The 67,421-nt window shown below is 37.8% G+C and overlaps 5 protein-coding genes across 6 annotated transcripts; 3 read left to right on the forward strand and 2 right to left on the reverse strand.

Moving 5' to 3' along the window:
• The first annotated feature begins 10,725 nt into the window (after positions 1–10,725).
• On the forward strand, positions 10,726–12,773 carry LOC127086024 (hexose carrier protein HEX6). Its single transcript, XM_051026702.1, has 3 exons — positions 10,726–10,946; positions 11,109–11,431; positions 11,561–12,773. Exons 1-3 carry the CDS (start codon positions 10,817–10,819, stop codon positions 12,629–12,631), a joined length of 1,524 nt encoding a protein of 507 aa, XP_050882659.1. The 5' UTR covers positions 10,726–10,816; the 3' UTR covers positions 12,632–12,773.
• Positions 12,774–13,346: 573 nt separating this feature from the next.
• On the forward strand, positions 13,347–15,742 carry LOC127086023 (hexose carrier protein HEX6). The gene is made up of 2 exons (XM_051026701.1): positions 13,347–14,232; positions 14,368–15,742. The coding sequence occupies exons 1-2, from the start codon at positions 13,777–13,779 to the stop codon at positions 15,439–15,441; spliced, it is 1,530 nt and encodes a 509-aa protein (XP_050882658.1). The 5' UTR covers positions 13,347–13,776; the 3' UTR covers positions 15,442–15,742.
• LOC127086025 (probable isoaspartyl peptidase/L-asparaginase 3) lies at positions 15,678–18,506 on the reverse strand. 2 transcript variants are annotated; one of them, XM_051026703.1, is made up of 7 exons: positions 18,346–18,506; positions 18,017–18,191; positions 17,013–17,077; positions 16,517–16,903; positions 16,375–16,433; positions 16,158–16,262; positions 15,678–16,064 (listed from the first exon to the last, which is right to left on the reverse strand). In XM_051026703.1, the coding sequence occupies exons 1-7, from the start codon at positions 18,394–18,396 to the stop codon at positions 15,845–15,847; spliced, it is 1,062 nt and encodes a 353-aa protein (XP_050882660.1). In that variant the 5' UTR covers positions 18,397–18,506; the 3' UTR covers positions 15,678–15,844. The 2 variants fall into 2 exon arrangements, with proteins under 2 accessions (XP_050882660.1, XP_050882661.1); XM_051026704.1 differs by lacking the exons at positions 18,017–18,191; positions 18,346–18,506 and having other exon boundaries at positions 16,517–16,914; positions 17,013–17,082.
• A 2,974-nt stretch (positions 18,507–21,480) lies between these two features.
• On the reverse strand, positions 21,481–25,172 carry LOC127086027 (prohibitin-3, mitochondrial). The gene is made up of 3 exons (XM_051026705.1): positions 24,474–25,172; positions 23,263–23,550; positions 21,481–21,753 (listed from the first exon to the last, which is right to left on the reverse strand). Exons 1-2 carry the CDS (start codon positions 25,028–25,030, stop codon positions 23,268–23,270), a joined length of 840 nt encoding a protein of 279 aa, XP_050882662.1. The 5' UTR covers positions 25,031–25,172; the 3' UTR covers positions 21,481–21,753; positions 23,263–23,267.
• Positions 25,173–38,003: 12,831 nt separating this feature from the next.
• Positions 38,004–38,679, forward strand: LOC127081788 (exosome complex component RRP4 homolog; the record flags this gene model as incomplete). The annotated part of the gene is made up of 2 exons (XM_051022004.1): positions 38,004–38,007; positions 38,117–38,679. Coding segments are annotated over exons 1-2 (567 nt in total), but the record flags the coding sequence as incomplete, so codon positions are not given.
• Positions 38,680–67,421: the final 28,742 nt, after the last annotated feature.

Consider the following 67,421-nt stretch of genomic DNA (forward strand, 5'->3'; position numbering starts at 1 on the left):
CCTCAGCAAAACAATTCGGTCGATTGCGGATTTTTTGTATTGAGATTTATGAGAGATATCATTGCGTTGAATCGTATAGACATCCCAAAAATGGTATGGAATAATAACTTAGGGTTTATTTTAATATTATCGGATATTTCATCTAATTTGTTACTAAATCATGAATATGTTTTATTCTCTTAATTGTAGTACTTTGAGGAATACAAATCTTACTCAAGAGCTCATTTGGATGAAATGAAGGATGAGTTGTGTCAATTCATTGTTGATCAAAGAATCATATAGCTAGGTTGTATATTGTTGTACATATATGTATGGAATGTTGTTGTTGTATGCTGTTGTTGTATATATGTTGTATATTATTGTTGTACTTTTACTAAATCATGAATATGTTGTTGTATATTGTTGATCAAAGAATCATATATTAATGTTGTATATATGGAGGATTAATGTTGTATATAAATGGATTCATGTTGTATATATCAATGGATTAATGGTGTATAACATTGGATTAAAGGATGAAATCAATATGAATTTTACACTTTTGCAGCATGCGAACAGGTTCCCAATTAAATATCCACTGTTTTTCAAACAAATTTTTTTAAAATAACTAACACTTTAGAGGGCGCTTTCTGTAGGAAGCGCCCTCTAAACACTTTACATTGACAACTTTAGAGGGCGCTTTGTCCAGAAAGCGCCCTCTAAACACTTTACATTGACAACTTTAGAGGGCGCTTTGTCCAGAAAGCACCCTCTAAGGTGGCCCTTTATGGACCACTCCAGAGGGCGCTTTTTTCTGAAAGCGCACTATAATGTGGCCCTTAAAGGGCCACTTTAGACAGCGCTTTCTCCAGGAAAACAAAGCGCTGTCTTTACCTATGCCAGCGCCACTTTAGAGGACGCTTAAAAGCGCTGTTATAGGCCAAAATAAGCGTCCTCTTTTCCCTTATTTGGCGTAGTGATTTAAAATTTTCTCCTTTAATGATCCTTACGAATGGGCATGATCAATGATAGAATCGTTACCTCTTGTGGCGATCACGAACGTTGAACAATGACAACGCCTCTACTCAGTCCAGACGAACGGATTCCTTCAATCTCAGTGCTAGCTGCTGTGAATGAAGGCTTTGAATGAGAAAGAGAGAGAGAGAGAGAGAGAGAGAGAGAGAGAGAGAGAGAGAGAGAGAGAGAGAGAAACGAAATTGCAAGAGTGACAATGCTTATACCCAAGGGTTCTATTTATAGAACCACTTGTGTGGGCTGCAAGCTAAAAAGCTCACTTAAGTGTATATGGCCCATATCTTATAATATGCCAAAATCACTTAAGCTCGTGGTACCTTACCATATTTCGTATTCTACTTAAGTACACCGTACCTTACGATGTTTTATAATTCACTTAAGGACACCGTACATTACGGTATTCCTTAATTACTCTATCTCTCATCAATTCGTCCTTTGTGTGTGACCCTATAGGTTTTCGCGGCATTGGCAATTATATTAAATCATGTATTTAACATAATAAACAGTGAGCGGTATCTAGCAACACATCACTGCTACCCAAGACACGAAAATGTCATGTGATCTGACAAATCCTTCTGTGATAATAATTATGTGTATAATTACCTTTTTGCCCTTATGTCTATATTGAACACAAGGCATAGACCGTGTCATCCTTGTCCAGTTCAATATTGGGCCCATAGACATTTATCCTGTTATGCAGGATGGGCAAATTCCATCTAGGTTACTCATGTCCCTTAGCATGCTTCGTGGAGTACCCATCAACTGTCTTTATGGTTATCCAGTTACGGACAACGTTTGATCGGCAATAAAGCACTCGACTCTAGATCTAGGGTCCATAGTGGTTTCAGGTCGAAGAGTGGTATACACCATTATCACCATGAGAATAACTTATGACACTTTGCATAACTTTCTATATAGTATTCTCATAGCGGGTCAATCCGGTATAAATATTACTCTTAATATTCATACCTATGTTTAAGACTTGATAACTCCTTATCCATGATCCATGAGATGTGACCATCAGTCTATATACATAATAGTCTTCATGCTTTAATGTTATCCCATTTCACAATAAAGCTTGACTACGGATACTTTAAGAATAGTGTCCTTATGTTTAATGTGATCTCATGATTAAGTCATACTTGATACATTAAACGGACTAGCTATTCTAGGGACTTTATTAAACAAACATAATAAAGAAAAAGCCTTTTATTATTAATAAATAATTCGATACAAGTACCAAAAGTATTGGCCTCTAGGGCTTAGTATAATATACTTTGAAAAGCAAGCAACACATTCTAGTGGTAAGGGCGTTAGGTATGAGAGGGAGGGGACCTTAGTTCAACTCTTCTTTGCTACACAATGAAAAAGCCATAAGGGTTGATTTAATGGTGGAGGTTTGGGCCCTGAGAGTGTGTTCCTCTCAATGTCTCAGGTTTGATACGGAGCTTTGGTTTAGAATATGAACTTATTTTTAAATTAAGAGGCACTACAAGAAAATAAGGAAGTTATAATGTGGTTCTGCCATGTGTTTATCACCTTGCAAAAATATATCCTTACAAGATGTTAATCACTTCGCAACTCAAAATTAAAAAAAAAATTAATACTTTTTTCACCTCACAATTGAAGGTAGAAGATTTAAATATTCTAAAAAGTAAGTTGCGAAGTGAAAAACATCCCGCAATATTTTTTAAAAATAAGTTCTAACTTGAGGGGAATTAACTCGATTAAATTAATTAGTGTCAGGTGGCAGGTATTTGTTCTGAAGTAGCGACATGGAATGCACTTTGAAAATCTCAACGACTCCAACGTTGGGAAGTAATTTGCATTTTGCTAATCTCAACGGTTCCAACGTTGGGAAGTGTTTGTCATTTCTCCAAACTCAATTGATCCAAACTTTGTAAGGTGGATTTCATGTCGCAAATGTCTTTATATATTTCAATCTTCGCCTCTTCACACTACAAAAAACACGCATGAATTATGGGGGTTATTATTTCAATTTGAGAGAGGTTTTGACCTCCGCAAATTTTTTGCGGGAGTTATAAAAATTCTCACTTATACGATTCTCATAATTTATCTGCGAGAGTTCTGTGTGACAGCTCGTATTGTGCCGAATAAACTGGGGCGACTTGTTTGTAGAGGTTAATAACCCCGCAAAATGTTTAAAATATGTTTTTAAAAAATCATATTAGTTAAAGTTTTATATAAAGCGAACATAACAATTATATTAATAAAATATATTCAAACATAAGAAATAAGATAGAGTAAACAACAGGATTATATGGATACCAAATTATCATACACAAGTACCCTAAAACTTTAATAATTTTTATTATAATAAAATGATAAAGAAAAAGAAAATACTCCACTTATAACAAAACTAATCAACTATACTAAAATAAGAAAGATAAAAACTACTTCACTCATGATTATGCATCTAACTAGCTAGTCAAGTCTTATGAGATCACTGGTAGAAAATAATGAAAGATGTTTCCTTATCTTCTTTAATCACATGCTCCAAATAATCCAAATTCTGTGAATCCGGAAAATTGCTAAAAATTAGATGAGGGAACAATCATAATCTAAATAATGCGGGGAATGAGAGAAATATATGAAGAAACAATATCATTATGGGTAAATGGCAATAAGGGAGGCATATTTTCCCTACTTAAGAGTTGGAAATAGGCATGATTTACTAGTGTAATTGGCAAAGAGGAAAAAGCCAGCTGGAATCAAACCAATACAAGATTTATACATTGTCATGAAACAAGAGCAGTGTACTTAATTAAAAGCTTGTTGTGTCAAACATCTTTCAGTATAATATGTATGAAGAACTCTTTTGGTCAACGAGAACTCTTTTAATCTCCAGTCTTCGCATTTGACAGTAATGACCATGGGATCGTCATTATGAGGGTGAATGACAGTGGCATCTTTCCCCGAGAAGGCCAACATGGCTTTTGGTTTTTGGTGCTCGCCTTCAATCTTGACCTTAGCGAGGTTTTCTACACTCAGGATCTGACGAGCATACATTTTTCTGGCATAACTGGTTACCCCGCCTCTATAGAACCCTCATATTATGGTGTTAAGCGTTTGACATGCAACTTTGCTATCCTCGCCCTGAAGCGCATATTTGGATTTGTTGGGCCTGGGGCTTCCAGCGTCGTCTCTCCCACGCGAGCTAGATTTGTCTAAAGAACATGAGGAGTTTCCCTTCACATATTTCTTGAGGTCCCCGAAGTATTAGTATTTTGATTTCTTTCTTGAGTTGGTAGCAGTCTTTGATGTGATGTCCCTTGACCCTGTGGAACTTGCACCATCTTCCTGGTTCATAAACCATCACATCCACCTTAAGGCTAGGCGGTGTAGATATGTTGTATGTGCAGGTGGAGTACCTCATGTCAAATCTGCTCACGGCGAGTGTTCAAAGGTGTGAAGTTCTATGTCACCTTACATACCCTTTTGACTACAGTTTTATCCTTTATGGGCGAGGTATATTTGCTCGTTCTCTGATTGTGTGAGCTCTTGGTGTTAGGAACACGCTCTTTGACATCGTGTACCTTCTTTTGGGCATTGTTTTCCTCACCCTTTATGTAGCATTCAACTCTGGTGACCACTTCTGCCAACGATAAGGTTGGCTTATGGGCTAGGGACTCGTTGAAGTGTCCCGCCTTAAGTCCATTTTTTAACATCCCCACAAAAATATCTTGGTTTGATGGGACTAGGGCTGGAAATGAGTGGAGTCGAGTCGAACTCTCCTATGCTTAGCTCGACTCAATAAGAATTTGACTCGAGATTGACACAAACTTGTTTTTAAACTCAAACTCGACTTGTTTTAAGTTAACGAACAACTAAGTTCAACTCGTTAGCTTCACGGACTTATAAGACGTTTTTTCAAATATAATTATTTTTATATATTTGATATTTTAAATTAATAACTTTTTAAAATAAAAATAAAAATTTTAAGATTAAAAGAAATAGAAGATTAAGATTTGTAATAAGCCTTTAAAACCTAGTCTTAGAATATATATATATAGAGAGAGAGAGAGATTAATTGAAATACACTGTCAGTGTAAAAGGATTTTACACCATCACTTAATTATAGACGTTGGATATTAAAAGAAGTTTGACTTTTATTTTAAAAATCTATAAAGTAATACAAATGGGTGATGGTGATGAACCGACGGTGTAAAACTTTTTACACTGACAGTGTATAGTAATTAATCTCATATATATATATATATATATATATATATATATATATATATATATATATATATATATATATATATATATATATATATATATATATATCAGCTCATTTAGTTAACGAATTTAGTTTTTGTTCATATTCAACTCATCTGGTTCATGAATCAAGTTTAATGATTTAGTTGTCGAATTGAGTTTTAAACTATATTCGAATTGGTTATGAAGGTATCCATAGGTAAAACTCTCAGTTGGCTTGTGAGCTTAGCCTACTGCTAAAATCCCTCTGTTGGTTATGGAGGTCTTTGTAGTTAAATTTTTGTTGTTGGTCGGGAAATTATCCATTATAAAACTCCAATCCTTGTATAAGAAAGTTCGAGGGTAAAGTATGTCAAAAACTCTCATCATAATGGAAACTCTCAGATGCCTTTATTAGACCAAAACTACATAAATTTCAGGTGTCTTTATCTCTTCCTTTAACTCTTTACTTATTCATTTTCTTACTTGTACTGCTTTTATCTTGTTTATTTTACAAACATTTTTGAAACTCTGATTTTGTTAAATTTTCAATTTTAAAATGGTTTTTCAAAGACACTCAATTCCATTTTACTTGTATTTGCTGACCTATAAAGCCATTATGCTCACTAATTAAATGTTCTTAATTTTTCTAGAAAATGAAGGCAATGTATGGATTGTTAATCACATCACTTCAGCACCAAGAATCAGATATGGTGGCTGAAGTCAGTCGCTTCCTAACCTTAGTCATTAAGAACACCTCTATTGTTGACCCTTCTGCACTACCACCTAAACCATCAAAGAAGAGAAAGCCTAATGCTAGTGATCCCCGACAAACATCATTTGATTGGGACCATTTCACCAAAATATCTGAGTCTAAAGCTACATATCCAACATCTGCTTGCAACTACTGTGTTAAGAGGTATTTATGTAACCTTAAATCTCATGTAACCATAAACACGCTCGTACAGTCTAAAATATGTCCAAAAATAACCTATGATATAAGCAATGATCCATATCAAATTGTGCTAACTTTAGGCCTTAAAAGTTTGAGGGCATCAAGCCATAGGTTTAATCTTGAATCTTTTAAGAATGCTTTAGCTAATTTATAATCCTAGATAAACAATCTTTCAGGACAGTTGAGGGTCAGGGTTTCAAACACCTTTGTAGAACCCTACAATGACATTTTTTGTCTCTTCAAAGCATACAAAGCATAAGGATTGTTTTAAGATCTACATAGAAGAAAAAGTGAGATTGAGGGCTTTATTTAGGTCAAATTGTTCGAGGGTTACACTCATAACATATTCTTAGAAAAATGACCATGATATTGTGGGGGTGTTGAAAAGGATAGTTAATAACATGAATGGGTTAGTGTTAGATGGAGATCATTTTCATGTTAGGCGTTGTGTTCATATTCTAAATTTGGTGGTGAATGATGGCTTGAAAACTAATCAACAATTTGTTTCTAAAATTAGGATCGTTATGAGGTTTGTGAGGTCTTCCCCTCAAAAAAAATCTAATTTTAAATAGTGTGTTGGATTTTCTCTAATTACATCAAAAAAATTATTTGTCTTGATGTTCCTTCCTACTAGATCTGTCCCTGATGGTAGTTGTCATTCGAGGCATTATGTTTGGTTACGATATAGGAATTTCGTGTGAATTTCAGTTCTGAAACATGCAAAATTTAATTTTGGTTTTATAACCATGTCTAATGTCATGTCCGAAAATAGTTTATTCTTCTCTGGAATAAGGCGATATACAATGGGATGTTTGACTATCTTGTGAAATAGGGCATGATTATGTATACCATAAACCACATTAAATTTCCATGTATCATTCGCCTTACGGTATCCGTGCAATTTAAACTGACACACACATTTCCTCGATCCAATGTCATCACGTTTAAACTTCTGAATCGGTGGTTAGCACCTGCCACTTCTTTCGTATCTCATTATTACAAATGATTTCCTTCTATTATAAATCATTGTCAGACCTTCCTATTACAACAGCAAACCCCAATTTCTCCATCTCCGTACAGACCTATTGTAGCATATGTTCACGAACAATAAACCTTTGCTTATTTGTAAATTGCTCACGAACATATACCTCGACAACAACCGGTCTAACACCCGATCTAACATCATATTTTACTTCATCCAGTTTAGCATCATCCTTCAGTTCATTCGGTTTAACATTCATCCTCATAGTAGCTTTGGGAAACATATCATAATGCACCGTATCTAACATCAATCATAATAGAAAAATATATTCAAAACTCAAAGTATCAGGCAAATTCAAATATGCATCTCTGGAACGCATGAACATTAGTCCGAAGATGTATATTTGAGCTCTACGTTATTTTTTCAGCTAAAAAACATATTAATGCAAAGAATGAGGTATGAAATGAGATAACTTTACCTTAAATTACAGCTTCTTTTACTCTTTTTGATGTGATAAATTACAGGAATGATATTTTGGTGTCAAAAAGTTGATTGAAAATGGAAGATATTTTTTTAGGGGTTTTAAGTGTGATGTAGAGTTTGATTAAGAGGAAGAATAACATGCAAGGTGGTGCTCAATTTTCTGGTTGACTTTTTTCAGATATGCATCTCCAGAATTGTCATTGAGTTGTAAAATAAATTAGCTTAGTGAATAAAAATACCATAAATAAGTTCATGGGGTTTTATAGAGATGCATCTTGGGACCCATAAAGTATATGGAGATATATCTCCATACCAGATTTTGGAAAAAAAATGGGGTGGTTGGCTGAAGTATGAAGAATGGTGTGATTTTAGGTGCGTCCGAAAATGCGTCTTCGGACACCATAAGGACATTTTTGGTTAAAGAGGTGTGGCACCCTATGGGGTTGGATGAGTATTTCTCAATATTTTAAAAATATAATCAAACAATTCAATGGACTAAGTCGTAAACTATTTTATATTTGGTTCAGTAATTTGAGTGGTTCGATTACAGGTTCGCCTTTATTTGAGCCACTTAAAACAATTGAACCAGTTAATACCATATGTTATTTTTTAGGGAGTTGCTTAAGGAACCCTAAGGATTGCTACCACACCCTTGTGAAAAACCAAAAATATCCCTAGAATCTAGAGATATACCTCTGGACGCACCCCAAACACATACCTCCTGAGTCAGGCCTTAAGGTTATGCCAAAACAAATTAGAGAAATGTATCCTTGTGTAACTTATGAAGATGCATCTCTGGACGCACCATACCCTTTCTCCTTCCTCACTTCTCAAAATACTCTCTCAAACTTTCAACCTCTCAAAGTCTTAAACTCTCAACTCACATTCTCTCAAAATCATTCAACAAACTTCTAAGCTTTTTTTATCAACATCAAATCGGTCAAACTTACTCAACATCAAACTAAACTCACATTTGGTAAGTTTATGATTTTTCTAAACTTTTTTTTTATTTATATGTGCATTTGTTGAACTTGAGCACTAGATTATGTAATAGGTAGTTTATATATGTTATTGAAATGAACAATGTGTTTCATAGGTAGTTTAAATGATCAATGCATTATTTTGAACATTGGCATGGACTATATTTATTCCATTAATGTGCTTCTGAGTTGAAGTACCTAATGGAGTTGCATCTCCAGAATTTTTCAACATTTTGATTTCTAATCCGGAGATGCATCTCCGAAACTTATCGGTTTATGTTTTTTGGATTGAACTCATTGTGTTTCATTTGTATAATGTTTGTGTGGCTTACTTACAAACATTATGGTTGATAACCTAGATAGATTCAGGCACGGAAGAGTTGCGTAGCATGCATCGATTTGGAAGGGGAAAACTTGATCATTGCAGACATCTATCGTTTCTATCTCGATTGATGCAGAGGCGACAACTTCTGGTGCTCATGCATCTTCGCTTTCGTCTTCCCGTAAGAGACAGGTGTCACCTACTTAGGCACCCGAGGCTCCACAGGCACCTAAGGAACCCAAGGGGTTTGGAGGTGATCCTTCAGACTTATTGTTGTTGTCTCTATACCCGGACCATGCTGCCATATATGTCTAGAATGGAGAGATAAAATTCAGTTGTATTTATTCTTTGAAATATTACTTTTTAATAATATTCAACGTTTCGGATGATAATTTATTTTTATGCAGAACCGTGACGCATTAAAATTCATCCATGGCCGAAAGTTTACGGGTTTTCAGCATCCTAATTAGAAGTGGTTTAAGGATGTGATGCAGTAATCTGGGCTAAGAGACTTGTGCGGTATCGATTATGTTACGGCTAACTATGGTATGTTGTCCGTGTTTGTAGAGAGATGGCACTCAAAGACGTCGTCATTTCATATTCCACATGGTGATATGTCTATCACATTGGATGATGTCAAGTGTCTTCTCCTCGCGCTATGACACGTAGAGATATGGATACCGTGTTTGATGATTATCTTAATCATCTTGTAGCGGAAGAGGCACGAAGTACCATAGCTCCTAGCGACTAGAGTGATGTACACGCCTACATCTATTGGCTTTTCAGGGTGTCACATCCTTATATGACACTAGATGCTCTGGGAGATCCACCTAGGCCAGCTCGCCAGAAGATCCTAAAGGAGGAGCATGTTAGGACATATCATGTTGTTGATGTGTTGTCTAGATATTGTCGTATCATGGAGAATGGGCATGTGAGTATAGATAGAGGACTTTTCCTTATGGCTCTAAGGTGAGAGATGTTCTAAATTCTATGATGAGGGATGCATGGGAGGCACTGCAGTACAAGAGACAGTGTAGGAATAGGGGCATGAGTCCGTCATATGCAGCAGTATATAGTATTTGTATTAGGAGCACTATTTTCGATTCTATTTTATTTTGATTTCATTGTGTACTCCGAATTGTTTAATTTATACATGTCATTTTCATATTATTCCAAAAGTGTGTGGTTTAATTTAAACTTATATCTATAATATATCATAAAATTCATCGGAGCATCTCTAAATCAAATGCAAAAACTAATGTTTGTTGTGGTTCCAGAGATGCTTCTTTAGATTCTTTCTGGTGTGAATACGGAGATGCATCTCCGGATCAATTTATATCAAAGAGTTATGTTTATGTGAGGAATGCATAAGGTGTATATGAAGTAGTTTCGGAGATGTATCTCCGGAATAAAATTTAAAAAATTTATGGGATGAGATTCAATTGGGGTGTATTTCAGTGAGACAACAGATGCGTCCGGAAATACATTTCTAAAATCAGAGAGACAGTTTCAAATTTTTATATGATATTTTTTCACCTTTTATGGTGGAATTAGCAATTCCCATTTTTAAAGGTTGAATCAAAAATCACTAAAATTTTAAAACAAAGCAACATTTTCTGGATAAGCCCAAACCCCAAATACATATCAAAAGAAATTTCAACATTTCAATTCACTAAAAAAAACAATACATTTAATACAGTATACAATAGTCAAGAAAGACTGCACTATATGTGTCTTAGTCTCTACTATAGACTATACTTCAAAATTTCATTTGACACACTATAAATCTATTTATACAAATATTTGCTTTTATTGTTAATAAAGAAGAAACAAAACTGAAATTATTATTAGCAAAAGCTATGGCAGTAGAGCTCCAAATTGCAAACCATGGAAGAGAATACAATGGAAAGATGACTTCTATTGTGATTCTATCTTGTATGGTAGCTGCCACTGGAGGCATTATCTTTGGTTATGATATAGGAATTTCAGGTCAGTTGTTCGATTAAGATCAGACAATTCTAAAACATGTTTTATTATCATATCTCGTGAAAACGAGCTTGAATATGATTGATCAAACAATCATTGATATCTCAAATGCGTAGAAACTCCATATACATGAAATTATAGATTATTTTCTTTATCTCTTTGCAGGTGGTGTAACATCTATGGTGCCATTTTTGGAGAAGTTTTTTCCAGATGTATACACTAAGATGAAACAAGACAAGAAGATTAGCAACTACTGCAAATTTGATAGTCAACTTCTAACAACGTTCACTTCATCACTATATATAGCTGGTCTTTTAGCATCTTTTTTTGCATCATCGGTCACAAGAGTGTTCGGTCGAAAACCATCGATTCTCGTAGGTGGTGCTGCATTTCTTGTTGGAGCAGCTCTTGGTGGTGCTGCTCTTAATATTTATATGTTGATACTTGGTAGAGTTCTTCTTGGTGTTGGAATCGGTTTCGCTAATCAGGTATATTCATTATCGAGTCGCGCTCCAGTAATCAGACACTGACATATGCATCAGTATCCAACCCTGACACGTTTCAGATATCTGACACATCTTTAATCTGAAATGTAAAATTTTCATATTTTTTTACAGTCAGTCCCATTATATCTATCAGAAATGGCACTTCCAAGATACAGAGGAGCAATCAACAATGGCTTCCAACTATGTGTTGGAATTGGAGTTCTATCAGCAAATTTAATCAACTTCGGTACAGAAAAAATCAAAGACGGTTACGGCTGGAGAATTTCTCTAGCCATGGCAGCAGTTCCAGCTTCAATCCTCACATTAGGAGCATTTTTTCTCCCAGAAACACCAAACAGCATAATCCAAAACAGCAAAAACCATCAAAAAGCTAAGTTAATGTTGCAATCCATAAGAGGCGCAAACGATGTCGAACAAGAGTTCGATGATCTTATTGTAGCAAGTAACATGTCAGACTCTATCAAACATCCATTCAAGAACATCTTGCAAAGAAAATATAGACCTCAACTTGTCATGGCAGTAACCATACCTTTTTTTCAACAATTCACCGGAATCAATGTCATTTCGTTCTATGCTCCTATACTATTCCTAACCATTGGATTAGGCGAAAGCGCTTCACTTTTGTCTGCGGTTATGATCGGTATCGTAGGTACTACTTCAACATTCATCTCAATGCTTATAGTCGATAAACTAGGTAGAAGAGTTCTGTTCATATCAGGTGGAATTCAAATGTTTTTCTCGCAGATTCTTATCGGAAGTATAATGGCATTTCAACTCGGTGATCAAGGTGAAATAAGCAAGAAATACGTATACTTGATTCTAGTTTTGATATGTATATATGTAGCGGGATTCGCTTGGTCTTGGGGGCCATTAGGATGGTTGGTTCCTAGCGAGATTTTTCCGTTGGAGATAAGATCAGCAGCACAAAGTATAACAGTTGCAGTGAATTTTCTGTTTACTTTCATTGTTGCTCAAACTTTTTTGACTATGTTATGTCATTTCAAGTATGGAACTTTCTTCTTTTTCGGAGGTTGGGTGGTTGTGATGACAGTGTTTGTTTATTTTCTGTTACCGGAAACCAAGAATGTTCCGATTGAGCAGATGGATAAGGTTTGGAGAGAGCATTTGTTTTGGAAGAGGATTGTTGGAGACAAGAGTGACAATGGCAGACAAACAGTGTAGTTTTATTGTTGTAAGCATCTAAATGTCCTCTCGAACCTACTCGATTTTTTTCGTAACCATGTCATAGGTACGAAGTATTTACAAATGTGTTTGGTTTTTGAAAGAGTATTGCAAGAAAAAACAAAGAAAAAAGTTGACGGTATATTTAAGGTGTCTGAATCTCTAACCACTCGAATCAATTAGATATCGATGAATCGATGAATCAATTGATATTAAAGATGGATACATGAAAATTTTATGCTACACTAAAACTATTAAACTAACATTAGATGATCTCATTAATTAATTAAAAAAAATTAAAACTAGGTATTCAATTTTGAGGCCGACTAATTCAAAGAGACTAATCTCACCGTCCATTAGTGAGGGCCCAACACAGGATACGAGCCTGAGACCTTGAACCTGAGACCTTGAAATGAGCACACTCTCAAGACTCAAGCATTCAGCAACCAGGTCAATACTGATTAATAGTTTATGTGAATATCATATTAGAAGTCACATGCACTTATATTTTAATAGATACTATTGGTGAGATTTGAAGTTGAAGATTCAACCCTTCATTTCCACTCTTATCATATTCATAGAAATTCAAACTAAACGTGTGATGTTCCTTGTATAACTAGAATACTAATATGCCAAAATGCATAAATTCTTTATAAAATTGGTCCCAAATGGGTCCTTAGCAAATAAATCACCAATCAAATTGTTGATTTGTTTCTAACCATATGGTTAGAAGCAAGTTCCTGTCACATTCATTACATAAACAATTATTTTTCTCCAATTATTAACAAGCATTGCTGGTGTACAAATTTGACCTTTCAAAGTCATCATATTTCACTTGACTGTCAATAACAAACAGAAATACTCGTCACACAATTACAGGTGATTTCGGATAAACAATTTGATTAAGCACTTATTCAATAAGTTATTATTACAGGAAGCTAAGTAAAGTATTCATCTAAAAAACTAATTTGAAAAGCTTACATCGAAATAAGCTGAAATATATCTCATAAGTTTGTCAGTTGACTGCAAGTCAAGAGACAGTATTTGCTTATTTAGCTCTGTAAATTCAAATCTCAAACTCTCTCTCTCTCTCTCTCTCTCCCACTTCTAAGCTTCTATCAGTGATATCTAAAAGAGAAAAGTTAATGGCAGTTGGATTGGCTATAACATCTCAAAATGGAGAGAAGAGTAATGGCAGGGTAACCCTTTATGTTGTTCTGTCTTGTATGATGGCTGCTATGGGAGGTGTGATATTCGGCTATGACATTGGTATAACAGGCGGTGTTACATCAATGGAACCATTTCTGAAGAAGTTCTTCCACAGGATATATCTTCGGATGAAATCAGATGTCAAAGTTAGCAACTATTGCAAGTTTAACAGTCAACTGTTGACATCTTTTACATCCTCTCTTTATGTTGCTGGTTTTTTTACTTCCTTCTTGGCTTCTTACGTCACTAGAGTCTTCGGACGCAAGCCGTCTATCGTTGCAGGTGGCGCTGCGTTTCTTGCCGGTACAGCTCTTGGGGGTGCAGCTTTTAACGTGTACATGCTCATAGTCGGTCGACTTTTGCTTGGAGTTGGGGTTGGTTTCGCAAACCAGGTAACAGTCTCTCTTTACTCGCACTTATGTTAAGCTTGTTCGTCAGAACCAGGCTCTGATACCAAGTTGAAAATAAGGTTTTGATGCTGAACCGATTGAGAGATTAGCTCTCATGATTCTGTGCTGCTTTTGCAGGCAGTTCCTCTATATCTCTCTGAAATGGCACTGCCAAGATTTAGAGGGGCGATAAATAATGGTTTCCAATTAAGCATTGGTATCGGCGCTTTGTCTGCTAACCTAATCAACTATGGAACAGAGAAGATTAAAGGCGGTCATGGTTGGCGCGTATCTCTAGCCATGGCAGCAGTTCCAGCGACTTTCCTAACACTAGGTGCGCTTTTCCTGCCAGAAACTCCCAATAGCTTAATCCAAACCAGCCAAGACAATCAAAAGGCGAAGCTAATACTTCAACGAATCCGAGGCGTGGAAGATGTTCAAGCAGAACTCGACGACCTCACTAAAGCAAGTTCTTCGACTTCAAAAACAAGCGAACAACAATCATTTAAGATTATACTGAAAAGAAGATATAGGCCTCAACTTGTAATGGCAATAGCAATACCATTTTTTCAGCAAGTGACCGGGATCAACGTCATTGCTTTCTATGCTCCTCTACTTTTCAGAACAATCGGATTAGGAGAAAGCGCGTCACTGTTATCATCTGTCATGACAGGTATAGTAGGTACCGGTTCAACGTTCATATCAATGCTCATAGTAGATAAACTAGGAAGGAGAACGTTGTTTATAGTCGGAGGCATTCAAATGTTAGTGTCACAGTGTATAGTTGGAGGCATAATGGCGGTTCATCTCAAAGATCACGGCGGATTGAGCAAAGGGTATGCTTATATGGTTTTGGTAATGATATGTATTTATGTTGCTGGGTTCGGATGGTCATGGGGGCCGCTAGGTTGGTTAGTACCAAGCGAGATTTTTCCGTTAGAGATTAGATCAGCTGGACAAAGCATCACAGTGGCAGTGAGTTTTCTCTTCACTTTCGTTATTGCGCAGACTTTTCTCGCTATGCTTTGTCACTTCAAGTCTGGGATTTTCTTCTTCTTTGGTGGTTGGGTGGTGGTGATGACCGCGTTCGTGTATTATTTTCTACCAGAGACAAAAAATGTGCCACTTGAACAGATGGAGAAAGTGTGGCGGGAACATTGGTTTTGGAAGGGAATAGTCGGAAAAACAAGTGACAGTTATGATGCTTTATAGACTATGAAGCACGAACGCTCCGAAAACGACCCCGACACTGACACGGCGACACTGATAATAATTTTAAAAAATGAATAAATTAAATGTAATCACAAGTGTCAGTGCAGGTGTCCGACCCCGACACAGACACGGACACGCCGTTTTTCAGAGGTGTCGGTGCTACATAGTTTATAGAAGATCCAATCCTAATGCTATATGAATGATAGCAGAAATTTTTTCGATATTACATGCACATGTTAATCTTGCAATATCTATGTTAAATGCTCAATTAATATCAGAAATGATGTTTGTTACATTTTAAGCACATTTGTATGCCATCAAATATCATCGACCAACACAATTAGTATAATAATGACTTAAATTTAAATGTTGAAGGGTACCAATTTCTTGAACAGGCTATCTTTCAAGGTAGCACGGTAAAGACTTCTACGTCTTTCATTGCAGGACTCCTTACTGAATATCTAAATGTCCAACCATGGCAGGCCCCGGCATGTTCCCCAGTTTTATTAACGGCAACGACGGCTCCCACGAAGTTTGGAAATTTTTTGGTTATTCGCGATATTGCATCCTTAGCAGCATGTTTGGGTTCCATTCCCAACCTCATGCTTTCCACAACTTGATAGCTGAAATTGAAAAAAAGTGTTAACCTTGAAAGTTTACGAGAGAAAACTATCAGAATCTAAACTATAGGAACTATGGAGTTTCCGTAGTAGTACCATGGAAGGAAGCGCATCATGATGTCGCCATCCCCAGTTGCACAACATGCGCCAACTTCATCAATAGCGTATGCCGAGGATCCAGCTATTGGACCGTCACCTACCCTGCAATCAAGAAAAAAATTCAAAAGAAAAATTAACTATAAGAGGCGATTTTTTTGGCCATTCAAGAAATGAAAAGATCTTCCAACTTCTAAGATTGATACGACAAATTTACCTTCCAGGAATCTTGAATGTTGCCCCGTTAGTTGATGTGCCAACAGCAATGCGTCCCGTCTATACCAAATCAAAAAGTGTCATTTGCGATGCTAATACATGATGTACACAGATCGATTTTTATGTTGTTATAATAGTCTTACTCTATCGATAACAGCCATTGAAATGGTATCGTGGCTATGAAGACCAACATGAGGTAATCTTGCTATTTGACTTTGATCAATAAATGAACATGTTTCGTCAGAGAGGTCTAGAAAGTTATTTGGACGATAAGGACCACAGTTATTCACAGGTAATACATTTTTCCTGAAATTCGGTTGGCAGCTACTTTTTTTCCATTCGGTCCATTTTTCTATAGATTCTGATGAACTCAGGTTTGTTGGTCCTGGAAGACCCATTGAAATTGCGAATTCGGATGCTTTCTCTCCAACCAGCAAAGTGTGTTCAGTGTGTTGCATCACTAGCCTAGCAGCTTTGATTCCATCTTTTACGTATCGCATGGCAGCAACAGCTCCTACTTCCATAGTTACCTATGCATTCCCTTAGCAGAAGATGGGACCAATTATCATGCCGATGTATGATAGTTTTAGAATGCTAGAAACTAATTAACAGTTACGGAACATGGTAATTGGTTTTTACCCCGTCCATGACCAGAGCATCGATTGTAGTTTCTCCATTCTCATCTGGACTCCCACCCGGACCAACTGTTAAGAATAGGATACACATAAGGTGTTACGCAAATTCACTTAACATGAACTAACAGCCTAAAAAGGACCAAAATCGAGCGTGCGCATGTGAGACATTAATAGTAGCGCTATAGCATAACGGAATTGAACGAATTGCCGTTGCTTTACGATACACTATCAGTACAAAATATTCTCAAATAGCGGCTACAGTAGCGCTATAGTACTATTGTGCAAAGGAGTTTGAACAAACCGCTATTTTTTCCAATTTTTGTGTGCGCGCGTGTGCGTGCATGGCCAAGCATGCAACAAGAACGGATCACGGTGTAACTCCAAAGTCCAAACCCTAAACTTATAAGTGCTTAATTAAGTTACGCTACCGAGGAAGTAAGACAATTCTAACCTTAAACTTATAAGTTACAACATAAACACTTCCGTAGCATTTAAAAAAAGGCTTACTACGAAAATAACTTGTGATATGCCTATATGTTGTTTTCAGCTTACTTTTATAAGTTTCCTGCAATGGCTTATAGAAACAGCTTATACAAAGCTTATATATAAGAACTTATATGATAAGCTTTTGTTCAATAAGACAGACACTTACTAAATAAGTGCTTAACTAAGTTATGCTAACATAGTAACATCTCCTAAACTTGCCCTAATAGTATAATTAGCTATGAATCACGGACACCAGAAACACGACACCGTAATAATAATTTGAAGAAAAAAAACGAATAACCGAATAAATTAAACATAATCACAAGTGTCAGTGTCGATTTCAGACACCTGACACGGACACGTCTTTTTCACATGTGTCGGTGCTACAGAGATAATTAGTACACTTAAAAATGGGAAGTAAGCCAAATGTAAAGTTTCCATTCAATACATAAACAAACAAACAAAAAAGTCAAAATTCAGATTGAAAAGTCCAAATTATGTTCCAAAGATTAAATTCCCAACCTGTTCCATCACACCTAAGTTCCTCGCAAGTAGAGCAACCTTCAACAACCGAATCAACAGCAGAAGAACCAGCATCAACAGCTCTCCATGCAGCTCTAACAGCTTCAATAAACGGCCATGTGCTTACCACCAATGGATACTGTTTCAATTCAACACTTCCATGATGCTCCACCACCTCATCATCACAACAACACATGCAAAGTAAAATCCAAAATTTAAAATTTTGAAAATAAAAATGAAAACCCAATTAAGATTTTGGTATAAAGTTGATGAATTTGAGCTTTGGAAAGTAATTGAGAGTGAGAAAGAGAATGGGTGGTGTGTAGTACCAGTGAGAGGAAAGAGAGGAAGAATATGAAATTGAAGGGGTTTGAAGCCATGGAGTTGGAGCTTTTATCACTCTTTCTTGTTGTCAGCTATCGATTTGAGAAAATGGAGAACATCCAAATCATGCTGATATTAAAATAAAATAAAAAATTGTTCTTTTAGAATGTTTTATGGGAATTTTTGTTTATGGAAAAAAATGAGAGATACTAAATTAAATTAGTTTTCATTTAATTTTAATTCAAAAAAAATGAATTTTATAGAATGCTTTCTGGTCGGTTGAAGGTCTAAAATAAAGATTCAATCAGATGCAAGTTCAATCGAAATATTCAAATGTATAAAGTTAACACAATGAAATTCATAATATATTTTTCTAATCTCTATTTTTCACTACATTCATCTTAGACTTTGAATTGACTTAGACGTTGGAGTGTTAATCTTATAGATTCACTCTGCGTAACATATCAGAGATCAACATCACCGACTCAGAGTCATTCATCATTGATCAATATCAATTCTAATTCCATAACGAAAAAGTGGTCTAATTTGTGGGAATTGACTCCTAATTCCCGCGAAATTCCTTAGATACAGTAGCCTTGATCCAAATTCAGATCTTTATCGAAATCGAGAGATGGAGACAGTCTCCTCATACCTCACACCAAAGAACTTCGTTAAATCTTTTGATCTTGTTTCGCCTCAATTAATCGTCATCAATGATCTTCTCTGAAAATTGATAAGTGTGTCTTTGTGACATTTCCGCTAACATGGAAAAGGACGAGCTATTCCTAGCGGGTTAACAAATGGGCATTGATGAAAAGTGTGTTGTGAGATTATATCTATGGTTGAAAAGCTTCCTACCAACATGGAAGTTGTTGCACCATAAATTTTGCAACCTAGTATTTCAATAGGTGAGAGTTCTTGAAGTGGTTTAGTTTCAAATGAAATATACTTTTCTTAAAGGTGGAGAGTGACAGTTCTTAAACTATGATTGTCGGTGAAGACAGTGTAAAAAAATTTGGAGTGTTATAGCTTCAAGTGACTATACTTTTTACGGTGGAATGTGATTGTTGGTAAAGACAATGAAAGTTCATGTATTATTTTCAATCAAGGTGGGGATTGTTGGAATTTGTCGAAAATATATATGTTGAATAAGACTCACATTGCTTAGTTTTGTAAAGGAAAAGAGAGTTTAAGGTTATATAAAAGATTCAAGTTCTTCAAAATGTACCGGTCAAAAGCACTTTAAATTTGCATGTTACTTTTTATATTTTCTCTTATCCTCTTGTGTTAGAGTGTTATGAAAGGTAGTTAAATATTTACTTTTGAGAGTATTGGTGTATTGGGATCTTAGGATGGTTGAAGATAGTCTATGTGTTGTAACATAGTAGGGCTGGAAATGAGTCAAGTCGTGTCGAATTCGCTTCAACTCGACTCGATAAGAATTGGTTCGGGTCAAATCTCAACTCAAATTCGTCACGAATTTCTTTTAAGCTCAAACTCGATTCATTATAAATTCACGAACAACACGGTTCAACTCATTGTGTTCAGCTCACTTGCTTTATGGATTTTTTTATAAGTTCATTGGCAACCCTATACACTAGTCAATATAACATAATCTTTAAAGATATAACCTAATCTTTAAAAAATAATTTTTAAAGTCTATCTTTGTTATAGGTTCATTGGCAACCTTAAAGTCTAATTTTTAAAGATATAATACTAAGATTTGGAATAAATATTTAAACATAATCTTGGAGTCAATATAACTTTTATCATATATAATTGAGTTGATTCATGAACCTAACGAGTCGAACTATTTATAGCTCAAGTTCAACTTATTTAGTTAATGAACTTAATTTTTTGCTCATATTCGGCTCATTTGATTTATGAACATAATTCAACGATTTAATTGTCAAATTAAATTCCGAACTATATTCGAGTTGATTTGGTTAACAGTCCTACACACTAGTTCGTTTGCTCAATTTCAGAGTGTCGCAGAATTTGAGGGATATTGATAGATGAAGATTTGGTCATTTGTTATTCTATTGTACCATAAACACATAGATAGTTTAAATTCAAAATTATTATCGTCCATCGTAGAGCTCACAATACTGGAATATGGTTCCATATTATGTGGGGAGACATAGTCTTTTAAATTGCAATTGTCCACCATTGCTTATTCTCTACGTCTCTCATGTAATATCTTTCTATCTCTACAACTGGTTGACCAAGGTCCCCAAGACTTGGGACTCTTCGCATTCAACAGAACAAGAAAATTTTAGATAAAAATTAAAATAATAAAATAAAATTAGTCTACTCGGTGAAAATGAAAAAAAAATCAATATCAGCATAAAACTCTAAAAAACGGGTCAAAAACTTGATACGTCGCAAGTTATATATATATATATATATATATATATATATATATATATATATATATATATATATATATATATATATATATATATATATATATATATATATATATATATATATTGAATTATAAAATTATCTTTCAACTAGGACTACCTTTGATTATCAATTCTTTTTTGTTACTTAGCTTTAAAAAAAAGGAATTTGGATTGGTTTAGTTATTTTAGAAATCAGTCTTCACCTTTCAATTCGTTTGATATCTAATATCGCCTGTATTTTTTAAAGGCATTCATAAAGTTCTTAAAGATTAAAGTATAAGCTTGACTTTATAAAATAGAGTTTTGAACTAAGCTTTATAAGAGATCTATCATTTAACCAATCTTTATAATCCTAAGGTAGTAGGAAACTACCCACACGTGACGCTGATAATAATAAGCAATAACATAAGCAAAATAATAAAATAGTAAAATTCTATCTCTAAACAAAAGAAACCGTGTGAACTCAAACTAGAGTAAATCAAGTTTATTTATCTCTTTAATACACAGTAATAACATAGAAAAATGAAAAGTTCATAACTGGCCCAACAAAGTGAAAGATATAACTGAACTTATCCTAAGAATCTAAATGCAATATGGTCGCAATGAGAATTACTGACTCGCAATAATGTGACAGTAATGCAAATTATAGTTGTAATACGTGGTTTAAAATAATCATACACAAATCAATACCACTGTAGTACTAATTTGCATTTAGTTATTGTGCAACTATCAAACATTTAATATCCAAATTCATTTCTAACTTTTACCATTCATGAAACATTCAACATCTCTCACCGTGTTGTATAATTTGCATTTAATTATTCTGCAATTATCAAACATTAAGATCCAAATCCATTTCTAACTCTCTTGAAAAACAATATGAAACAAAGCTCTGGTGAGATAGGATCTACAAAGTAGGAAATAAGAAACATCTGTCTAACAAAGGAGAGAATCCTCGAGACAATGGTCCAAGCCAAGCATGCTATGACCCCATATCATTGAGCCCTGAAATGAAGAAGAAATGGTATTAGGGGATTTAGCCATTGTTAAACACATGTTTTGGTTCAAAATGCTGAACACTAGAAAACCTTAACATATAGCATCCTGATGAACATTAGAAAGGATGAAGGTGTGGGACTGGTATAGAAAAGTAATAGATAATTAAATACCAATTACTAAAGGGGAAATAGCAAACTCAAAAAATTACTATTTCTTTAACATATATATATAACCAAAACAAAACAATTTAATACAGTTGAACGAATACTTTGGTGTAAAGGGGCGTGTTTGCTCAAAAGCCGATGCTCTTCTTTCATGCGCTAGAATGACTTCTGATAATCTGAATGAACACTCTTTTCATCTCAAATGAAAGTAATTGATCCTATGGACAACTAATATCTTATTAGCAGTTTAAATTCATCAAAGAAAATACCTCAAATGCACAAGGTAGTGGTAAGTGTGCAGCTGTAAGAAATTACCATCTATCACCGGGGAACCTACCCAACTTCCAAAAGACAAACGGGAAATAAAATTTCTGGAAGTATATGGGGTCTTGTTGACACAGAGTGGCTAAAAAAGCATCATACATTTATTAACTACCCGAGGCATCAGACTTAAGTAACACAGTTAGTTAATTATATTCAAAAGAGGCTTGGTTAGATAAGTAAATATGGGATGTAAGGTAGTAGGAGTAGGAGTAGGAGGGGGGGGGGGGGGGGGGGGGGGGGTTGAGAGTGCACTCTTATTCTCAACTATTCATTATTTCCAACTATTTGCTGCCGGTTTGCAGCAATATTGCATGATTGCACGCCTTTTCCTCAATTTAAGCTCAAATAGGATAAAGCTATGTCTCAATAAACAATTTATTTGCAGTTTATAGCACAAACACTTGTCATAATAACAAGTGCTTATGTATAAGCTTACATAGGCTAATTTTAGAGCAAAGGATAAAATAAAGTGTTTCAGCGTGGGCTATAAGCATTTTTATAAACAATATTTGAAAATTTATGAAAATAAGCTGAAAAATGTATACAAAATGTCACATATTGTTTTTAAAAATTCTCCCAAATAATGTCACAAAACTAATGACGGTAGTAAATAAAGCTCAAATAAGTCAATCCAAACAAGCCTAAAATATGCAAACTGTTTCAGACAGAGGCGAAAAGGACACAATCAGACAAAACCCTAAAAACTATAATTGGATTCCTTCACTGTGAGTGTCATGGGATTTTCCCCCCAACTAGTAAATATCTATCTAATCTCATGAAGTTACTAGTCTATTGGAAGGCCTATCAGCACTTCTACACAAAAGGTTTCCTTGCATCTTAATCAAGCAAGAGGAAAGCCCTTTGTTATCTTATTTCAATATACTATGACATACAACCTGATGCAATGCAACTTTGAATGCAAGAAATCAAATTGAAGCAGGTATGACATACACTACATATTCAAAATCTAATTGAACCAAATTAAATCAAAACCACAAAAATGTAAAAACCAAAATAAGGAGATTACCCTCATTAACGAGAAGGATTGAGAGCCATGAGAATGTTCTTTCCACCAGGAAGGTAAGAGACATTAGGAGACTTAGCCAAAGTAGCGGCCACTTCCCTGGAAGCCTCGATCCTCCTAAGCTCAATCAACCCCATACCAGCAGACGCAGTAGCATCAGAAATCAGCTTGGCAGCATCACTTTCTCCCTCGGCACGAATAATTGCAGCACGACGCTCCTGTTCGGCCTTCATCACAACAAATTTAGACCTCTCGGCCTCTTGTTGTGCCACCTGCTTCTGCTCAACGGCCCTGGTTATGAATCATACACAGAATTAGTACACAAGCGCCACTTCATGAATGTCAAGCTCATAGCTTAGTAGATAAGCAAGTTGGTCACAGTTAATGAGGTAAGTTGCGAGCCTCTGGTAAATTAATTAGTTTTTTACAGATAGCTAGTATAGCGAGTCAGCATAGTTTGGAGGGAATGACTAACTTAATCCCTAAAACAACAGGCGCCAATGAGTTGGTTGTTGAAATTAAAAAATTTAACAAAAACATTCAAAAATCATAGTGTTGGTCATTAAGTTCAGAGGTTATCTTTTGTTAGCAAACATTTCAAATTAGTGCCCAATCAAAATAGCCAAGAATTAACAAATACAAAAACGTTTTTGAAGATTTATTAATTTGATGGCTCTTTAGAATTTCTGCGACCAAGTTGAAGATTCACTCGTATAGTTTGTGTAGAACCAACACTTCAAATTGAAGTTGTGTCTAGTATTAGGGACGACCATGACACATGAGGTTACATTCAGAGCCCGTTTGTTCCCAACTAAAATTACTTTTCTTAACTAAACAATCACTTTTGGCAGTTCTAATTATGTTTATCAAACTATCTAAGCTTTTTACAGTATAATCACAATAAACATACACAAAACAGTTTCTACTTCAAATAAAAATATCAAAAAAAAATCTGTAGACTATTTTGACCTAAACAAGCATATCCATAACCACTTTCATTTCCTTAATTACTATAGATGTCTGCATGTGTTCACCATATATGAAGCACGGACACCCGAATGAACAGCAGTAATTTAGAAAAATGAATAAATTAAACCTAACACGGACAACACAGTTTTTTCAGAAATGTCAGTGCTAGAGAGTTCACTATTCATAAGATATAGTTGATTGAGAAATTCAATTTCTCTTGAATAACAAGAAACAAAGAAATATACCTAGAGAATTCAGCACCATAAGACAAATGCGTAATAGCAACATCATCAAGAAGAATATTGAAATCCTTAGCACGACGAACAAGACTATCCCTAACAAGAGCCGAAACCTGAGGCCGATCCGTCAAAAGCTGATCTGCGTTAAACTGCGCAACAACAGCCTTAAGAACCTCATTCCCAATCGAAGGAAGAACCTTCTCATCATACTCAAGTCCAAGATTCTGAACAATAGTAGGAAGACGCTGCGTATCAGGACGAGAGAGAACACGGAGAGTGAGATTCACCATCTGAAGATCTTTGGTACCAGAGATCGATGAGAACGTGTGAGGACGAGTGCGAATGTCGAAGATGTAGGGCTTTTGAACCCATGGAATGAGGAAATGAGTGCCCTCGCCGATTGATTGTTCGAGAATACCGCGGAAACGGTCGAAGAGGACGGCGCGTTGGCCACCGTCGACGGTGTAGAGGGAGGAGTTGACGGCGGTAGCGGCGGCGCCGAGACCGAAGGCGAAGCGAGCGATGTTGTTGAGTATGGAGGCTGCGGCTTGACTGCTTCCCATTTTTTGGAAGATTGAGAGAAAGGGTTTTAGGGTTCGAGAAAATGGAAGAGAAAGGGTTTTAGGGTTTTGGTTTTCTACTCTTTTTGTTTTGTTTTGTTTTTTATTAAAATTTTATTAAAACTCTTTCTTGGAGAAGGGTGTTTTATCATTATTACACTTTCTACTATTGGAACCATTTATGTGAGTACTCCAAAAATTAAGAAGAGATGGCACTTTTTGGCTATGGGACCTCTTTAATTATTTTAGAGAATTTTATCTTATGGTAATTTTTTTTTAGTTTGAGAGATTAATTTTAAAGTTAAGCAGATAATCGATTTAATGACTTTAAAGATGTTAAAATAAAATAAAATGTGAATTGTATATCGCGAGAATGTGAGTCTCATTAACAAAATTTATAAATGTAAGATCTTTAAACGAGATTTGTAAATTGAGTTTCTTATAGAGAGATTTGTAAAGGCGGATTTTTTGGACTAGATTTATAAAGGTGAGTCCCTCATATGAAACTTGTAAAGGTGAGTCCATCTTATACAACTCTTAGTATTTTGCTTTTGTAACTACCTATATTGTTGTCTCGTTAAAAAATTTCTTGTAACATCGCCCTTCGAGGTCTTTTAATATTTACATCTTTGGTGATATGTTTGTTGATTTCATGTTACTGTTGTTCTATTATTTGCTCCTCTTGATTATGGATTCTTTTAGTTGGTGAAGACACCTTTTGAGTTTTAGCCCTCAGAGGCGATGATAATTCTTAGTATTAACTTCAAGGAGATAGTCTTTTATGGAAGTTTGGATTTCTCATCAAGATAGTAGTTTGGTAAGGCGATGATGATTCTTAATAAGGATCAAGCGTAATAGCCTAATAAGACGGAAGATATTTCTGATAAGAGTCCAACAAGATAGCCTAATAAGACGGCATGGATCTCTGATAAAGGTTCAGCAAAATAGTTTGATGATATGGCAAAGATCCTTGATAAGTTTCAAAAAAAAATTGATAAGGTGACAAAGATCTCCGATAAAGGACTAGAAAAATAGCCTTATAAGGTGAGAAAGATTCCTAATAAGAGTCTAGCAAGATAGCTTAGCGAGACAACAATGATCCTTGATAAAGGTCCAGCAAGGCGACAAGGATCCATGGCAAGGGTCCAGCAAGACAGCCTAATGAGGCAACAAGGATCTCTGATAAATGTCCAGCAAGACAACTTGATTAAGTGATAAGGATCCGACAAAATAGCCAGATAAGACAACAAAGATCTCTGATAAGGATCCCATAAGATAGCATGATAAGGTTGCAAGGATTTTTTTTAAAGGTCTAGCAAGATACCATTTTTATGTGTCATTATTTTCACACCATAAACTATAGCAAGTAAAAACTTCTTTGTCTAAAAATACCACTATTATTTTTGTGGGTTTGATCTTTAGAGTGAAGCATGATCATGGCAAGTCAATATAAATTTTGAAAATTTAATAAAAACATAAATAAACTACTAGGACAAATTCCTAGCACTAGGGAACTAGCGAGGATCTATGTGTTATACGGTATTAAGGCAAATAATAAAAATGACTAGAGTCATTAATAATTGTTTGAAGCGGTCAAAATTTGAAGTTTAATCAAATAATATATGATTAACTTCAATAATCCATTAACAATCAAATATACCTTAAATCACCATATATTTTGTGGCACTAACATATAATTGCGTTAAAGTAAGACTTCCAGATTCAACAAAATTATAAATGATAGCAAGTATTTTTCTTGTTTTGAATAAAATAAAAGTAAGCACATTAAAAGTAACAATAAACCAACTTAATTAAAAGCTTCTCGTATATTTTACATATAAATAACACAAAATATGGATGTTAAAAGATCATTGTACCATAAAATGTAAGTATTTATATTGTATATGTTTTCTTATATTACTTCATGTTTTTCTTTGTATACCTATATTTGGTCACATATAATAAAAATTTGGCAAAATTACATCATGATCCTTTAAGTTATTTTATTGTAATAGTTTGGTCTTTTAAGTTTTTTTTGCAACAGGTTGGTCCTTTAAGTTAACTAATGTGTGCATCGTTGACCTTTTTCCAAACTCCACTCCAAAAAAGGTTATGTGTCAATTAACGTTACTGAGTTGGTATTTGTCTTATTATAAATCACTAAACTCTATTGTAGAAGTCCTAAATTCGTTTGAATCCAAAAATTAGAAAAGAACCACGAGTGAGAGAACGATGATGGACACTAGTGAGAGAACGACAACGGAGAAGAAGGATTGCAGAAGGAGACGAAAGAGTGTACAACAGAGATTAGGGGAAAACATAAAAGGAGACGAAGTCAGTGAAAGTGATTATGAGGTATGTTCCATTTTCCCTATTGTAATTGTGGTTCTCATTTTAGGGTTTGTTTGTGAGTTTTCATTTTCTATGTAATGGTAATGGTAATGTAACTCTCCTTCTTATATGCTTGTTTGGTTGAGTTTGCTTGTTCATTTTATGTGTGTTCATTTTTTGTGTAATGGTAGTGGTAATGTAACTCTTCTTCTTATTTGTTTGTTCTCTATTTTTTAGAGTAATGGGATTGTCTGTTGTTGATGTAAACATGTAAAAGTGGATGTATTTTATGTTGACTTTCATCAAGGGGATATTTCGTTTATGAAAAATATGTAGAAGGAAAAGTGTCAACTTGGACGTGTGATGGTGATAGATGGAGTTATTTGAAAATTTAGGGGTTGTTAAAGATATGAAGTATCAAGGGGTACTTGAAATGTGGTATGACTTTGTTGGAAATAAATTCACAATTGATCTCAAGAAGATGAAGTGCTCTTGTAGGAGTTAGATGCTCAATGGCATTCGATGCTACCATGCAATTACTTGCATTCAAAGTAGATATGATGACCCAACAGAGTACATTCCTCCCTTTTATAGGAAGGATACTTATCAGGCTTGCTATAGACCATTCATATATCCAACCAATGGTGGAAACTTATGGGTAGAGATACCATATCCCGACATACTTCCACCCACCACCATCAAGAAGGCACTAGGGAGGCCAAAAAGAAGAAAAAACAACGATGTTGATGAAAAGAAAATGGATACAACAACTCTTATTAGGAAAGGGATGCCAAACAAATTATCGATGTATGGTATATCTGGCCAGAACAAATCCTCATGCCCAAATGCACCAAGATAATCACAAACAACCTCAATAGTCCAAGCCCAAACAACTACAATAGTACAATCATAAACAACCAATTCCTAAACTACACAAACCCAAATACAACCAACCCTAAGAGTCCAAACAAGACTATCCCAAATAAACTAAAACCAAACTACACAAGCTCCAACACAACTAACCACAATAGTCCAAACACGGCAATCACAGTCTGTCACAGTAGCTCAGTTACATGCTATTAGAAAGGCAAAACAAGGACCCGATGCAAAATTTCAGCCACCAACAAACCAGAAGCCAAAGTTGCCCATAAGGAGAAAAGTATATATAGGATGTTGATCAATATGTATTGTTGTTGAACTGGGATCTTTATGTATTTTGAATGTTGAACTAATGTTGTTGAATTAGGATATTTCTTCTCTATTTGTTTTGGGAGTACATTATAATTATAGCCTTATTAATGTTTTGGTGCTACTTCATGGCCCTATCAATATCTTTTGTGAGATTGGAATGTTAGGTCCTTTATGTGCCATTTACTATAATAATATGTAATGTTGTTGATATCAAACAGGTCCCTGATGTTGCTAATATTTATGTGCCATTTACTATAACATGGCTTTGGTTAATGTTATTAACCTTTAATGTTTTGGTTAATTTATAGCCTTATCATTGTAATAAAACATGTCCTTTATATTTTTAAATTGTAAAAAAATAGGCCATTTATGTTTTTAAATTGTAACAAAACAGGTCCTTTATGTTTTTAAATTGTAACAAGCAAACCCTTTATGTTTTTAAATTGTAATAAATGAGTCCTTCAAGTTTTATTCATGTATAAATTAGGTACTTACTGCAACATAAGATTTAACAGAAGTGCAACATAAATTAGACAGAAGTGCAACATTAACCATACTCAACAAGTTCTACAACAAAGGACCAAAATTCTTACAACGCTAGCATCAACATTAACCGTAATCACCACTTCTTGACCAAAATACACATCAACACTACAAAAATCAAAACTATAAACATTATGACAAAGACTAGCATTTTCAACATCTTCAACATGTTCTTCATCATCTCCTTGGTATAGTTGGCATCTCCATGGATATTTTCAATGCCCTTCTAAGTATGTTGATTTCTACATCATTTTCCTTGCATTTTGAACATTTATAAATTACCGACTGCTGTATTTTTGGTTTTACTTCATCAATGTATTCTTTTTCATACCACTCAAAATAATTGAATCCACAATTATCACCTTCACTATGTTAATAATAACATTCACAACACATCAAATAATCTTTGCAAAACCATAACAGACAAATAAAAATAGAGCAATAAATGTACCACAAAGTATCTACATCCCCAAAAGAGTTTCCCAAAGCTTCTTCCTTTCTTAATTGTTCTTATCACTGCTTTGGCTCCACGCGAGTATAGGTAGGAGATGTGCAGTTTTCTCTTTTTTTCTCCTGCTCATGCATTATCGTCCGGTTTCTTCTCTAATCAAGCTCATATTTACTCTTCAGACCTGCAAATACATGAAATAATATCTTAAGCGTGTAAAATAACTCATAATCACTAAAACCCTAGCAGATCAAGTCATGATACAAATATACCAAAATAAGCTTAAAATATTGCCCAAACTCACAATAATTCACCTGCTTTTGACATACAAATGACATTAAACTAAAATAAATGGTGACTGATCACAACCCCAGACTTATCTTGCCGCTTGCCCTCAAGCAACTTTTAGCATAGAAAAACATCATGTCATCAATCATTAATCACTACGCCAAAAACTGGAATAGACAGCGCACCTTAGAGGGCGCTTTATTACAAAAGCGCTCTCTAAAGTGAAGCGAAAAAATATGGAGCAATAGACAGCTCACTTTAGAGGGCGCTTTTGTAATAAAGCGCCCTCTAAGGTGAAGCGAAAAAATAAGGAGGAGACAGAGGGACAACAATACATGGCGCTTTTTAGAAAGCGCCCTCTAAGGTTACCCTTAGAGGGTGCTTTTAAAAAAGTGCTGTTATAAGTCCATGTGCATTTCCAGTTTATAAAGCGCTTCTGGAAAGCCTTAGAGAGCGCTTTCATAAGCGCCCTCTTAGGCCCCCTTTAGAGGGCGCTTTTTTTCCACAAGCGCCCTCTAAGGTCCCCTTTAGTAAACATTAAAATTATAACATACTGCGCGTTTTGTTATTTCACTCTCTGTTATTTTCGTTCTTTTTCACGTTAGGGTTCTCACTGCTACGATTTTCGCTACTTCTAAGGCGTTCTCCTTCCACCTCTGTTAGATCTACGACGTTTCCTCCTTCTACCAATCAAAGGTACACGATGCAGCTTATGAGTGTATTTATTCTAGCATACATTATTACTTGCACTATTGCTTTGTTTTAGCTTTGCCCCATTTCAGTTTTATGTTATTGTTGTTTATGCTACGTTTGTTTTGACCTGTAAAGTTTCAATATTCATAGTCATTTAAATAGTTTGGGTTTATTAGGCAATTGACGGTTGGTTTTTAAATTGCTGAATTTGATATCGCTATGAATCACATTCAAAGACTGTTGTTAGGGTTCGGTTATGGTTGCATTATAGAGACATTAGAAACCTTTGATTTCGCGGCTTAGATTGTAGTTTAACAACATTTTGTAAAACCCTAAAAAAGTTTCAAATTTTTGACTATTCAGGCAGCAATATCTAAAACACCTTCTACCAATCAAAGGTACACTATGCAGCTTATGAGTGTATTTATTCTAGCATACATAGCGTAGCTAGTAACTTAAGAAGTTTAGGTATGGATGTTATTTGATAGAGTAAATGGAGACATGAATGCCCTGCACAGAGACTAACTCAATAAAGCGAAATTGTTTTGTCTCATCCCATTTTTGGTTTCTCTTCTGAAATTGTTTTTTGTTTATTCTAATTAGTAATGGATAATACATGGATGTCTTCCAATCGATTGTCGAGAGAGTACGAGAATGGGGTATCAGAATTCGTTAAGTTTGCCGTTGCGCACGCCGAAGACCCCAGTAGAATGATATGTCCTTGCTTGGGTTGTTGTTATGGGAAACGGGTTGACGCAGTTCAGTTGACATCGCATCTAATGAGGCATGGAATTGATCGAAGTTATACATGTTGGAATTTGCATGGTGAGAAAAGTAACGAGAATGTTGAACCGGGGGATAGTACGACCTATGCCTCAAACTATAGTGGCGCAGATACATACGATTGTGATCGAGTTGAAGAGATTGCAGAAGCACTTGAAGGAGATCTTAAGGATTGTCCCGAAATGTTTGAGAGGTTGGTAAGTGATGCAGAGAAACCTTTGTATGATGGTTGCACTAAATTCACAAGATTGTCTGCGGTATTAAAGTTGTACAACTTAAAGGCGGGCAATGGATGGTCGGATAAAAGTTTCACAGAGTTATTAGCCCTTTTGAAAGATATGCTTCCTGAGGATAATGTTCTTCCCAATCGAACATATGAGACCAAAAAGATGTTGTGCTCTATTGGCATGAGCTATGATAAGATACATGCATGTCCAAACGATTGCGTTTTGTTTCGAAATGAGTATGCATCGTTAAATGAGTGTCCTAAATGCGATGTCTCGCGATATAAGAACAAGTTGTCTCCAGCAAAAGTCTTGTGGTATTTTCCTGTTATTCCGAGATTTAGACGCATGTTTCGTAGTGAAACCGATTCAAGACACTTGACCTGGCATGCAGATGAAAGAATTATAGATGGAAAGTATCGACATCCGGCAGATTCACCACAGTGGTTGAAAATTGATAATGATTATCCTGAATTTGGAGAAGAATCAAGAAACCTTCGCTTGGCATTATCTACTGATGGAATGAACCCACACGGTATCCAGAGTATCTCACACAGTACATGGCCTGTGATTATTATGATTTTTCCTCCATCATTTTTTGACATAATGGTACATCTAGTTGTTCATCTTGTGAAAGAGACACAATTGTGTGGACCAGCTTATATGAGATGGATGTACCCTGTTGAACGTTATATGAAAATATTAAAAGGGTACGTGAAGAACCGAAGTCGACCAGAAGGTTGTATGGTTGAAAGATACATTGTTGAAGAAGCGATTGAGTTTTGTACTTAATATTTGTCTAATGTTCAGTCAATCGGACTCCCCAAGTCTCAGCTTGTCGAAAAGAAAGAAGGAAAAAATCTAATTGGAAATAAAATCGTGGCAGTATCAAGGGTCGAACGGGATCAAGTGCATTTGTATGTTCTGCACAATGAGAATGAGGTTGAGCCGTATGTTGAAATTCACAAGGATGTTCTCCGAGGTTTAAATCCCAATAGAAATGAAAATTGGATAGTACGAGAGCACAATCGATGTTTTATACCTTGGTTTAAGGATCATATTTATTCAAAGTATTATTCAGATCCCGCTTCAATAACAGAAAGGTTGAGATGCTTAGCATATGGTCCAAGTTTCCATGTTTTTTCTTATAGCGCATACGCGATTAATGGATACACATTTTACACCAAAGAACAAGATGATAAAAGTACTATGCAGAATAGTGGTGTCACCGTGGTAGCTGAAGCAATGCACATATCAAGTGTGAAGGACTTAAACCCCAAATTTGCAAATATGTCGTATTTTGGTGTTATCGAGCGCATTTGGATGTTTGATTATGAGAAGTTTCAGATTCCTATATTTGGTTGCAAGTGGGTTGAAAATAATAACAGCATTCGAATGGGTAAGTCAGGATTTTTGCAAGTGGATCTTAATAGGGTGGGATATAAAGATGAGTCTTTTATTCTAGCCTCTCAAGCTAGACAAGTGTTCTATGTCAATGATCCGAAAAGTACGAAATGGTCTATAGTTCTTTTTTCCAACAAAGTAATTGATGAAAACACTGGAGATCAAGGTGATATTGATGTTGAGATTGAATCGTTTACCAGAAATGATCAAGATGAGAATATTATATCAAATGATTCATATATTAGAAATGATCATAATGAGGGTATTTGGATCAATCCAACCGTCCGTGTTGTTAAGAGACATGTAGAACATATTCCAACCAAGAAAAGAAAGAGAACTTAGTGAAAAAGGTACAGGTCAAATGATTTTAATTGTTTTCTTTATTACAGGTAAAATGGCTTTTATGATTTTAATTGTTTTTATATTTGTCATCTGATTTTAATTGTTTTCTTTATTACAGGTAAAATGGCTATTATGAAGTCAATCATTCGTGCAAGGGGCAAGGGATACTTGAAAGTATCAATTGATATTTGTTTAGATGGAGATGTTCCATTGTCGTCAAGCCTCATTCGCGTAGATGATGATGCTGGATATTTGAAAGTATCCCTCTACGACAATGGAACATGTCCATCTAAACAAATATCAATTTTATCTTCAAAAGATAAGGGACCAAAAATATAAGGGGATTACGCAGCAAATCGAGTCAGTTGCATAAAAAAAAGGTATAAACACAATTATATGATATTTATGCATAAAAAATGTTAATTCTTGATCTTATACTTCACCTAACTAATTTTATGATATTTTAGGTTCATGCTATTGATATTGAACAAAAAGAGGTTGTTGCTAAGAAGACTGCGGCTAGCAAAAAAAACATACATCTCAGAGATGCTTTTGCTACTTAGTTTTATTTCTTTTTAAGTTATGAATTGGTTGTATATTTAGAATCTTTAGAAGTTAAACGATTATATATCAGTGGATTGTTGTATATGTATGGATTGTTGTATATAAGGCTTGTTGAATGCAATGTGTGAAAAAGGGCTTCAAATTATACAGTTTTGGGTGTACTACTTCAATATACAGGTTGTCTAAAATAAATAAACAAATATAGCGCTTTTTAAAAAAAAATTAAATAACCACCCACTTTAGAGGGCGCTTTCCAAAATAAGCGCCCTCTAAACCCTTTAAATTTCCACTTTAGAGGGCGCTTTCCAGTAAAAGCGCCCTCTAAACCCTTAAAAGTTTCCACTTTAGAGGGCGCTTTCCAGTAAAAGCGCCCTCTAAACCCTCAAAAGTTTCCACTTTAGAGGGCGCTTTCTTTAAAAAGCGCCCTCTAAAGTGGCCCTTAAAGGGCTTAAAGAGCGCTTTCACCACGAAAAAAAGCGCTGTCTTTACCTATGCCAGCGCCAGATTAGAGGGCGCTTTAAAGCACTGTTATAGGCCAAAAAAAGCGCCCTCTTTTCCCTTATTTGGCGTAGTGAATACAATACATTTGTAAACACATACCTCTGAGATCTTCTACGATTCTCTTTCATTCCTACCTTCAGTTTGGCCTGATCATCAAGATCAAATGAGCTGTCACACCAACACTTTATAACACTATTTCTCCTGTCATCCATATTTATACTTTCCCAGTTCTCTCAAGTGTGAATCCATATACACTCAAAATTCACAATATACATTACCATACCATAGGCTTGCATAAGCTCTCTTTCAATTACCAAATACACATTACACACACTTTTTAAGGTTTTTTAAGGTTGTAATGGGGCTAGGGATACGGTGGGATAATATATGGATGGGTAGGCTAATGGTTCAGAGTATTATAATCATTCTTTTCACCATGTTCATTCCAAAGTATCACTGCCCCTGTAACTAGTTTTGTGGCAGAGAAGAAAGTGAGTATGTTCTCATGTTTAGGAGGAAGATCTAAATAAAAAGTCATTTGGTAGTGTTAGGAAGAGGCATTGAATAACATAGGGTTTGTTGTTGCTTGTAAGTTAATTGCGTGACTATATAAGTCTGTCGGATTACTAACTACAAGCGCACAATCTATCGAATAGTTTTAAAAGATATTGAACCCACCTGGACTAATAATCAAACCAATGTTATCTATCAGTGCTATATAAAGCTAAGGTGAATATTTTCCTTGACTAAACGAATAAAAATTGAAACTAAAGTTAATTTAGAAAATATGATAATAAGGAGAGAGAGACCAGAATGTGGAATCCGCGCACCTCGGGGACTCTGCAATAGATTAACTCAAACTTACGGTTAAATCGTGTTCAATAGAAAACATCAGTTTAAAGACTAAACCTCACACTCTTGCGCTATTGAATAAAACCATGCTCCCTAACCATGAGAATTTTCTGTCGCTCGCCCATTTTAATTAAGAAACACATTTTGAAAACTAAACAAATCCTAATCGATGCCTAAAACACTCTCACTCTCTTTAGGATCGATGCCCCATTCCTACTATCTGGTTCGACCCCCATGCTCTCGTAGTGTCGACTCGAACCTTACTTGATCATCACTCTCCTGACAAATTATATTAACTTTAACTTAGAAATAAAGACCAAAACAGAATTTAATAAATTCCTTAAATCAATTTCATTACCGAGTCCGTCAGAAACGACTGTCCTCATAAACTAGACTCAAAGCGGTTTAGCTAGACCTGAACTTAATTGAAAACAACTTAAACATATATAGTAATTGCAATTGAAAACATCATGCTTAAACACTTATAGAATATGATAACAATAATAATAATAAAGCAATATAATAAAGAACCTATAAATACGGGAAAATAAATGTGAGACTGGAAGTAAAAACTAAACTGGAATAATCTTCAATTAAAACAATAATATTTTTGATCCAGGAATACAAGCAAATCCTAAAACTAGTTCGTGGTAATCGCTCAATCGAGTGATTATCACTTGAAAGTATGATTTATGCTCAAACTAAACCGATAACGCTTCACCTCTATCTCTGAATGTCGAAAACTAGGTACAATGGTGTCTTATATAGAGTTACATCACTGTGAAACTTCCCCATTCATGTTCCAAGGTAGTTGATGAAAAGTAGGGAAGTGGGAAGGAGTGAGTCCAACCCACTTCCACACATTCTGTTACTGAAGGAAGATGACGGTCGCCATGAGCTTTAATGAAGGGGCTGACGTGTTATGGTGTCGTGGCGGACGCCATAAAGCCATGGTGTCATACCCCGATTTTGGTCCTGAATTTCTTTCATTTTTCTTTTTATTTACTTGGGTGCTTGGCCTAAAGTTCATTTGCATACATACATTTTCATTTAACATTCAAGCATAACAATGCATCACATCCATATCCTACAGTTAACTTCTACATTACAACCAATTCCCAAATGTCATCAAAAAGAAAAAAGAAAAAATCACAACCAAGATATAACCATAATTCACCTCTAATCCCAATTCCAATCTAATTTCAAATCCAAGTCCTCCAACAATGCCGCAATCTTTCCGTTCCGGTTGGAATTTCACACCAAGCTCACTCCTTGAACCAATCTTCAACAGTCCAGAATTCTGGAAGAACCAGTAACAAGCTCAACCACTTTTCAGCCGCCGTTACCCAGAATGAAGTGCTTGCAGTTACGGTATCACCTGAAACCAATAAAGAATGACAAGTTTAAATTTCAAAACTCACAACAACAAAAAGCAAGTTGGCAGCATATAATATAACCATTTAAAAACCCAACAACAACTCATCCACATGTCAAGGCAAACCTCTCAGGCTACTGCTGCACAGATGAATCTTTTGCAACAGCAGAGACTTTTGCAACATCAGCAGCAGTAACTCTTAAAGTCAATACCTCAACAGCAACGGTCCCAGCTACCGCAACAGTTTCAACAGCAGAATATGCCCATAAGGTCTCCTGTGAAACCAGCATATGAACCTGGGATGTGTGCTAGGCGGCTGACACATTACATGTATCAGCAACAACACAGACCTGAAGATATGTTCTTGGAAATTTTGTGCTCGGCATCATGAAGAGCTCATCCCCAGAAGATTGTTAATTCCTCAGGTTAGTCAGCTTGAAGCAGTTGCTCAAAAATATCAGGCATGTACACAAAATGCAGCACCCAATCTATCCATTCCAGAGTTGCAAAATAATTGCAATTTGTTTGTTGCATCAGCCCGTCAGTTGGCAAAAGCCTTGGAAGTTCCATTGGTTAATGATTTAGGATACACAAAGAGATATGTGCGGTGCCTACAAATATCAAAAGTGGTAAATAGTATGAAAGACTTGATAGATTATAGCAGAGAAACAGGAACAGAAACAAAGATGGTAAGAAGAAGAAGAAATCGTTAACAGAACATCAAAATAAAAAGAATTGAGAAAAGAGACACATTACCTTCAGGACTTTCATCCGGACTGCCTTAAGGAACCTCTGTATTTAACTACTGAAGATGTCTTAAAGTATGAGCAAGCTTATAAAGATGGTTATACAGTTGCTCAGCGTGGTATGGAATTTCGGTATCCGGGTATTGCTGCTATTGCTGATACATTAGCACTTATGTTTGGCCAACCTTCAGTAGATGCCAATCTGTACTTAACACCACCTAACTCTCAAGGTTTGGCCCGTCACTTTGATGATTACTGTGTATTTGTCTGCCAAATTTTTTGGCTCGAAGAAGTGGACCGTGTATTCTCGACCTGGTCAGCTGTTACCCCGCTTATATGATAATCTCTGTGGTTCTGATTTTAAATCTTCAAACCTGCAGCACAAGGACAATGTTGTATATTGCAAGACAAAACATGCTTAAATATCTGTGTTACAAGAAAACTCATTGAAGTTACAAAAAGACATAATATTTAAGTATGATTTCCGTATACCTTTGTACATGTTGCATTTTCGCTATAAGCTGTTGCAAAAAAAAAAAAAAAAAAGAGCCATTCAGGAAGCTTCTCGTAATGGTTCGGATGTGGTGCTCGTTGATATAGCTGGTCATATGCAGGATAATGAACCGTTGATGAGAGCATTGTCAAAGCTGATCTACCTTAACAATCTCCACACTGAAATTCTTCTCGGCACATGGGTTCCGGCTCTGAATATATTTGAGTCCAGCTTACGACGTCGAAACTGTGCAGAAGCTCGCTGAGGCGTTTGTAGCACAGGAACATCCTGAAACATTAAAAAAACCGGAGGAATTCAGTTACAATTGAGTCAAACTCAAAAGCTCCATCTACATAAAGCTTTAGAACAATTGGAATCTCTATCTTCCAAGGTGAATTGTGATGCTTCCGTGACCATAGCAGATTCCATTCCCGTCAACCACGAAGACGGCGTACTCAAGGAACATGGAACCGCCGATCTAGACGGAGAAGTTGTTGCCACGCTCTGTGGAATTGTCGAGCGTGTTAACAAGCTTGTTTATGTCTGTGCATTGCGCTCAAGGTACAAACCAGAGGTTGGCGACATTGTTATTGGGCGTGTTGTTGAGGTTGCTCAGGAGCGTTGGAGATTGGATATTAACTACAGTCAAAATGCTTATCTCATGTTTTCTGCTATGAATATGCCTGATGGTGTACAGAGACGAAGGACAGCTTTAGATGAGTTGAATATGTGCTGTATTTTCGAGGAGGCAGATGTCATTTGTGCCGAAGTTTGTGGTTTTCAACATGATGGCCTACACCTTCAAGCAAAAAGTAAAAATACGGAAAGCTTACCTGCCAATGTCCACAGTGTTGTATCTTGGGGAAATCCACCTGGTATTCAACAACAGCAAGGGGTAGTTGCATCTGGTGCAACTCTATCTCCTGTAAAATCATCTGATATTTCCTCGAGTGGATTACCGTTCAAACTAAGAGGCAGCCCGTCTGTTAGAAATAATGATATCAGTAATAGTAGAGCATCCAAATGTCTCAGAATGTTGTGTTTTAGGAGTACCAAACCCAAGACATGGCGAAACTTGTCGGTATCCGGCTGAAGCTAATGTTCAAACTTTGCAATTTAATGAAGCAGAGAAACTCTGTCAAATGGCTCTTGACATTCATAGAGCAAATAGTTCGACATCATCATTCAAGTGTAGTAGCAGATAAGGGCTTCCTCATCTCTTCATCATTCACTCTACCGCCACCGCCGTTTAAGCTTCCAGTTCAGTTCAGGATAATGCTAATATGAAGAACTGTTGGTTTCTCGATAACAATTTTAACGGTGTGTCGGATGAGATTCTTGGGGAAGTTGTGATCCATGTCTTCATCGTTTTCACTGCAGTAAAAAAAACATGGCCATTAGTCAAAACTGTAGAAATTACAAAAAATATCCCAAATTGGCATTAGGACAAAATTCAAAGAGAAAGCTAAGTTCAGAATACCATTTTCGGTTTTAGCATTAAAACAGGCCGATCCAAACTAAGCACATGAAAGAGGATTTTGCAGGATGCTCCTTTGAACACCAAATACACCTTTGAAACCCTAATCAGGAGAGATAAATAGAGAAAAAAAGTGAATCAGTGGGGGGACGGAAAAATTTGAGAAAAAATTGGAGCGGCGGCTACGAAATTTTTCATCAATCTCACAATATCCTTTTGCACAGTACATCAAACTTAATCGAGTTAGATTACCTGAAGCCACCGCTACGAAGAAAAGGAGGCGGAGGCGGTTCGAAGGGAGACCAAATCGACCAAATCGTTGTCGCGTCCACGGTTTCACAGGTTATCTCTTTCTCTTTATGCATGATACATTCGATTGTTTACCGCTGTTTGTTGTCGTTGTTCGAAAATCCATCACCAGTATCACCCTTTATATCATTCGCGCTTTATGATTGAAATCGGAGGCGAGAATCTCGGGGTTTGTTTTGTGATGCTTCTGTCGGTTTATGTGTTGGGTCACGACCATTCTTGTTGTTCTGAAAAGGGGAGGGAATTTTGATTCGGGAAAGAAGGAGACGGTGGGTCAAACAAATCAAGTTTAGGGTTTGTTCTTTACCTAATTTGTTATACTTTTTCTGTTGGCCTCGATTTCAAACGAGTCAAACTTATCCAGGCTCAGGTCGCTATGCCCATTATAATTTCGTTCCTTTTGTGTGACTTAAACCCTCATTTCATGTATTATTGTTTTCGTTACTCTGGTAAGTGGACGGTCATGGCTGGGTGGTAAAGACTCTTGGCACTCTATTAGATGGTCGTGGGTTCAATCCTTGGCACATATTTTTTTAGTTATTTTTTTTAGTTTTAGTCTTTTAATGCACTTTAAATCTTTTTTCATTCTCATTTCTCCAACACTTGCTGGGTTCAATCCTTGGCACATATTTTTTTTGTTATTTTTTTTAGTTTTAGTCTTTTAATGCACTTTAAATCCTTTTTCATTCTCATTTCTCCAACACTTGCTGATTTTAGCATTTTTCTTTGATTTGGTTTATTATTATTTAAACATCGATTTTAATTTACGGATCCAACAATTCCCATGTTGTTTATCCATGATTATTTTTATCGATATATTTATAGTATTTCGCCGCGTTTCGATTAATCGCATATGACATTTCAATTATTGTGAGCATGCGCAAACCGGCTTTGAGCACATTATTTAGGTTTTGTGTGTTCCTCAATTTCCATCCGTGCAAATCCCGATTTTATCCTTTTTTCGATTTAATTTTTAAGTGTCTTGTAAATATAACTTGTTGTGTTATTTTCACATGGCTTACTCTTGGGCTTTCTTACAATGAGCCGGTTCTCTTGCACCTACACTCATGCATTGCATTATTTGTTGTTTGGGCCCGATTTAATTATTTCATGATTTTTGAATCCCCATTTAACAAGATGTACCCCACTCCTCCGATGTGTAATAATCTTGTACTGTTTATTTATTTATTTGTTTGACTCTTTAGTTAGCTACTAACACAAGAATAAAATCAACAATTTCAAAAAATACAAAAATATGACTCGATCCAACGTCGAGTATTTTCTCAATAAACAAATCAACTCATTTCTCCCTCCTATTCCATCCCATTTCAAAAAAACTTCATCAAATACTTGATCCAACGTCAAGCCATTTTTCATAATCAAAAACTCAAAAAATATTAATTCATAATTAAGACCTTTTCAATAAAGATGGAAGTGGAACGTGGTGTATACCACGCACTCCTGAGACTAGGATTCGAGATGTATATCTCGCCAATCCTAGCTCTCGCCATCATCCAAATTTATCCACTTTGTCTTCTCAAACACTCATTCAAATTTCTCTTAAAGCATCCATCAATACTTGATCTAGTGTCAAGTCATTTTTCACAACAAAACTCAAAATACCTAATTCCTATCTTAACTTCTTTCAATAAAAATGGAAATGGAACATGGTGTATACCGTGCACTCCTGAGATTAAGATTCGAGATGTATGCCTCGCCTATCTTAGCTCTCGCCATCGTCTAAAATTGCCAATGCAGTTTCTTCAAACCCTTTCTCAATCAAATTCCAAAATACTTAATTCCTATCTTAACCTCTTTCAATAAAGTTGAAAATGGAACATGGTGTATACCATGCACTCCTGAGACTAGGATTCGAGATGTATATCTCGCTCATCCAAGTTCTCGCCATCACTCAAAATACATCCAACCGATCAAACTCTTTTCTCTCCGCCGTGCGATTAATCGAAAACCTTTTTCATAAATAAAAGATATATTGTCTTAAGGTGATGCAAAACAATGTTTCGGCCACGATTGTTGAGTAGAGATAAATGACGCTTTTCCGAATGTAGATTTATAAATCCGTTCGATGTGTGGTATGCGTCCACTCCTCATCTGTTTTGGGTAAAACAATGTTGTCATACCCCAAAATTTGCCCGTTGGTACTACAAGGCATTTTTAAGACACCCCAACTTATTTTGCAAGGCATTGATCTCAAAAGAACAAAGACCCAGCTCATAGATGGCCAAATCCAGAAAATGGCCCAAACTGGCTTGCTCGCTAGGCGAGCAAATCCTTCGCCTAGCGAACCCCTCGCTATACCGCTCGCTTAGCGAAGCTTGCGGATATCAGAAAATTCTGGGCTTCATTCTAAGCCCATTAGGTCACAAAAGGAGCATTATAAATAACCAAGCTTCATTCAGGAAAAGGGACAGAAAGGAAACGAAGACGGGAGATAGAGAGAAGGCGCAGCAAACCCTGAAGGCTAACTCAGAGGATTCGAAGCAACCCTAAAGGAAACCCTGAAGGAAACCCATTCGCATCAAAGCCACCGCCGCCCAACTCAATCCGACTGGCCAATTCAAGGCTGCGATCCGATTGCAAACAGGTTCGCGTTACTATTACCACTTTGTGTTCTTAATTTGCATGTGATATTATAATTGAATTCATAAACATATTTAAGGTTTTGCATGTGAATTTAAGTGTGCCTGAATATTGTGAATGCTGAACCATGTAATTATGTATTGGATGCCATAAGCCATGCAGCAGGTTGAGGTCGTACTGTTCTGAAATTCAAAACCCGCAGTCGCTCGCTAGCACATCGCTAAGCGAGTATTCGCTAGGCCTTCCACGAGAAGAGAATCAATTGGCAGACGCATTGGCTACCATGTCATCTATGTTCAGAGTCAGATGGGACAATGAAGCTCCCATGATCACCATTAAACGATTAGATGAGCCAGCATACTGTTATGAACTTAATGCTGATGAAGTAGAAGAGAAACCTTAGTTCCACGAAGTAAAAAGATATTTAGAAGCTCAGGAATGCCCTGAAGGGGCATCCATCAATGACAGAAAATTTCTGAGGAAGTTCTCCGCTAAATTCTTTTTGAGTAATGGAGTATTATACAAACGTAATCATGATTCGACTCTGCTTCGCTGTATGGATAAAAAGGAAGCAGAAAAGATTATGGAAGACATGCATGACGGTATTTTTGGGACTCATTCTAGTGGACATACAATGGCCAAGAAGATTCTGAGATCAGGGTATTATTGGTCTACCATGGAAGCTGATTGCCACCATCACTCCAGAACTTGTCACAAGTGCCAGGTCTATGCGGATAAAGTACATGTGCCTCCTGCTCCATTGAACGTGTTGACAGCACCTTGGCCCTTTGCAATGTGGGGCATTGATATGATTGGAGAGATTAAACCTACTGCTTCTAATGGACATCGTTTCATCCTTGTTGCTATTGATTACTTTACAAAGTGGGTAGAGGCAGCCTCATTTGCTTCCGTCACCAAGAATGTGGTGGCACGATTCATCAAGAATAGTCTCATTTGTCGGTACGGCATCCCTGAAAGAATTATCACTGACAATGGTACTAATTTGAACAACAAGATGATTACTGAACTCTGCACGCAATTCAACATAAAACACCATAACTCTTCTCCGTACCGGCCAAAGATGAATGGCGCCGTAGAAGCGGCTAATAAGAATATTAAGAAGATTATACAAAAGATGACAGTAACATACAAAGATTGGCATGAGATGTTACCGTTTGCTCTTCACGGTTATCGCACTTCAGTGCGCACTTCGACAGGGGCAACTCCGTTCTCTTTGGTCTACGGAATGGAAGCCGTCTTACCAGTGGAAGTTCAGGTTCCCTCTCTAAGAATCATGAAAGAGGCAGGATTAGATGAAGACGAATGGATTCAGACTCGACTCGATCAGATAAATTTGATTGATGAGAAGAGACTTGCGGCTGTTTGTCATGGGCAGATATATCAGAAGCGCATGACCCAAGCATTTAACAAAAAGGTCAAGAGACAGGTGTATCAAATTGGCGACTTGGTGATCAAGCGTATCATTCTACCACAAGGTGATCCCAGAGGCAAATGGACTCCCACATACGAAGGGCCATTTGTAGTTAAGAAGGTATTCTCTGGTGGAGCCATGATACTTGCTACAATGGATGACGAAGACCTCCCGCATCCCGTGAACGCAGACATAGTCAAAAAATACTACGCATAAAAGAGACCCGCTAGGTCGACGTGCCTAGGCAAAAGTAAGGGCATCCCGGCGAACCAAAAGGGTTCGGGCAAAAATTAGGGATAAACATATAAAAATGTACACCCGGCAAGTCAAAAACCTGAAAAGGCGGCTTGGGCAAAAAAAAGGGTATCCTGGTGGACTGAAAACCTGAAAGGGCGGTCCAGGCAAAAATTAGGGATTAAAGCGTACGACTATGCCCCGTTCTCTGACAGCTTCATCCAAGCTCAAGGGACTGAACAAGCCAATCACTTCTATCCGACAGTAGGAGATGAGATACTCGAAGACATAATGACAGTGGCAGAATTAAAATCAATAGGACTTTTTCTTCATAGCTTTCCTTTGTTGTCTCGACGATTTCCTCTTACTAGGATTTCTGTCTCCTTGTGCTCAAATTGCCTGTTTATAGGCCCTCTTTCAAAATCAATATAATTTTATTTCCAAAACGATGCTTTTGTTTTACTTTTTCTGTTTTGTTTGTGTAAACGTCCATTGATTTAATTCGAATTAATATATGCATTTGAATATGATCGATGTTTACCAAAAATGCATGCCTAAAATAGAAATAACGATTACTACAAGACTTCGGGATCAAGGATAAGGTCTGACCATGCTTTCCAATGAATCCGTTGCCAATTCTATTCCCCAGTAAAGCCGATTATTCCCCAGATAAATTGATCATCTCTTCCACCCCCAGCCAGACTCTGTTGAGTGTTTCCACCATCGGACAGAAATCAAGTACCCCCAGTTAAGAAAGGGTCATCGATACAAATATCTCCAACCAGAATATGGGGATTTATTTTTCCCCGGCAAAAGTTTCAGACACATAATCCATTCATGCATCATTTCGCATCATATGCATGCATACATTGTTCGCATTTAGTCTCAGAAGCATAAAACATCTCATGCATCATGACATGGCATGAAGCTAACTTTATTTTTCAGATTAATTATCCTCCCGATATAGTCAAAATAAAAGATCCATTCAGACGGACATCTTTATCAATTACATTCAGGATTCGACTACATCTTTCAGATATGCTCCATGTCAACAGTCATTCTGACATCCTCCCAATGGTGGCATCTCTAAGGCCCACCCCAGATGTTCATTGCAAATACAACATATACAAATACTATCAGATTTAGCCTAGCGTACGGTTCATTCTGATTCAGCTCAACATATGGCCCCTTCAGCTCAGATGCGATCTAACGTACGATCCATTCTGGTCTTCAACAACTCCAATACGGTCTAACGTACGACCCATTTGGATCTTCAAATCCTCAGATACTGCCTAGCGTACGGTACATTCCGGGGTGTAGTCTAGCGTACGACTACTTTCTTCTTCAGATACAGCCTAACGTACAGCTCATTCTGCAACTCCAATACGGTCTAACGTACGACCCATTTGGATCTTCAATTCAGATACGATCTAACGTACGACCCATTTGGATCTTCAAATCCTCAGATACTGCCTAGCGTACGGTACATTCCGAGGTGTAGTCTAACGTACGACTACTTTCTTCTTCAGATACAGCCTAACGTACGGCTCATTCTGCAACTCCAATACGGTCTAACATACGACCCAGTTGGATCTTCAACTCAGATACGATCTAGCGTCCGATCCATTCTGATTCTACCTTCTTCAGATACAGCCTAACGCACGGCTCATTCTGCAATTCAGATACGATCTAGCATACGATCCATTCTGACCTTTCATCCTCAGCGAAGTCACCAGCCTAATAGATGGGTCATTCTGCAATTCAGATCCGATCTAGTGTATGATCCATTCTGATCCTTTATCCCCAACAGATCCTTCATCATCAAGCTACCTGGATGGCATCTTTAAGCCCATCTCCATTAACAAGTGCAAAATTTTGGGGCATTCTAATGTTCAATAATCTTTCACCTCCAGACCACGAATGGCGTGCATACCATTCTAACCCTCTCGGTTCAAGAATATTGAACAGGGGCAACTGTCATACCCCAAAATTTGCCCGTTGGTACTACAAGGCATTTTTAAGACACCCTAACTTATTTTGCAAGGCATTGATCTCAAAAGAACAAAGACCCAGCTCATAGATGGCCAAATCCAGAAAATGGCCCAAACTGGCTTGCTCGCTAGGCGAGCAAATCCTTCGCCTAGCGAACCCCTCGCTATACCGCTCGCCTAGCAAAGCTTGCGGATATCAGAAAATTCTGGGCTTCATTCTAAGCCCATTAGGTCACAAAAGGAGCATTATAAATAGCCAAGCTTCATTCAGGAAAAGGGACAGAAAGGAAACGAAGACGGGAGATAGAGAGAAGGCGCAGCAAACCCTGAAGGCTAACTCAGAGGATTCGAAGCAACCCTAAAGGAAACCCTGAAGGAAACCCATTCGCATCAAAGCCACCGCCGCCCAACTCAATCCGACTGGCCAATTCAAGGCTGCGATCCGATTGCAAACAGGTTCGCGTTACTATTACCACTTTGTGTTCTTAATTTGCATGTGATATTATAATTGAATTCATAAACATATTTAAGGTTTTGCATGTGAATTTAAGTGTGCCTGAATATTGTGAATGTTGAACCATGTAATTATGTATTGGATGCCATAAGCCATGCAGCAGGTTGAGGTCGTACTGTTCTGAAATTCAAAACCCGCAGCCGCTCGCTAGCACATCGCTAAGCGAGTATTCGCTAGGCCTTCGCTAGGCGAGGCAGAGGCGAACGTGACAGTCGCTAATATTTTGGTTGTTCTGTTCTATGCTTATCTGATCTGTTCTATTTTAATCTTGCACTGTTTCGCCTGACATTCTTACTGCTGTATTTCTTTTTGCGGTGTAATCTTCGATTACACCCTGATTTGGTATCCTGACCTGTGTGCTGAATGTTGTAAAGGTTCACATATTCCCAGGAACAAGTGGTTTGCCAGGTATCCCGCTTTATTTGGGGGATACCCTTGTGGAGATTCATCCTAAATTACCTAGTTGATTTTAATGTGGAGATTCATCCTAAATTATCTAGCTGATTTTAACGTGGAGATTCATCCTAAATTTAATCGATTTTAATGTGGACTTAATTACCTAATTGATTACGGCTATCTAATTAATTGTAAAACTTTGCCTTTAAATAAGTGATCTTGGACCTCTCTTTGTTACCCTACGATTACGGTATTATGGTCATGTCCCTCGAATATGGGGATACACTTAGCCAAGACCCTTCGATTAAATCATCATGTCCCTCTAAAATAAATCATAGTCCCTCGGATGTTGCCTTCGAATATATGATTTTGTCCCTCGATGACCCTTCGGTGTAGCCTACGGTTAAATGATGATAGTCCCTTCAAATGCTAAGGTATCCTTACAACAGTTGCTTTCAATGACCAATCGATGACCCTACGATGACCCTTTTGCATCCAAAGGATAAAACTACTTATTTCTCAATAATAAGGACGGTTTTACCCTCACAAGGATAGGAAATGCCCATCAAGACCTTGGGTAGGTATAACTCTTAATTGCTTACTCACAAATCGAAATACTTTTCACACCTCACCCCTTTTCAAAATATCTTTTAGAAAATCACCACTTGGTATACATTCATGCTAGAATCATTACCGAGTTAGATTTTTCTAAACAACTTTCAAAACTAAACGAGATAACCACTTTGTATACATTCATACAAGAATCATTACAAAGTTAAATTCTCTTTTCAAAACACTTTCTAAACAATGCACAACCACTTTTTCCAGACAAACATAAGTGATCAAGCAATTAAGAGCCCATGAATAACCATGGATACAAAGGGTGCTAACACCTTCCCTTTGTATAATGTACCTCCCGAACCCAAAATCTAATTAAGGTCTTTCCTGTTCTTTTCCACCTTTCCTTATTGGATAAAAGAAAAGTCGGTGGCGACTCTTGCTATCCGCGACATTGCGATTAAAAGCAAAACACCCTAAGTCAGTTCACCGTATGACAGAACTGGCGACTCTGCTGGGGACAAATAAAAAGAGAGGTTACCTTAAAAACAAGATCACTTATTCAAATTGTATGATTTACTTTTAAGGGAGTGCTTGGGTATCTTTGAGTGAAAGATCCTACACCCGGATCTAGTGTACCCTAGGTAAGTAGCAAAAGATCGTCGCGACTATCCGGCGTATACTGGAATGGTTAAAATGATGGCTACGGTTAATGTGACACTTTGGATGTCCTGATGTTCCTCATGTTTACTTGAGGAAAAATTTGGCTTCCGCGTGGTGTCATCAAAGCATTAACTAGACCTTTAGAACCCTAGTACACTCATCCTAGCCATTAGAAAGTAGTGAGATAACTGACTTCGGTTCCGACTGGGGTTGGTTGAGACTCGATACTACACTCTTTGAGATTGGACTTTAGGGAAGCTTCGGTCAACCACTTGGTGTTGCACTGAAGTGGACTTAAAGGAAGGTCAATGATTGGAGATCCTTCTAGAACCCGGTTACTATTCTAGGACAGGTTGAACCAACCAAACTTCAGTGGGGAGGGTACTTACCTATGGAACTCATGCAAGCCTTAAAACCTAGGAATGATTGTTGTGTGACTTGCTTGTGCTTGTTATTTACATAACATCATAACATTATACTAACCATTTCAAGGACTTAGGGATTTAGCTTTGCTCTGTTAAACAGGTTATGGCTTCCAGGAAGACCATCCGGATCAATTTTGTAGCCATCTCTCCTCAACTCAAGGATTTAGTGTCAGAATTTCCTGATCAGGCCCAGTTCATCAAGAAACATGGTTCTCTTCTCAATTTGGTTACCACTGGTTTCAAAGAAGATATGATGAGAGTTTTATTCCAGTTCTTTGATCCTAAACATCATTGCTTCACATTCCCAGATTATCAGTTGGTGCCCACGTTAGAAGAATTCTCCAGGCTGCTGGGGATACCTATCCTTGATCAAACACCTTTCAGTGGTTTAGAGAAGATTCCGAGGTCTGAGGAGGTTGCCGCAGCTTTACACATGACAAAGTCCGATATTGAAACCAATTGGGTAACCAGAAGTGGAGTTAAGGGTTTACTTGCCAAATTTCTGATAAATAAGGCCCGAGAATTCTTAAAAGTTATGAATGTCCATGCTTTCGAAGATGTCCTAGCATTACTAATCTATGGTTTGGTGTTATTTCCTAACCCAGACCAATTCATAGATATGAATGCTATTAAGATATTTCTCACTCATAACCCTGTGCCTACCTTGCTTGGGGACATTTTGCATTCCCTTCACACTCGTACTATGAAGAGGCAAGGGACTCTCATGTGCTGCATACCTTTGTTGTCTAGGTGGTTTATTTCACACCTCCCTCAATCAGTCTTGAAGAATGAGCAAAATCTGAAATGGTCTCAAAGGATAATGTCGCTCTCCCATTCAGACATCCGTTGGTGTCCTCATCTCAAAGAAAATGTTATCATCATTGACCGTTGTGGAGAATTCTCTAACGTACCACTCCTGGGGATAAGAGGAGGTATTACTTACAACCCAGCTTTAGCCCTACGCCAGTTTGGCTATGCTCGAAGAGATGGTCCACATGAGATAATTATCCAAGGCACCGTGTTTGACTATGACAACGATTCCCAAGGTCTCCGCCAAAGGTTTGTACGAGCTTGGGGCATGGTGAAAAGAAGTACTTTAGGACAGAAAACTCTATTCCTATGGAACCTTATCTCAGATGGGTACGCGCCAGAGCTCGTGAACTTGTCATGCCATATCTTGCAATCGGACCTCAGATTGTCGAACCAGAAGGTGAAGGAGGTATTCCTCAGATCATTCCTTATCCAGATATGCCTACCAATGTCGAAGAACTGAAGAGATCCTGGATCCAGTTGAGAGAGGAAAGGGATACTTTTGAGACTCAGTTCGTTGCAGAAAGGAAGAAAGTGTTAGAATTTACCAGTCAGCTTAATGAGGAACGAAGACTCAATGCATATCTTCGCCCAAAAAGAAGTCGCCCCTGGGAGACTTGAGCTTTCATTGTATTATTATTATTATTATTCTTTTTGTAATGAACATTGATTAAAGAGATTAGTAATAAAAGTTTCTCTCTTGTTGGTGGTTTACGCAAAGTTAAATTCCAAAAGTCCTTGAAAACATTTCATACATTGCATAGCATAACATTGCATAACAGGTATTCTCAAAGATCAATATTCTTACGGTCTTCCTTCTAAACAGAAACATGGCCCTCGAACAAACTGTCAAAGACCTCCAGGCTCAGAATGCTCAATTCCAGGAGATGATGCTAAGCTTATCCAAGGGGCAGGAGGAACTGAAGGCCCTCTTGCTCGAGAAGAAGAAAGACCAGAAACCTGTGAGTTACATTAACCCGGGAAGAAGGCTTAAAGGACAGACTGCGGGAGTCAAGATTAGAATTCCGAAGGATCAAGAAGAGGGGACAGATTCAGAAGATGAGAATGCTGATCCTTTCAGCCAGGAGGACGAAGATGAAGACTATGAGAATGAACAATACTCTCCAAAAGATGACAAGTACAAATTGCTAGAAGAACGTATGCTAGCTATGGAGGGTCAGAAGGCGCCCGGTCTGGATTTCGAAAGCTTGGGACTGGTCTCTGATGTGGTCATTCCTCGCAAATTCAAGATCCCCACGTTCACTAAATACGATGGGGCATCTTGTCCTCAGATGCATCTGAGAGCTTATGTGAGAAAGATTCAGCCGTATACCACTGATAGGAAGCTGTGGATCCATTTCTTCCAAGAGAGTCTGTCTGGCACACAATTGGAGTGGTATTACCAGCTCGAGAGCTCTAACATCCGCACCTGGATTGATTTAGCGACAACTTTCTACAAGCACTACCAGTATAATTCTGAATTGGCGCCTACTCGGATACAGTTGCAGAGTATGACTATGGGATCTAAAGAAAGCTTCAAAGAATACGCTCAAAAATGGAGAGATTTGGCTGGCAGAGTCAAACCCCCTATGACTGATCGAGAATTAATGGATATGTTCATGGGGACACTGACTGGTCCATTCTACAGCCATCTACTGGGAAGTTCTTCATCGGGTTTCACTGACCTGATATTGACAGGGGAACGTGTTGAGAGTGGTATTCGAAGTGGAAAGATACAGGCAGCTACCTCCGCAAGCACCAGAAAGACCCATCAGGGAAAGAATGAATCAAATGCTGTGTACGGTGAAAGGAGTCATAACAAGAAAAATCGTGACCATGCCGTTGGAGCAGTTACGATTGCAGCACCGCCATCTCAAAACTTCCAGCACAGGCAAGACAGGCCAAGAAGGCAGTTTACTAAGATCAATATGACTTTAGCACAAGCACTGCAAAGTATGCTAAAGGCAAATCTAATTACCCTCAGAGGCCCTCCTGCAAATGTTAACACTGCTTCTCCTCGTTATAATCCTAATGCCAGGTGTGAATATCACTCCGATAGCCCTGGGCATGATACAAACGATTGTTGGTTGTTGAAGAATAAGATTCAGGATATGATCGACGCTGGAGAAATTGAATTTGACCCACCAGAGACTCCTAATGTCATCACTGCTCCCATGCCTAATCATGATAAGACTGTTAATGCTGTGGAGGGTTATTCTCACATTTCTAATGTAGCTGGCTTAGCATCTCCTCTCCTGATCATCAAGAAGAATTTAGTGCAAGCTGGTTTATTTCCAGGTTGTGCTGAAGATTGCGATCTCTGCATACTCCGACCCAATGATTGTTTGGAGTTGAAGAATGGTATTCAACAGCTGATGGATGATCGTACAATTCTCTTTGAAAAAGTTCATAAGGCGGAGAACCCTATTGAAGAAATATTTGTGATTTCCAGGTCCAAAGTTCCAGTGAAGATTACCGCTACTAGGGCGCCTGTGAAGATTACTGCTGAACCCAAGGTAGCTCCCCTAATCATTACTGCACCTGGCCCAGTGCCGTATTCCTCAAGCAAAGCTATTCCGTGGAATTATGGAGGTGATGTTTACATCCATGGCGTAAAGCAAGTTGATAATTCTACTAATCCTAATGGCATTGTTGGGACTAGTAAAATTACACGAAGTGGAAGGATATTCTCTCCAGAAATCTCACCTCCTGCCCTTGAAACTCGAGGAAAGGAACCAGTCCACCCTTCTCAGTCAGAGACCCCGGTCGAAGTTACTACCGAAGATGTTGCCAAACAAGAAATGGAATAAGTGCTGAAAATCATCCGCAAGAGTGACTTTGATGTGGTAGAACAGTTGGGGCATACTCCGTCTAAGATCTCGATGTTATCCTTGCTGTTATCTTCTGAATCTCATGCCAACGCGTTGATAAAATTCTTGAAGACCGCCCATGTACCTCAGGAGACATCTGTCGACCAGTTCGAAAATTATGTCGCTAACTTGGCTGTTGACAATGGCCTAGGCTTTTCCGATGCTGACCTGACACCAGCAGGAAAGAATCACAATAAAGCTCTGCATATCTCCATTGAGTGTAAGGGGATCACTTTGTCTCATGTGTTGATTGATAACGGCTCTTCTTTGAATGTGCTGCCGAAAGTTGTGCTTGATAAACTTGACTGTAAAAACACCGAACTGAAACCTAGTGACATTGTGGTACGTGCTTACGATGGTGCGAAGAGTGTTGTCTATGGCGAAGTAGTTCTCCCTATCAAGATAGGACCTCAAGTCTTCAACACTACCTTTCACGTGATGAACATTCGTCCTGCCTATTCCTGCTTGCTGGGACGCCCTTGGACTCATGGGGCAAGTGCTGTAGCTTCGTCCCTCCATCAAAAGCTGAGGTATCCAATAGAGGGCAAGATTGTCACCGTGTGTGGAGAAGAAGAATACATAGTCAGTAGTGTACATGCCTTCAGATACGTCGAGATGGATGGCGAATTCGTTGAGACTCCTTCTCAATCATTCGAAGTAGTTCCTCCGACTAGTCCTGTCCTTAAGCCAATTTCCCGTGTGCCCGAGGTTATTCGCGCTCCTCCTGCTATGATTTCTTTAAAGGACACTCAAGCCGTGGTTAAAAATGGTGGTCGTACTGGTTGGGGTCAACTGATCAACGTACCATACAAGTCTGACAAGTCTGGCCTGGGATTTAGCTCTGAGAAGAGGGCCAAAGATCACATTAATGCTGTAGAAGATGCTGATAGCGATTGTGACCTGGATAGCTGGATTTTCCCGACAATTGGTGACGGACTCAACAATTGGAAGGCTGAAGACACTATCCCGATTTCCTTTAGTCAGGAGTAATTGTTATTGTCTATTTTAGTGTTGCAAATTTTTTAGTTTTACAACCGAACTTCTTAAAGCATTGTGTCTAAGCCCGAGGTACAATAGCTAATTTGTTAAGGGTTTTGTCATTTTCATAAGCATATTCACATTCAATAAATCAATGGACTTTTTTGCATTCAAATATTGCGCTCTTTATCTTTCCTGTCATCTTCCAAACAAGCTATGTTTTCTTACACACACTCACGTAACGAATTGCAGATCCATACCCACTCTGGATCCTGTTGATAATAGTGCTACTACTGTTCATTATGACTTTGAAAATCCAATCTACCAAGCCGAGGATGGAAGTGAGGAAGATTGTGAAGTACCTGGAGAACTTGCCAGACTGTTACTGCAAGAAGAAAGAACTATACAGCCGCATGAAGAGTCAATCGAAATTGTAAACCTGGGTACTGAAATGGACAAGAAAGAAGTCAAAATAGGATCAGGCTTGGAAAACAGTGTCAAAGGAAGATTGATTCAGATGTTACATGACTACATAGAGATTTTTGCCTGGTCCTACGAAGACATGCCAGGACTGGATACTGACATAGTAGTGCATCGTTTGCCGACGAAGGAAGATTGTCGTCCCGTCAAGCAAAAGGTTCGGCGTATGCGTCCTGAAATGTCTGAGAAAATCAAAGCCGAGGTTATGAAACAATTTAATGCAGGTTTTCTGGCTGTTACTTCTTATCCGCAATGGGTTGCTAATGTGGTACCAGTGCCAAAGAAGGATGGTAAGGTGCGAATGTGTGTAGATTACAGAGATCTGAATAAAGCTAGTCCCAAAGACGATTTTCCACTCCCGCACATTGATGTTCTGGTAGACAACACCGCTCAACACAAAGTATTCTCCTTCATGGATGGATTCTCGGGTTATAACCAGATTAAGATGGCACCTAAAGACATGGAGAAAACTACGTTTGTGACGCAATGGGGCACTTTCTGTTATAAAGTAATGCCCTTCGGTTTAAAAAACACCGGGGCAACGTACCAGCGTGCTATGGTGGTTCTGTTCCATGATATGATTCATCATGAAATAGAGGTATATGTGGATGACATGATAGCCAGATCTCATACGGAAGAAGAACATCTCGATCATTTATACAAACTGTTTGAGAGGTTGAAGAAATACAAGTTGAGATTGAACCCGAACAAATGCACCTTTGGAGTAAGATCCGGTAAACTCTTGGGATTTATTGTCAGTGGCAGAGGAATCGAGGTTGACCCGGCTAAGGTGAGAGCTATCCAAGAAATGCCAGTTCCTCGTACAGATAAAGAAGTCAGAGGTTTCTTGGGACGTTTGAATTACATTGCCCGGTTTATTTCCCATTTGACCGCTACCTGCAAACCCATCTTCAAGTTACTGAGAAAAAGTCAAGAGATGATATGGAATGATGAATGTCAAGAAGCTTTTGACAAAATCAAGAAGTACCTCCAAGAACCTCCGATTCTGATGCCACCAGTTGAAGGAAGACCTCTAATTATGTATTTAACCGTGTTAGAAAATTCAATGGGGTGTGTGTTGGGGCAACATGACGAGTCTGGTCGAAAAGAGCATGCCATATACTACCTTAGCAAAAAGTTTACCGACTGTGAAACAAGATACTCACTGCTCGAGAGAACTTGCTGTGCTTTGGCCTGGGCTGCTCGCCGACTAAGACAGTATATGTTGAATCACACCACTTTATTGATTTCTAAGATGGACCCTATCAAATATATATTTGAGAAACTTGCCCTCTCCGGAAGAATAGCAAGATGGCAAATGATTTTAACAGAGTACGATATCCAATACACTACTCAGAAAGCAATCAAAGGAAGCGTGCTAGCTGATCATTTGGCTCATCAAGCGGTGGGTGATTACCAATCTATGAATTTTGAGTTCCCAGATGAGGATGTCATGCTTGTCACTGATTATGAAGAACCTGGACCGGATGAAGGACCCGAACTGGGATCCCGATGGACTATGGTTTTTGACGGATCTTCTAATGCATTGGGCAATGGTGTTGGTGTTGTAATTATTTCTCCCAGGGGTTGCTACACGCCTTTCACTGCTAGACTATGTTTTGATTGTACCAATAATATGGCAGAATATGAAGCATGTATTTTGGGACTCAGAGCTGCTATAGACCTAAGAATCAAGTCTTTAAGTGTGTACGGAGACTCAGCCTTAGTAATCAGTCAGATCAAGGGAGAATGGGACACTAAACATCCGAATCTCATCCCTTATCGAGAGCGGGTGTTAACATATATCCCATACTTTGAAGAAATTACATTCGAACATATTCCACGAGAAGAGAATCAATTGGCAGACGCATTGGCTACCATGTCATCTATGTTCAGAGTCAGATGGGACAATGAAGCTCCCATGATCACCATTAAACGATTAGATGAGCCAGCATACTGTTATGAACTTAATGCTGATGAAGTAGAAGAGAAACCTTAGTTCCACGAAGTAAAAAGATATTTAGAAGCTCAGGAATGCCCTGAAGGGGCATCCATCAATGACAGAAAATTTCTGAGGAAGTTCTCCGCTAAATTCTTTTTGAGTAATGGAGTATTATACAAACGTAATCATGATTCGACTCTGCTTCGCTGTATGGATAAAAAGGAAGCAGAAAAGATTATGGAAGACATGCATGACGGTATTTTTGGGACTCATTCTAGTGGACATACAATGGCCAAGAAGATTCTGAGATCAGGGTATTATTGGTCTACCATGGAAGCTGATTGCCACCATCACTCCAGAACTTGTCACAAGTGCCAGGTCTATGCGGATAAAGTACATGTGCCTCCTGCTCCATTGAACGTGTTGACATCACCTTGGCCCTTTGCAATGTGGGGCATTGATATGATTGGAGAGATTAAACCTACTGCTTCTAATGGACATCGTTTCATCCTTGTTGCTATTGATTACTTTACAAAGTGGGTAGAGGCAGCCTTATTTGCTTCCGTCACCAAGAATGTGGTGGCACGATTCATCAAGAATAGTCTCATTTGTCGGTACGGCATCCCTGAAAGAATTATCACTGACAATGGTACTAATTTGAACAACAAGATGATTACTGAACTCTGCACGCAATTCAACATAAAACACCATAACTCTTCTCCGTACCGGCCAAAGATGAATGGCGCCGTAGAAGCGGCTAATAAGAATATTAAGAAGATTATACAAAAGATGACAGTAACATACAAAGATTGGCATGAGATGTTACCGTTTGCTCTTCACGGTTATCGCACTTCAGTGCGCACTTCGACAGGGGCAACTCCGTTCTCTTTGGTTTACGGAATGGAAGCCGTCTTACCAGTGGAAGTTCAGGTTCCCTCTCTAAGAATCATGAAAGAGGCAGGATTAGATGAAGACGAATGGATTCAGACTCGACTCGATCAGATAAATTTGATTGATGAGAAGAGACTTGCGGCTGTTTGTCATGGGCAGATATATCAGAAGCGCATGACCCAAGCATTTAACAAAAAGGTCAAGAGACAGGTGTATCAAATTGGCGACTTGGTGATCAAGCGTATCATTCTACCACAAGGTGATCCCAGAGGCAAATGGACTCCCACATACGAAGGGCCATTTGTAGTTAAGAAGGTATTCTCTGGTGGAGCCATGATACTTGCTACAATGGATGACGAAGACCTCCCGCATCCCGTGAACGCAGACATAGTCAAAAAATACTACGCATAAAAGAGACCCACTAGGTCGACGTGCCTAGGCAAAAGTAAGGGCATCCCGGCGAACCAAAAGGGTTCGGGCAAAAATTAGGGATAAACATATAAAAATGTACACCCGGCAAGTCAAAAACCTGAAAAGGCGGCTTGGGCAAAAAAAAGGGTATCCTGGTGGACTGAAAACCTGAAAGGGCGGTCCAGGCAAAAATTAGGGATTAAAGCGTACGACTATGCCCCGTTCTCTGACAGCTTCATCCAAGCTCAAGGGACTGAACAAGCCAATCACTTCTATCCGACAGTAGGAGATGAGATACTCGAAGACATAATGACAGTGGCAGAATTAAAATCAATAGGACTTTTTCTTCATAGCTTTCCTTTGTTGTCTCGACGATTTCCTCTTACTAGGATTTCTGTCTCCTTGTGCTCAAATTGCCTGTTTATAGGCCCTCTTTCAAAATCAATATAATTTTATTTCCAAAACGATGCTTTTGTTTTACTTTTTCTGTTTTGTTTGTGTAAACGTCCATTGATTTAATTCGAATTAATATATGCATTTGAATATGATCGATGTTTACCAAAAATGCATGCCTAAAATAGAAATAACGATTACTACAAGACTTCGGGATCAAGGATAAGGTCTGACCATGCTTTCCAATGAATCCGTTGCCAATTCTATTCCCCAGTAAAGCCGATTATTCCCCAGATAAATTGATCATCTCTTCCACCCCCAGCCAGACTCTGTTGAGTGTTTCCACCATCGGACAGAAATCAAGTACCCCCAGTTAAGAAAGGGTCATCGATACAAATATCTCCAACCAGAATATGGGGATTTATTTTTCCCCGGCAAAAGTTTCAGACACATAATCCATTCATGCATCATTTCGCATCATATGCATGCATACATTGTTCGCATTTAGTCTCAGAAGCATAAAACATCTCATGCATCATGACATGGCATGAAGCTAACTTTATTTTTCAGATTAATTATCCTCCCGATATAGTCAAAATAAAAGATCCATTCAGACGGACATCTTTATCAATTACATTCAGGATTCGACTACATCTTTCAGATATGCTCCATGTCAACAGTCATTCTGACATCCTCCCAATGGTGGCATCTCTAAGGCCCACCCCAGATGTTCATTGCAAATACAACATATACAAATACTATCAGATTTAGCCTAGCGTACGGTTCATTCTGATTCAGCTCAACATATGGCCCCTTCAGCTCAGATGCGATCTAACGTACGATCCATTCTGGCCTTCAACAACTCCAATACGGTCTAACGTACGACCCATTTGGATCTTCAAATCCTCAGATACTGCCTAGCGTACGGTACATTCCGGGGTGTAGTCTAGCGTACGACTACTTTCTTCTTCAGATACAGCCTAACGTACAGCTCATTCTGCAACTCCAATACGGTCTAACGTACGACCCATTTGGATCTTCAATTCAGATACGATCTAACGTACGACCCATTTGGATCTTCAAATCCTCAGATACTGCCTAGCGTACGGTACATTCCGAGGTGTAGTCTAACGTACGACTACTTTCTTCTTCAGATACAGCCTAACGTACAGCTCATTCTGCAACTCCAATACGGTCTAACATACGACCCAGTTGGATCTTCAACTCAGATACGATCTAGCGTCCGATCCATTCTGATTCTACCTTCTTCAGATACAGCCTAACGCACGGCTCATTCTGCAATTCAGATACGATCTAGCATACGATCCATTCTGACCTTTCATCCTCAGCGAAGTCACCAGCCTAATAGATGGGTCATTCTGCAATTCAGATCCGATCTAGTGTATGATCCATTCTGATCCTTTATCCCCAACAGATCCTTCATCATCAAGCTACCTGGATGGCATCTTTAAGCCCATCTCCATTAACAAGTGCAAAATTTTGGGGCATTCTAATGTTCAATAATCTTTCACCTCCAGACCACGAATGGCGTGCATACCATTCTAACCCTCTCGGTTCAAGAATATTGAACAGGGGCAACTGTCATACCCCAAAATTTGCCCGTTGGTACTACAAGGCATTTTTAAGACACCCTAACTTATTTTGCAAGGCATTGATCTCAAAAGAACAAAGACCCAGCTCATAGATGGCCAAATCCAGAAAATGGCCCAAACTGGCTTGCTCGCTAGGCGAGCAAATCCTTCGCCTAGCGAACCCCTCGCTATACCGCTCGCCTAGCAAAGCTTGCGGATATCAGAAAATTCTGGGCTTCATTCTAAGCCCATTAGGTCACAAAAGGAGCATTATAAATAGCCAAGCTTCATTCAGGAAAAGGGACAGAAAGGAAACGAAGACGGGAGATAGAGAGAAGGCGCAGCAAACCCTGAAGGCTAACTCAGAGGATTCGAAGCAACCCTAAAGGAAACCCTGAAGGAAACCCATTCGCATCAAAGCCACCGCCGCCCAACTCAATCCGACTGGCCAATTCAAGGCTGCGATCCGATTGCAAACAGGTTCGCGTTACTATTACCACTTTGTGTTCTTAATTTGCATGTGATATTATAATTGAATTCATAAACATATTTAAGGTTTTGCATGTGAATTTAAGTGTGCCTGAATATTGTGAATGTTGAACCATGTAATTATGTATTGGATGCCATAAGCCATGCAGCAGGTTGAGGTCGTACTGTTCTGAAATTCAAAACCCGCAGCCGCTCGCTAGCACATCGCTAAGCGAGTATTCGCTAGGCCTTCGCTAGGCGAGGCAGAGGCGAACGTGACAGTCGCTAATATTTTGGTTGTTCTGTTCTATGCTTATCTGATCTGTTCTATTTTAATCTTGCACTGTTTCGCCTGACATTCTTACTGCTGTATTTCTTTTTGCGGTGTATTGGTATCCTGACCTGTGTGCTGAATGTTGTAAAGGTTCACATATTCCCAGGAACAAGTGGTTTGCCAGGTATCCCGCTTTATTTGGGGGATACCCTTGTGGAGATTCATCCTAAATTACCTAGTTGATTTTAATGTGGAGATTCATCCTAAATTATCTAGCTGATTTTAACGTGGAGATTCATCCTAAATTTAATCGATTTTAATGTGGACTTAATTACCTAATTGATTACGGCTATCTAATTAATTGTAAAACTTTGCCTTTAAATAAGTGATCTTGGACCTCTCTTTGTTACCCTACGATTACGGTATTATGGTCATGTCCCTCGAATATGGGGATACACTTAGCCAAGACCCTTCGATTAAATCATCATGTCCCTCTAAAATAAATCATAGTCCCTCGGATGTTGCCTTCGAATATATGATTTTGTCCCTCGATGACCCTTCGGTGTAGCCTACGGTTAAATGATGATAGTCCCTTCAAATGCTAAGGTATCCTTACAACAGTTGCTTTCAATGACCAATCGATGACCCTACGATGACCCTTTTGCATCCAAAGGATAAAACTACTTATTTCTCAATAATAAGGACGGTTTTACCCTCACAAGGATAGGAAATGCCCATCAAGACCTTGGGTAGGTATAACTCTTAATTGCTTACTCACAAATCGAAATACTTTTCACACCTCACCCCTTTTCAAAATATCTTTTAGAAAATCACCACTTGGTATACATTCATGCTAGAATCATTACCGAGTTAGATTTTTCTAAACAACTTTCAAAACTAAACGAGATAACCACTTTGTATACATTCATACAAGAATCATTACAAAGTTAAATTCTCTTTTCAAAACACTTTCTAAACAATGCACAACCACTTTTTCCAGACAAACATAAGTGATCAAGCAATTAAGAGCCCATGAATAACCATGGATACAAAGGGTGCTAACACCTTCCCTTTGTATAATGTACCTCCCGAACCCAAAATCTAATTAAGGTCTTTCCTGTTCTTTTCCACCTTTCCTTATTGGATAAAAGAAAAGTCGGTGGCGACTCTTGCTATCCGCGACATTGCGATTAAAAGCAAAACACCCTAAGTCAGTTCACCGTATGACAAATGTTTTCGTCGATTAATACAGTATAGCTTTCGCTAAAATCGACCAACAAACAAACATTTTTCTACCCAGAACTACGTAAGCCTTGATTTCTTTTTTGAGATACGTAGGAGCAGGATTTATAAATCTTGTCAGGCCCATTAATAAAAAACTTAGGTTTAGTCCTTCGTTAAAAAATCCAAAAACATTTCTTCTCTCTTATATTCATTCTTTCCCACTTAATAACTTGAAAAGCCTATTATTTCAACTAACATTAATGCACACAACTGACCTAATGGTTCCCGTTGAGTACAACGGACGTGAGGGGTGCTAATACCTTCCCCTTGCGTAATCGACTCCCGAACCCTGATATTGGTTGCGATGACCATATCTTATGCTTTCTTTGTCTTGGGTTTTATCGATATTTCCCCTTTCCTTCTTAGGAATAAATAAAGTTCGGTGGCGACTCTGTTCAGTCCATCATTGCGAGCGTGCAATCGCGCTTCGCTTTGAAGTCGTATCCCCATTTTTTTTCGAGGTGCGACACATGGCGACTCTGCTGGGGAATTATAAACCCTAAGCGAGTCAAGCCTAGTTAGGACGTTTGTGTGCCTTTGTTTGTTTAAGTTTATGGCTTTTCCCTTATTTATTTCTTTTAATATCTTTATTGTTATATTGATATCTGTTGTATATTGGTTCCACCATGTTGGGTACTTGGATCTTGATTGCAAACAATGTGGGAAAGACTCTACACCCGAGTCTAGAGTGAAATAATAACATAAGATAGGACGATGGTTGAGTAGTACGGACTCCCGAGGTGAATACTTCATAAGGGTCGATACGAGAACCTCACTTAGAGTAGATTCTTTTGCAAATATTGTCGCCCGAGGTGTATACCTCGTAAGCGTCGATGTTTCAAAGGGGTCCATGACTCTAAGGACCTTTTAGAACATTGAACCTTTGGCCAACTAGAAATGATGGTTGCGTAGTATGGATTCCCGAGGTGGATACTTCGTAAGGATCGATACGAGAACCTCGCTCAGAATAGATTCCCTAGATGGAGTTGATGACCGGAAAGTATTTTCCGTAAGCGTCAAACAGTCTTTTGAATCCATGACTCTGAGTACCCTGTCTAGAACCCAGTCGATGGTTGCGTAGTACGGACTCGCGAGGTGAATACTTCGTAAGGGTCGGTACGAGAACCTCACCCAGAATAGATTCCCTTGATGGAGTTGACGACCGGAAAGTATTTCCCGTAAGCGTCAAACATTCTTGTGAATCAATGACTCTGGGGATCCTTTGTAACAAAGCCCTAGACCATACCCGGTGAGAACCCCGTTTTGGAAAAGCAATCAAATTTATCAGTACCTCGGACTTTTGAACCCGTGTATTGAAGAAAAAACACAAATATGCATGGCTTGCATTGCATTCATTCATTGCATCTGCATCTCATCATAACGCATGTCATTTTCCAGACAAAATAAAAAAAACTCATCCATCCTTTGTCCGTGAAGCAAAGTGATTCTCAACACGCGTTTAGAACAAAGAACCATGTCTCAGGAGATGATGGACGAGCTAAGGAAAGGCCAAGAAGCACTGAAGGGGGAACTTAATCTTTTGAAGAGCCAAATGAGATGGGTCTTGGAAACCCTGCAAGTCTTGTTGAGAAAAGAGGGTCACCCAATATACGCTGCTGCAACAAAGAGAGCTACTACTCCACATCCATCTAGTGTTACCTCAAGTCAAGGGAAATCCCATGTGGAAGCTCCTCATTTACCAGTATATGGACCTCCCTCAAGACGTCATCATCAACATCCTCTGGCTATTGCTCCTCAAAGTCACCAAAGTCAGGTTCAGAACAAAAATCAGAATCAGAACAAGAGGAACAAGGATCACAATGACTCGATTCCGGTGCCATACAACAAGCTCTTCCCGCAACTGATCCAAAATGCTTTGGTGACCCCTCGAGCTCTCACACCTGTGTCACCATACCTGCCATGGTACAATCAAAATGCAACATGTGAATTCCATAAAGGAGCATTGGGACATGACCTGGATTCTTGCTTAGCGCTGAAAGCCTTGGTGCGAGGGTTGATTAACAAAAAGAGCTTAATCTTTGAAGAAGATCATCCCAAGGTCAAGTGCGAATACCATACTGGGACAATGGGACACTCCATCGAGGAATGCAAGAGTTTTAAGCTCAAGCTGCAAGGATTGATTGACATAAGGTCACCAACACTCAAGGAGGAAGGGTCAAGTACATATACCCTGATTCCTGAGCCAGGTAATGAGAAAGGGAAAGGACCCTTGAAAACCCTCAAGGTTTTGTACCACAAGGAAGATGTTAGGGATATGGATAATGAGCTATCATTATTTCCTGGTAAGAGCATTGAGATACCGTCTTGGATTTCCAATGTCACGACCCATACCAATGAAAGAAAAGGAGAAGTGAGTAGTGGATCCAAGAGGGTTGCGCTCAACGATGAGAATGAAGGAAAAGAATTTGAAGATCATCATGCCAATGTCGAAAAGCTTGTTGATCCAAACCTTCAAGTTTGAAGAAGTCAATTCTCTAGAGCTGGCAATCATTTGGGTTTAGTTTCATTGAATTGGGTAAACAATTGACTGTGTTATTTATTGCTTTTCTACTCCATCATCTAGTAATTGTTATTGTAGTGGTTATGGTATATCTTGTCAAACCTGTTCTCGGAGCATCATGTTCGACATGTGTCCCTTGAGGAACAAAACTACAATTCGCATCTGAGCAGAGACCCTAACCCGTTGGGTAAACTCTAGGGAAGATAAGTTCTTCTCATATGGAGACAATGAAAGATGGAAGATCAGTCAATAAATCATCTATTTTGGATTGCACTAATTATGATTATTGGAAAGTGATGATGGTGGCTTTTTCTAAAATACTTGGGAAATAAAGCATGAAAAGTTGTGAACAAGGGATGGAAACATCCAATGATTACCTATGAAGATTGTACAACCAACCTAAAACCAAAGGTTGATTGGACTAATGTTGAAGATGTTGAAGCCCCTGGGAACTCTAATGCATTGAATGCGATTTTCAATGGTATGGAGAAGAACATGTTCAGGCTGATCAACACATGTTCAAAAGCTAAAGAAGAATGTGAGATTCTGAAAACAACACATGAAAGAACATCCAAGGTTCGTATGTCAATGTTGCAGCTCCTAACAACAAAACTTGAGAACTTGAGGATGAATGAAGATGAAATTGTGAGTGAGATTCACATCAGAATGCGTGACATTGCTAACACATCATTTGCCTCAAGTGAAAAGATGTATGAAGAAAAGCTTGCTAGAAAGATTCTCATATCATTACCTGAGAGGTTTGATATGAAAGTGACTTCCATTGAAGAAGCTCATGACCTTAGTATTATAATGGTTGGTGAAGTCATTGGTTCCCTACAAACATTTGAGATATCCACTAATGACATGTCAGAAAAGAAGAACAAAGGTATAATCTTTGTATCCAACACTGAAGAAATTGGAATTCAAGGTGACAAATAAGAGAGCTTGGCAGATGATATGACTCTTCTTGGGAAAAAATTAATAATACCTTAAAGTATCTGGACATGAAGTGGAGGAATAATGTCCCTAACAAAAGGTCCAACATCATTCCTCATAATAAAGACATGGATGAAGAAGAATCCAATGGTTGGAAGGACACTCATTATTTTAAATGTGGAGGCTATGGACACATTAGATCATAATCCTCTGACTTTCTAAGGAGACCGAAAAAGGGATTAAACATCAATTGGTCAGACACTGAGAGTGAATATGAGGAAGATGTTGCCAACATTGTGATGGAATATCCTGAAAGATATGAGTATGAAGATGAGTTAAGTTCTGAAAAACTGGCTAACAAAGAACTTCTTGCAACATACAAGTTTATACTCACCAAGTGAGAAGAATTGTGCTTAACTATAGTCAACCAGAAGAAATTCATAAATACTCTTCAAAAAGAATCAGAAGAATGTGCATATACCATTACTGTTTTAGAAAAACAAGTCTCATCATTAAACTCTAATCTATGAAACTTGATGCAAATAGAAAGGAACTTGAAAAGGAGTTTAAATTTACTTGGTGAAATAATAGAGGTTAGATATATGAAAGAGGTGAAGATTCACTCATAGAAGGTTAAGGTTCTGAAGTCGAATCACATGTCACATTATCATGGTCGACATATGGACCCCATCATAGTAAGAACAAGAAACAACCTTTTATATGTCACCATTTTGGTATATATATAGACATACAAGGTACTATTTTTTAGAACGACTTAAGTTAAAGATCAGAGGTCGCAAGGAAGACCATGCTAAGAGGATGTGGAAATCCAATGCTTCATTATCTACCTCTAGATCTCATACAAGACACAAAGTTTCCTCGAGAAAATGGTCGTATGGTAATTGTGAGGATACCATGCTCATGGCTAGAGATAAGACTGCTCAAGGAAATCAAACAAAAGGAAAAATTAAGGGCTTAGGGAAATTGGTTAATCTTGTTCAAGAATTTTTTTAGTGAGAAAGGGATTATCTACCAATATGAAGCTATTGTTGATCAAAAGAGGAATAAGAACTTTAATGAGTCTAAAAAGTTGGTCAACAAAGGTAAATAAGTTCTTTTTAAGAAGGTCATATTTGAGAAATACTTTAATGGTTTGCAAACCTCAGGACTGATAAAGTCTTTATGCATGAAGAAGAAATAACAACCAACATGATAGACAATATGTATCATTGTCTTTCTCATAAGTATGAATTATCTCATGTGGATTCAATCATTAAAGGGAAGGCCAATGGTAAGGTTGGTGGTCATCCCATTTGTGAACAACCTACAGTGGTTCAAAAGAAAAAAGATGAAGAAAAATAGTGGATATGTCATAAGTCCCTCTCATGTGTTAAGGTGTATGGATAACCAACAACATGATATTATGGTTGGTAAAGCAGAAGCTGGTGTGTTGAAGTCCAGTCATAATATGTATGTATCAGATAAATATGATCTAGATACTATTGGAAGTTTGAGTGAGGTTCCACTAAAGTTTGGACCTATAAGAAATCATCATGACATTCTAATGACGACTGGAAAAGACTCCCAGGAATCAAGTTTAAGTAGTCCAGAGGGTGATAACGATGAGCCAAACATTTTGTACAACTTGTTGAGACAGTTTTAAGTGCATAAAGAGAACAATCATATTAATGAAGGTGCAACCATTGCTAATGATGGTGTGATTTCTAACCTTGAATATGCTCTAGAAGATGTGAAGACACATGAGAAAGTAGTGATGAGCAAGAATGAAAGTATTCTTCTAGATTGTACTAATATGAATGATATGTTATCACATAATGATGAAGAGTAAACTACAAATATAGTTATAATGATATATGCTGACATGGATCTAGAAAGTACCCTCATAAATTGCCATTGGAATACCACTCCAGATATCAACATAAGAGACTGTGAGGATCTGATGACAAACACTATGGTAGAATGTATGATAGTGCAAACTGTTCAACAAACACTGACTGAGCTTGTGTGTAACATAACATAAGATATTTCTATCTTTCTGATCTTCAAAAAGATAAAATGAAGGTTTTCTTAAGTGTTTTTAAGAAAAAAAATCGCACAAGACTCTGGAGGAATAATCAGTTGCTCAAAGAGGAAAATAAAGACGCCACTTTAGATGTGCCATACATCATAAGTAACATTGGGGTAACTAAGTTCCCTACTCAGAGGGAGAATGATCAAACTATTATTGATAATCGTGAAGAAACCAGAATGCTTAAACCAGATGCTGGAGCAAATGCCTCAGTCAAGAGGTCCAACATCCAGAGAAGGATGAATGACCAAGAGATTCTCACACTCAAAGTACCTTTCTTAGTCAAAGAAAGTATACTAAAAAGGATGTGGTTGTACTACAAAAGGACATGTCTTGAAAAAGAGATGACAAAAGGAGTTTTGACATTCAATAAAATGCTACATCTACTGAAAGAAGTCTTTATGACAGACATGGAGTTCATCATGTTAAGTCACAAGTGTAACAAAATGAGTACATCTAATATATGCTATCTTATTTCCAACAACATCATATCCTGGGACATCAAGGAACAAATTAATATGACTGTACCTTCTGATGAAGCTAAATTGTCTACTGCTGGGTGCAGTTGTAAGCAGTTACTCTGGGGAAACAAATGTTGAAGAAATGTAATGTGAGACAAGATACTATGACATTTGTATCTAACATTCTTAAGTCATTATATGCAGTTAACTTTGAAAAAGGGGGTCTGGATTTGTGAGATTCAATATCAATCAATGTTAGGGAATTGTGCCTAGAGATAAAAAGTGTTTATTTCCCCTGATACTACTTTGGAACAGAGTTTAAGGCGGGATATTTTGGCATCTCAAGTGTGATATAACTGGGATGTCGTTACAAGAAAGAGAGTTAAACATCTTGTTTTACCCTACTATTAGAACACACACATCTCTCTCTCTCTCTCTCTCTCTCTCTCTCTCTCTCTCTCTCTCTCTTTATTTCAACATGAATCAAAATTATGACGATTCGTCTAGTGGGAGCGTACCTGTTAAAGAAATTAAGGTTCCCAACGATGTTACAGATAAGCTGAAATCTTGGTTAAATAAGGCCAAGGAAGCTGGATTTGTTAGGAACGACATCACC

The sequence above is a fragment of the Lathyrus oleraceus genome, chromosome 5 (genome assembly GCF_024323335.1).
Source record: "Lathyrus oleraceus cultivar Zhongwan6 chromosome 5, CAAS_Psat_ZW6_1.0, whole genome shotgun sequence".
Taxonomy (NCBI): Eukaryota; Viridiplantae; Streptophyta; class Magnoliopsida; order Fabales; family Fabaceae; genus Lathyrus; species Lathyrus oleraceus.

What these genes read in the sequence shown, in the direction of transcription:
- LOC127086024 (XM_051026702.1), top strand. Translation starts at nt 10,817, where the DNA reads ATGGCAGTAGAGCTCCAAATTGCAAACCATGGAAGAGAATACAATGGA. An exon ending in TTATGATATAGGAATTTCAG is followed by an intron (nt 10,947 to 11,108) that starts GTCAGTTGTTCG and finishes ATCTCTTTGCAG; the next exon opens with GTGGTGTAACATCTATGGTG. An exon ending in GAATCGGTTTCGCTAATCAG is followed by an intron (nt 11,432 to 11,560) that starts GTATATTCATTA and finishes ATTTTTTTACAG; the next exon opens with TCAGTCCCATTATATCTATC.
- LOC127086023 (XM_051026701.1), top strand. Translation starts at nt 13,777, where the DNA reads ATGGCAGTTGGATTGGCTATAACATCTCAAAATGGAGAGAAGAGTAAT. An exon ending in GGGTTGGTTTCGCAAACCAG is followed by an intron (nt 14,233 to 14,367) that starts GTAACAGTCTCT and finishes CTGCTTTTGCAG; the next exon opens with GCAGTTCCTCTATATCTCTC.
- LOC127086025 (XM_051026703.1), bottom strand. Translation starts at nt 18,396, where the DNA reads ATGGCTTCAAACCCCTTCAATTTCATATTCTTCCTCTCTTTCCTCTCA. An exon ending in ATGCTCTGGTCATGGACGGG is followed by an intron (nt 16,904 to 17,012) that starts GTAAAAACCAAT and finishes GGGAATGCATAG; the next exon opens with GTAACTATGGAAGTAGGAGC. An exon ending in CAATGGCTGTTATCGATAGA is followed by an intron (nt 16,434 to 16,516) that starts GTAAGACTATTA and finishes GATTTGGTATAG; the next exon opens with ACGGGACGCATTGCTGTTGG.
- LOC127086027 (XM_051026705.1), bottom strand. Translation starts at nt 25,030, where the DNA reads ATGGGAAGCAGTCAAGCCGCAGCCTCCATACTCAACAACATCGCTCGC. An exon ending in TATGGTGCTGAATTCTCTAG is followed by an intron (nt 23,551 to 24,473) that starts GTATATTTCTTT and finishes ATTCATAACCAG; the next exon opens with GGCCGTTGAGCAGAAGCAGG.